Genomic DNA, 72,089 nt, shown 5'->3' with positions numbered 1-72,089 from the left:
CTGGCCGGTATTTTACCGGTCTGGCCGGTAAAATTGATGGTTGATCCCAATGTTATTAATAGGGAAAAAAGATAGATAATATAGGAAGGCCGGTATTTTTTTCCAGAAAAGGTGGCAACCCTAGCTGCCACACAACCCAAAAGCATCAGGTATCAATTCCCATGTTTAACAGTTTGCAAGGTGTTTTTTTTTTAATCAAATTCTGCTCCTTTTTTTAATCGATGGCATTTGTGTTAATGTGCTCCTCCTGGCTTCCACTTCATGACTCTTTCTTGCAGATCATGTAAGGCAGCTCCTAATGGCTATTAAGGTCTATTGAGGTAATTAAGGTCAGGGGCCTTGCACAAACAATGTTTATCACTACAAAATAGTGCAATTAATAAAACATATTGCAGTATTATTATCTGGAAAGTTAACACATCTTTTCTGTATTTTGTTTTTAAAATATAAACATGAACATTTAATAGGGCTGCATCAAATTCATATTTTCTGAATTTGGCATAATACCAAATCCTCCACAAACTTTGTGCATTAACATGGATGACAATATGACTCCCTTGGTAATTTCTGCTCTCTATATTATACAGGTAAAGGATCCCTTATCCGGAAACCCGATATCCAGAAAGCTCCGAATTACGGAATGGCTGTCTCCCATAGACTCCATTTTATCCAAATAATCCAAATTTGTAAAAAATGATTTCCTTTTTCTCTGTAGTAATAAAACAGTAGCTTGTACTTGATCCCAACTAAGATATAATTAATCCTTATTGGAAGCAAAACCAGCCTATTGGGTTTATTTAATGTTTAAATGAATTTCTAGTAGACTTAAGGCATGAAGACCCAAATTACGGAAAGATCTGTTATCCGGAAAACCCCAGGTCCCGAGCATTCTGGATAACAGGTCCCATACCTGTATTATACTCTACTCTAAAAGCTTAGGGAATGCAAAAATGCTTTCTACGTTCAAGTAACAATGTATCAGTAATAACGCTGCTAAAAAATTAACCCAGGTCATGAATTTACATTAGGAGCTCTGTTTTAATATAAATCCCAACTGGGGTTCTCTATAAAGCCTCTCTTGTAATTGCTGTCTTCTTTTATTAGACAGCTATGCCAGATACAGCTGCCAGCATCTTCCTTAGATTAAAGATTAAAGTTTCTATGTAAAGTGAGGGAGTGCTCTTTGTTTAATTCTCAGTAGGGGATGACAATTTTCATCTTATTACAAGCATGTTGGTAGCCGATGAAATTATTCCATATATTAGACTAGTTAACTAATGCAGGCAAGTGACTGATGATTCCAAAATGATAAAGGTAACTATGGCAACCATTAAAAAACCATAGAGACTGCCAACTCTATGGTAAAATACACGGTTCACTCTATGGTATACTGCAATACATACTTTGTGGTAGAGTCCTGCAGCGGGTCGGGTATCCACAAAAACCTGCAGTACTCTGCAGGTTGTAGGTAGAAGTTTGGGGAGCGGGTAGAGACGCGGGTCGGCGGTTCTCCAGGTTTGCGGGTCTTCAATAGGAAGTTTTACTCCTTTTTTTCTGATCTCGCCTATTGCTAATGATGTCACTTCCGGTTTACAATGACAGCACTTCCTGTTTCTTGTTGGTCACCGAGTCATGGATCAGATTGTGGATAAAGTACTTGCGGGTCTGGTCAGGTAGCGGGTCCAAGCGGGTAATTATGTGGGTTGTGGGTCCAGGTGCAGTTGCGGGTCGCAGGTCTGGTTCGGGTTTAACAAATTGGTTCCGCGCAGGACTCTACTCTGTGGTATAATACATGCCAAACTCTATGGTAAAATGCACCAATATTAAAAATACAAAAAAGAAAAAAATTTAGAAAGTGAAGTGTCCTAATAATGTGTGAGCATAGAGGAAAGAAAAAAATAATGAATAGTAAAAATAATAAGCAGCACTATGATGCTGTTCATCATGACAAGGTGGATAAGTAAAGTTTAACAGCTTTGCATAAAAACTAGAGGTACTTCACCAAGGTACTGTGTATCACAGAAGCTCTGCATATCCAACTAGCAGAGGAACCAAGAGCATCAGTTTGCCCCAGCGTACTACCTGTCTTACCATTTGGTAATGCCCAATATAGATAGCAATGAGGTAGTGGTGTGGCCCGGTTCAAAAGGAATAGTCAGGTACGGTTGCTATTATGATCACTGCAAGGGCACTAATGAGGTTATTTACTAAAACCTGATTTTTATTCATTATTTTATTAAAACAACTTCGACCAAACTCCCATCCACAATTTTACCTTATTTATCAATAAAATAATTTGAAAAACGTGGTGTAGGAAAAAGACTCGATAAAACCTGAATACATTTTACAGAATTTACGCCGGCAAACTCAAATTTTTTTCATATTATCATCTGAAACCCACAAATTATTCAAATTATCATACTAAACCCAGCGCAGATCATGATACCTTCACATTGTAAAAGGGACATATGTCATTGACTCCTACATGACCTCAGCAGGTTTTAGATGGAATATTTACTGATTTGGACTTTAAGCAGCCTCAGGGTATACTTTAATAAATCATTTTTTCCCACAAAAAATTGCTGTTTTCCCCTTTAAAACTCCAACAAGAAAAATTTGGGCTTTAGTATATAATATCACTCTACTGTAGCAGGTCACTCAAATATATAGTGTGGCAGCGCTGAATAGTACAGCTTTAAGCAATCTTAGAGCTCCTAGACAGACAGATTCATAATACATAATCGAATGGGTAACTTAACATGCAGAGTGTTATAGTTCAGTTCTCAGCAATGGCCCTGAAGAGTTGTAGTTCAATAGCCAGAAACAAGTTGTGTAAAGAAATACAGCATGATCTATGCACTGATCCTAACAAGGTTAATTCAAGTCAGAAAATCCCCTCTGATGAAACCGTTCTGCCAATTCAGTGAGCTGGATCTCTGCTGTTTGTCATACCGAGTTATTGCGTATAACTCGTAAGAATTGGGAATAGAGGACCCCTCTAGATATGCTAGGTGGGTGGTTTGACCTGGCATGTAATATGGGGTTCCTATCTGTGGGCTTCCTATATAGCTTAGTAGTGATGGAAATATTGAGATCTAGGAAATGAATGTTAGAGTGACTGCACTGCATACTGAGTTTTACAGGAGAAGACAAGGAGTTAGGGCTGAGACACACGGGGAAACTTCAGGAAACTTTGGAAACGAAGCGATCCGAGTGCCTTCTCGCCAGCGACTTACATTCTAGCCAGTGGGATACAGTTCGCCCGGAAGAAGAGGCAATTTATCGCCAGGCGACTAAATCTGCCTGAATCTTCGTGTTTGCCCTTCCCCTAAGGTGTTCAACAAATTGACAGAGATGCCAAATAAGGAAGTGCCTATGTACCCCTTATAGAATGCAATTGTCCCACCTATGTGGGGGATAATATGCTGACATACAAATTCACTTATGTAAATGTTGACAAATGAAAGAGCAACATTTGATCCCATCTCTGTCCCGGATACTTGCAAATAATAGGTGTCCTCAAATGAAATTAAATAGTTGTGTGACAGAACAACTAATAGTTCAACTAGAAATTGTGAGAGGCCATGGTGAATTCAGCACTTGGATGCCATCCTGATGCGGAATGATGGTGGTAAGGCTGCTTACATCCATGGTAACCAACAAGGAGCCCTCTGGTATAGTGAGGTGCTGGATCAGAATAATGAGATGTGTGTTGTCTTCCAGATGAGGAACTCAGCTGTTGCACTATGGGTTGCAAAAAGTGGCCCAAAAAGACAGCAACTGGTTGAAAAGAAATAAGTGGCAGAAATACTGGGAAGTCCTAGTGACTCATGGAGCCCAGAACTCCAGAAATGATCACCAGCACTCCACACATTTGCTCCAGACGATTGCACAAATTTGTGGCAGGGGAGTAGGGGTGCACAATTTAGAAATCCTAGGCCTGAGCAAAACTCTGCTCTGATGCCAAAAACATCTTGATCGCATCTCATCAATCTCCACTTTTTCATTACATTTATGTAACGTTTAAAATCGAACAAAACCTGTATGATCTGTTCTGAGTAATCAGGGAATATTGTATTTTTCTATTCTTGACGGAAATCACATTGCCTCTGAAAAATGACACAGACATAATCCCTGCTGTGGGCACAATTTATCCGTGGAGCAGAAATGTCAGCATTACATAGAAAATATGCGCATTATTGTAAATTACAGTTGATAGACAGAAATTAAATGCTCTTGTACTTTGGGACAACTTACTTATAATTGTAGCAATAAATGAGGGAATGAATAAGTGACATATGACATTCCATGATGCAAAGTTTGCTTTAGTTGTGATAACCTGGAGAACAAGTCAGAAATTAACATTTCATGAGTTATTTTGAAGAAAATAATTACTTTTTTTTTTACACATTTTTGCCTTAAAGAGAAACAGACACCAGAAATTAAACTCTTATTTACATCTATCATAATATTGCCTTTGAAGGCTACTTATAACTTTGCCATTAAGTATTTGCACAATGCTTTTACATTACCTGTCTGATGCCCCATGTTCCTGTATGAGGGGTCTGCCATATTTGTGCAGCAGGAGTCCATTAGCATTAGAAACTTTAACTTGACAGTCTGAGATGGGACAGTCAGGTTGGCAAAACAGGTCAGGTTTAGGAATTTCAACTAACAATTACTTACAAAAACAAACCTCTCAGCAAAAAACAATCAGCATGACCTATAGGTAACTTTTTTCTTTTTCATTCAAAATATTTTTTATTTTGCTTCCAGTTCACATAACAGTCAGTTACATTTTCACAATTGTAAAGTTTGTAATCAGACATTGTGTATAGTACAATTCAAAATGCTGCATTGCTTTGTGCACCATTGCAGAACCAGACAATAAAAAAAAGAAAAAAATAGAGTAGAATGGAAGAAAGAAGAAGAAAGAAAATTAAGAAATAGAAAAGAAGAGAAAAAGAAGAATGGAAGAAGAATGGATCCCCCCTCAACCCAACGTATAGTCAAGATACGTCTTTAGTTAGTACCCACATTTACTTGTAATATTACTGCAAATTCAACCGGCTCTCAGCCACATAACTCTTCCATGGTGCCCAGATTTCAAAAAACGTTTCCATATTATCCTGTACTCATGCTGTAAGTTCTTCCATTACGCATATTGCATTTATTTTATTTAGGGTTTGCTTCCGAGGTATATCTGGGGACAGCCAATTGATGGCTAAACTCCACTTAGCTGCTGAAAGAGTATGTTTAACTAGATGTCTAACTTGTTTATTGAGCTGTACTGGTGGGAGATAATGTAGTAGTTCCCAAGGATTTAGTGGAAAAGTTACTGTGCAAATTTCTTGTATCAAACAATGTACCTTATGCCAATGCTGCTGTGCTGTAGAGCAATCCCACCATGTGTGAACTAAAGTTCCTATGTTATCACAACCCCGAAAACATAATGGTGAGTGTAATTGCTAAATCGTATTTTTCCTTTGAGGTGTCATATACCATCTAGTCAAAAGTTTATACGAAAGTTCTTTCGTTGCTATGTTCTCAGATACTTTTTTGGTGGCCATCCAGATTTTATTCCATCCATCTCCAGGAAGCACTATTGGCAAGTCCCGTTCCCATTTTGCACAATATGCAGGAGTGGCCTGAAAAGTATTTGAAAGCATCTGAGTGTAAAGCATTGATATCATGCCTTTAGTAAGCGGGAGATTTTTGCATACAGTCTCAAACATTGTATACTCCTTGGATTGGATGGTATACTCCTTAGATGTCGCACTTGAGCATAAGCATACATTTCAGAATCAGCAAAGTCATATGCAAACTGCAAAAGTTGAAAGGACTTCATATGATAAGGGCCCAAGAGAGATTGTATAGTGTTTAGACCATTTTGTGTCCATTTCTCAAAAAATTGTGCTTGTAAACCTGGCATAAATGAAGGATTTTCTACAATAGTTTGCATTAAAGATTTGGGTTTACATAAAGAATAACGGTATTTACAGGAATCCCATATCCGTAGAGAATGCTGTATTACTGAATTATGAATCTTAAATTTGTTTCTATCCTTATGATCTGCCCACAGCAAATTATTAGTTGTTAACGGAAAACAGTCCCTCGCCTCCATCTCTACCCATACCGTTGCAGTTGGAGAAAGCTGTCATTTAACCAGCTGGCCAATCTGCGCAGCCTTGTAATATAGCATTAAGTTTGGGGCCCCTTGACCTCCCAATACTGGTTTTCGATACAGTATTAGACTTGAAACTATAGGTTTCTTATAATGCCAAATGTATGCCAACATCTGTATCTGCAGATACATAATATATTTCAAGGGAACAGCCAGGGGTAATACTCGAAAATAATAGAGCAATTTTGGCAACCAGGTACCTATAGGTACTTTTTTTAAAAAGTAGTTTTTTAATGTCAGTATCACTTTAAGGGTTAATTTAATAAACACACATCATTTGCACAACAACCATTTATGTGCCCCCCCAACCCCCTCACCGCAGAATCTATAGCACTGGCATAAAGTACCAATATGACAATGGCAACACCTAGGTTATATGGTTCCTATATTATCATATGTTTACTGGAAACATTCTCTGGCTTGAAGACTAAGGGGCAGATTTTTCAAGGTTAAAATTGAAAATTTGGATTCAAGTTTTTTTATGGTCAAATCCAACTAGGGAGTTATTCAAATTCGAATTTGATTTTCGAGATTTGTCATACTCTGGCCCTTTAAGAACTAAAAATCTGCTATTTGCAGCCTAGCAAGCAATAGCGCTCACTGCACTAGCGATGTGGCCCCTCCTTGACCCCCTCCTCAACCCGGAGGGGGGCCGTAGCAGCCCCTGAAACTCGCTTGGTAGGGAGGGGAGAACGGCAGAGGGTAGGTTAAGGAGGGGAGGGTGACAGAGGGGAGTGTGACAGAGGGGAGCAAACAGGGGATAGGCGTAGGCCGAATACCATTTAACGGGTATCTACCTAGCACCTCCCCTTTTGTTGTGCTCTAGACAGGTACCTCTTCTGCCGACCCCTAGTTCTGGTCCTGCTAGAAACAGTCAGAAAAAGAAGGCTAATAATTCAAAAACTATAAAAAAGAAAAATGAAGACCAAATTAGCCATTCTATAACATACTAAAGGTTAACTAAAAAGTGAACAACCCCTGTAATGCACAGTAGCGTGTTATTTCATGAACTTTAAAACATAGCAACAAAGAAAATGGCAATCATGGAATGTACAAATATTTGGAACCCTAATAAGTCAGCATCCAATAAAACCACCTTTGGCACCAATCACAGCCAGGCACAGTTGTGTAAAGGAGTGGCAAGCAGATAGTAAGGAAGCCAAAAGTAAGGAAAACCCAGACCACCTGTAGCAATACATGACATCACCCACACGCGGGTATCCGGGGTTGTCCTTACTCTGGGACCTTTGCAATGATAGGATAAGGCAACTAGGTTGGCTGTCACTCAGATATATGCAGTAAGAGGTGCCAGCTACTAGAGGGACCAGAAAATGGAAGAGGAAGCATTGTGTTCAGGTTGGAAAATCAAAGTATGTGTCCATTTATTTTGCTTTAATATCTTGATTGGGTTAAGATGGTTTCATTTCCAACAGTTTCAGGATGGGAGCTGCACAGCGGCTGGGGGCTAAAAAAAGGACAACTTGTGAAAAACCTTATCGTATCTTTTGATTCTTGTTGTAGGGATATTTTCCCAATGGCCCTTACTTGGGTCATCATGCATGTTTAAGATCTACCCACAGATTTCGAATAAGTCAGGGGATTGCGAGGGCTATTCCAAACTCTTTAGTTTGTTTTTCTTTAAGTAACTCACAGTGGCTTTTGGGGTATGTTTATGGTCATTGTCTTGTTGTAGGGGCCAGCCTAATTCAGTTTATTGCCTGACTTTTTCACATTGGTATTCAGAAGTCAGAAACCATTCTTCCCTCTACATGTACAGTATTTTCTATGCCACTGGCTACCACACTGATTCAAAGCATAATGGGTCCATTCCCATGTATGCTTTCATGTGGTTTGTAGAACCCCGCACCCACCCCCTTCAACAAAGGCGGTCGATCATGCCTTTAAAAATGGGCGTTGGTTTGGGCAATCTCTCTCTATCTTAAAGGCGCAAAAGTTAGTGGCGGGGGAGGATCTAGCCCAAAATGGCTAGGAGACACTGACCCCAAGGAATGCTACTTTTATACTATGACCTGAGGTAAACAATTAGGGACCACCATATGGGGTTTACCTTGACGTGGTATGGTGGCTTACCAATGTTATGATCATAACTTTGTAACTAAAAATCCCTGTTTTTGTAAACACATGCATTTGCTTATACACTGAATTACTTGTGAGACAGGGAAACAGGGAATGTGCATAGATTAAATTGGACAAATCAGTTGCACTTCCATTGTATTTAATCACATTTTTACTTAGCCTTGGAGTGCTCCCACAACCACCCTTGTATTTTCCACTCCCATGTACCAAAAATGCAAGCATGGTAATTTTAATACAGTGACTACTCCGGTAGCTGTTTACTACTTTCCACTTACAAAATTAACCTGTATGTAATTTTGCATGGGGGTTGCCCAAACATTTACATCAAACTGTAACGGCACTTTCTATCTCTACCTAATAATCTATTTTAACCTATGTCCTTGATTGCATAGTCTTCTGGTTGTAGTTCAGCATAGTAGCTGGATTTTAAATTGTACATTTAATCTCTCAGTAATGTGCGCATTTGCAAAAGATCTGTTTTATGGTGGCACAGTGGAAAAAAAAACGCACGTTTGTGACAATTTAATTTCTTAATAACAAGATCTGGGAACACGAGTCTAACACCTGCACAATGTGAAAGCTAGATACTTCAAGAACGTGTTAGATGTGGAAGGTTGCCTGTATCTGTCAGTTACAAGTCCAAATATATTTGATCCTAATTAGAACAGCCATACGATTTGAAATGGAGGAAAATATTAGATGCCACTGAATACATAGACATACATAACAAATGCTGCTATAGCAAATGTCACAACATCCATAGATATCACATCTATAATCTCACTTGATAGCATTGATTCTTCCCTAAGCTATATGAGTGTTATTGTCTATATGTGATCTTTGGTAAATAAATAAGTATAATGTTTTAAACAGAACATGAATGGTCATTGGGGTAGAGCTTCAGAGAAAAAACTGATTTGGGAAGATGTTTGTGCAAAATAATTGGCCATTACTATTACATAATAATACATCTAATGTTAACATGGAGTTGTAAATCCTAAAGTTTGCGTGTCTCTACTTAATAGTGGGTTTGGCCCTTTGCCAGGAAGACACATGAGGGTTAATGTATGGCCACTAGGCTCAACACTTGCCTGGCTAATGAGTGCATAACTTGCTTATTAAGATGTACTTGATGGTACATGAGCAATGCACAGTGCCTTAGGCAATCAGCTTTGCATTTGTTGAAAAAAAAAGCAATTGAAATGTGTGTATTTGTATGGCCATGTCCCAATCAAGTGCTGCCCTATCTCTGTTAGGCTTAAAGGAAAACTACACCCCCCAAATAATATAGGTCTCTATAAAAAGATATTGCATAAAACAGCGCATATGTAAAATCCTGCTTCATGTAAATAAACCATTTTCATAATAATATACTTTTCTAGTAGTATGTGCCATTGGGTAAATCGAAAATTGCCATTTTAAAAAATAAGGGCCGCCCCCTGGGATCGTATGATTCACTGTGCACACAAACAAATCCAACAAACTATACTTCTAAGGTCACATGAGCCAATTAACAGACAGAGTTGTGTCTTTTGCTCCCACACTTCTTCCTGTTACAGTTAGAGTTGTAGTATTTCTGGTCAGGTGATCTCTGAGACAGCACACAGACCATCACGAAATGGTGGCTCAAGACAAGAGATGGAAAAGGGCAATATTTACTTAAAGAATCTTACCAAACTGGATTATATATTTAATATGCCACTTAATATGATATGAACTATCTGTTGCTTAAGTATTCATTTTGGGGGTATAGTTTTCCTTTAAGCTTCAATATTCTTTGAATACAGTAATGTAAATGCATTGCTGTAATTCTGGCTGAATGGTGAATTCAGCTCTTAAATTTACCAAGGTCATCTTTTTTGTATGCCCTTGCTGAAGTGCTGCTTGTCTCATAGCAGAACTTGCAAATTATTTCAGTCAAACCATATTCTTTTATTGAGTCGTTTTTGTGGGTTATTCCCATAACTGTAAGGACAAAGGCTAGCTCCTAATTTGTGTAATGAATTCTTTTGCAAAATCTGCCAGACAATCTCCTGCTATAGGAAAATATTCCACCCTGCAGACAAATTCAACACCTGGGTGACAATAATAAAGCAGAATGCTGGTTTTCCTTTACCTGAAGTTCTTTTCCACTCTATTAAGCAGCACGGATTGTTAACCATGCATTTAATAGCAATATTTGCACATAGCAGCACATATTGTAGGTCTCTGGACTATTCCATTGGGCTAGGCTTAAACAATATTCCAGATGAACAATATGCTTTAGATGAGCAGATGAAAGTTCTTTTATGTGTCTTGTATAAAGATTAATGTTCAACTTCAACTGATTGATATGCACACAGAGATGGACACTGCAACCAGTCATTTTTCTATTATTTCCAAAATTGATTTTGGTTTCTGGGTTTAAAACTATTCTATACTTTCTTTTACATGCAACCTCTTGCTTGACTTCATTTTCCAGCATCCATAACAATAAATATTATTATTAACGTATTTTTAGAGCGCCAACATATTGCAACATATTATTTTAATTTCATTCCGACACTAGATAACAATTTATCTTCTGTGGCACCTAAAGCTGTATATTATTAAAACTTGTGCACAATTTAGCAATATCGACACAAGTTAGAAATATGCCTGCTCTTTAGTGGGCATCCCCTATTTAGTTGGAATTCTGGAAAAAAAGGCATCATTGTGGGTGAACAGCACGGCAATTTGAATTTTGCACTTGCTAAAGTTAGCGGCACATGGTGCATTTTAGATTAGACATGGGGTAGGCAACCCGCGGCTCCGGAGCCTCATACGACTCTTTATCCTGCTTGCTGCGGCTCGGTCTTGTCATGTCGTCTATATAGCCCACGCACTTACTGGCGGCTTCTTGAGTGTGTGACCGCGGTAAGTTAACCGTTAGCTTACCGTGGTCGCACACTCAGGAAGCCACCAGCAGGTGTGAGGGTTGTATAGACGTCCCAGGAGTGACAGGCAAGACCGAGCCGCAACAAGATGATTCATCATGGTCCTCATCACGGTCACACACTCAAGACAAGAAAGGGGAGATCAGCATGGAGCTTCAGAAACAGAAGTCACATTAAACGGATGAGAACACTAGCATTTAATAGGGCTAATAAGTGTTTAATTTATTTCAAAGTAGGCCTACAAATACAAACTGCACTTCTGTTTGTTGTATTCTGTTGTTGTAACAGGTAAAATTAAAAAAAAATTAAAACTTTTAAAAGTTTATAAGCTGTTATGTTTTGCGGCTCCAGACTATTTAGTGGAAGAGGGGGCAAAAAGGCTCTTTTGATAGTAAAGGTTGCTGACCCCTGGATAAGATAATAAGAGATTAGACATTGGTATCTGCTGGATGACAGCAATGGACAATATGCCCCATATGCCTTTACCCTAATAAAAACACCATTTTGTGGGGCAGCAGAGATTTCCCCACAACACACACAGACACCTCATTTTTAAAAAATGTATTTTTTTTAAAGGAAAATGTTAGAGGCTTTTAATATGTAATATTATTTGAAGGAAATGCACATAGGTAAGTCAGAAACAAGCAACATATTTCAGAGAGTTCAGATTTTCATGTATCCACTTTTGCCTTTTTCCATAACTACTACTGAGCAGGCACTCAACAGTACAGCACCACTAGTAAACATTTAAATGCTGTTTTTCTCATTGCTGTCTATGCAGAACATTTAAAGGAGAAGGAAAGTTACCGAAGCAGTTTATTGCCAATAGATTAGCCACAATAGTACAAGCTATAACACTATATTTATTCTGCAGAATGTTTTACCATAACTGAGTTAACAGCTCTAGACTCTCTCTCTGTTTGTTTAGGATAGCAGCTGCCATATTAAATTGTTGTGACATCACTTCCTGCCTGCATCTCTCCCTGCTCTCTCATAGCTCTGGGCTCAGATTACAGCGGGGAGGGGGACATGGGGGGGGGAGAGAGGAGCAAACTGAGCATGCTCAAGCCCTAGCCCTGGAAGTTTAATATGAAAACAGGGAGTCTGATATAGAAGCCAATGCGTACACAATAAAAGGAAAGAAATGCTGTGTTTCTTTTGTCAGAGGAGCATTACTTTGAGGGTTTACTGGTGTATTTATATAGACCTTTCTGATAAAGCTTACTTAATTTTAGCCTTTCCTTCTCCTTTAAGGGTAACACTACTTTTGTTTTATTATTACTGTTATTTCTATAATGGTAAAAAAAATCCACAGCACTATACAATTGAATGGTGCAGATACAAACACTGCACAGGTAAGAAATGCCCTGCTCATTAGAGCTTACACTCCATGCATATTATACAATAAATAATGCTCAGTGGACCCCATTACATTTTTTCCACAAATAAATTGCTGCCTGAGGGCGTGTGCGGTTATGCAGTAACATCAGAGTCACATCAGAATCACATCAGTCGGATGTGAATTAACTGAGTTAAAACCCATCATGGGGATGCTGGGCCCTGTAGTTCAGCAACAGCTAGAGAACATTAGTTTTTCACAGAAAATAACATAATATTTACAAAAAGAATTTAAGGGTTCTTTGTAAACAAGGACATTTTTGGTTCACCGGGTACAGGCATAAAGCAAGTTCTACACGCAAGTCCTACTGTAAAACAAGCTCTACTTTAGTTTTGTCAGTAATGTTCACAAATACAGAACAGACCTGCCAGTCTTTGCAACACAATACAAGAGGGGCCATTAATGGGACGCAAGAACACATTGTTTGCAGTGAAGCTTTTGCTGACAACATGTTGGATCAAGGCTGCACAACAGCAAGGTTGTTGAATTGCTTCCTAATAACCATCGTGATCCACTGCTATTAAATCCATGCTGAACAGCTGAGCAAGTACAGAGATTTTTTCTCTGTCAGGGTTAAGTTTAATTAGGATCCATTACTGTAAATGTCACATGGAATTCACATTTTTGAGTTAGATACGACCTTCTGAAGTCCCTTACAACTTTTCTGTCAACCCTCTAATGAGCTGTAGATGGTTTCCCAGCTCTTGAAGTGGTTATAAATAACTAACTAACCCTGTCATTAGGGAACTTAAGAGTTCACATGGAAATGATAACTACAGTCACATCTACAGAAATCGACAAAAATGCCTTCTTATCTTGGCTTTGATAATATTATGTTGCTGCTCTGGGGAATTCATCTGCTCCTGTATTATTTTCTACTCTATAATAAGATGTTACAGACAGAAAAACACTAGTTCTGCTAATGCTCTTTAACCATATCAGAACATTGCTGTGCTAATCGGTATACATTACATTTTCAAAATTTTCAATGCTGCTTCCTCTATAGGAGCACAGTGGTATAATGATTATCATTGCTACCTTGCAGCGCTGAGGTCTGAAGTTTGATTCCAGCTAGGACTGTGTATACATGGCATTTGTATATTCTCTCTGTGCTTGCATGGGCTTCTTACCACATGTTAAAACATACAGTATAGGAAGGTTGACTGGTGCCTGATACAACTGAGCACAGTATATGTGATAGAGATGGTAAGCTCCACTAGCATGAATTATGTGCAGTGCTAGTAAAATGCTGGAGAATATGGCTGCACTATTTAAATACAGTATAAAAATAATATTTCACAAAATAACATACTGATATTCTGCATAGCAGGGATATCCAACCCAGCCCAGTTTATGTTTATTTATAATATAATGGGATTAAGGGAGTTTTCCTTCTGTGGGGGGGCGGGGGGAGGAAGAGAAGATGATATACAGGTAAAAGAAAGGTAAATCTGGCCCTGTCTCGTCAGGGTGCATTTGGTTATGTTATTCTGTAGGTTTAACTTATATATATATTTTTATTTTGAATTTTCAAAACATAAACATTTGGATGCATGCACAATTCTCCATTTTTACCCAGATATGATAGAAGCAGAGTATGATAATAAAGAGGGAGGAAAAATCATCATATATACGTCATCAGCATATTTAACAAGCAGGCTAGTAAAGTACCTTAGGGCTACTAAGTGTCCGAGTTCAAGATCCAGAGTAGCCAAATGTCTATAAATTTGTCTAGACATCCTATGTAAGCCTCCTTGTAAAATGGTAAGGCTGCATTAACCAGTGCTTTCCATCCTCTCTAGTAGGTGCCAGTGATCTGTTTCATTTGAGAACGATCATTATTTTGCATAGTATAAAAGAGTCTGGAGGAACACTGTTTTCTTTGGAAAAAACAATTCCCGTGGTTAGCCCCAGTAGTGCAGTAGCCAAGTTGGTTCAATCTGGAGCACCATACATTTAGAAATAAAGGCAAACACCTGAGTCCAATAGGTTTTACTTAAAGGGATACTGTTGAATGAATCAGTTAATAGTGCTGCTTCAGCAGAATTCTGCACTGAAATCCATTTCTCAAAAAGAGCAAAAGATTTTTTTATATTAAATTTTGAAATCTGACATGGGGCTAGATATATTGTCAATTTCCCAGCTGCCATAGGTCATGTGACTTGTGCTCTGATAAACTTCAATCACTCTTTACTGCTGTACTGCAAGTTGGAGTGATATCACCCCCCTCCCTTTCCCCCCCCCCCCCAGCAGCCAAACAAAAGAACAATGGGAAGGTAACCAGATAGCAGCTCCCTAACACAAGATAACAGCTGCCTGGTAGATCTAAGAACAACACTCAATAGTAAAAACCCATGTCCCACTGAGACACATTCAGTTACATTGAGAAGGAAAAACAGCAGCCTGCCAGAAAGCATTTCGCTCCTAAAGTTCAGACACAAGTCACATGACCAGGGGCTGTTCAGGCTGTTACTGTAACATATTAAACAGCAACTAAAACCCTTTCAACTCAAAATCAATTTAAACAGAAAGATATAATAGCTTTGTAGGTCAGAACCAGCTTTGGGAATGAGACTTTAGTTATTTATTTCCTTGTTTTACCTGTTCTGTTATAAGCTGATTAAGGCAATTCCTTGATTCTGTGGACATATCACTTTAACACATGTAAATTGCTGGAATTTTGCATTTAGGGAGCTGATTAAATGCTGTGTCAGTTCTGCCGTTATCTGGATTGTGCGAGATTTGATGTGTTTCGGCAATGCTTTCCCTTCATCTCATTTTTTCAATTATGCTTGTTAGAAGGCTTTTTGCAGTAATGTGACTGGTCTAATTTTACACTACCCTGTATTAAAGAATTGCATTTTCAAGGTCAACGTTACTTTCCAGTGTTAAAAACTAAGCAAATTTCAAACAAGAATGCAAGCTAAGTATACAGGAACAAAACTGAATTTGGTCTGACCTGGTACCATGGAATTTCCTTGTTGACCCAGGCCATTATGTGCTGGTATTTATAGCATTTTGAATGCATTAAAGTGATTCATAATGTGGGTTCTGCATGTTAGTTCCATCATCGAATAAGACACAGATACACACAAACTGATACCTGAAGAAGCCAGTAGTTCTGACTCCGGCTACACTACATGGTCCAGAGTATAAAGTACTTGATAAAGAGCCTAAAAGCTTGAAACATGTTACATCAATAAGCCAAAATTTGCAGATAGTTCTATCCTATCCGGTCCTCCAGTTCTATTTGTATGGCTAAAAGTAGATGGATACCTGCCTGTCCAACATACAGTATCCCTCCTAAATCAAAGTTGTTAACATAAAGTTGGTCTTCCCTTTGCCGTGATGGCAACATCTACCACTCTGTTTGACATTGACAAGATGATGTGCTGTTGGGCTGTTTCATATGCAGCTCAGAGTTTTATGGTTGTGGTGGGGTGATGCACTGCTGAGCAAGAGGTAACTTGGCAATAGGTACCTGAATAATTTATTATGGGGAGAATATGGGATTGAGGGCCGGAGCATAAACAAAGGGGAAACAAGCTTCAAGGGCACTCTGGACTTGTACCTTCCCTAGAGGCAAATAAGCATGCCAGAGTTTTAAAATCTACTGTATATTGCTGCTTTTCAATGCAAAGTTTATTTAGAACCAGCCTTTAACAACCATTATATTTTAACTGAATTGGGTTACTAATTGTCACCCAGAGCCTTTGCTTTCTGATCCCACTAGCATGATCCTAGCTAAGGTGCAGCCCCATCTTTTTCCTACTTTTTCCTACTTGGCCAACCACTCTGTACATCTGACAGGCAATAAGCCTAGCATGGTTTTTGTTTTCATGAGTAACTGTGGAGGTCAAAGCATTTGTGGACAGGCCCAGTGATCATCACATTCATTTAAAAATGACTACATTGTGTGTGAGCATCATTACAACTTTTAGTTGCCTTTGGAATCAAATGTTATTGGGTGGCTAGGCAAAGAAATGGACATTCACAAACCAAACCTGAGTAAATGTCATCCTGGACACTGTATATTTTAAAAGTCTGCATTCTGAATGGCAGTGAAGCAGAGTGGGGTTGTTTTATGTGTTTTTTTATCATTGAGGCTAACCTTGATGAGAATCTACCCCACTCTGCTGTCCTGCCCTTTGGAATGCAGAGCAGTGGTAGTAATTTCTCGCTACTCCAGCCAGCAAGGATTTCTGCAGGCAGCTTTGAACGGGAGAGCAGATGAACTGTGATCGCCTATTTTATAAAAAAAATGGTACGCATTTTCTAACTGAAATATATTGCAAATATGCTTCTTTTTAGGTGGAGAAGCAGTAAGTGCAAATTGTATGCCTTTATATCCCCTTTATTAGCCGATCAGTGGGAGGCAGCTGCATTTGTATGATAAGAATCAGGCAGGTTTATCCACATTGAGGCTTTCACTCAAATGGCAGACTTAGGGGCAGATTAATCAAAGGTCGAGGTGAATTTTCGAATGAAAAAAATTCGAATTTCGAGCTAGAGACCTCCGCGGGTCCATTTTTTGGGACCCCCACCCGAGCCGTACCCGCAACCCGCAATCCGCAACCCAGACACCCAACCCGCAACCCAGACACCCAACCCGCATTCTTACACGCTTGGAACCGCTACCCAACCCTACCCGCAAGTACCTTATCCACAACCCGGACCCGCGACCCGCTGACCATCAAGAATCAGGAAGTGCTGTCATTGTAAACCGGAACTGATATCATCGGAAGTAGGCGTGATCAGAAAAAAAGGAGTAAAACAGGAAGTGCTGTCATTGTAAACCGGAAGTGACATCATTGGAAGTACCCGTGACCTTCAAAAAGGAGTAAATATCATTATTGAGAAGACCCGCAGCCAGAACCATGACCCGCAAACCTGCAGAACCGCCGACCTGCATCTTTACCCGCACCCAGAACTTTTCCCCTCAACCCGCAAGGTACCGCAGGTTTTTGTGGCTAACCCGCAGGTACCCAACCCGCTGCAGGACTCTATTTCGAGCTGTTTTTGTGTACCTCAACTAGGGAATAGTCCAAATTCTATTCGAATATGAAAAAAATTTGAAAATCCAAATATCGTGTACGGTCTCTTTCGCCATCTAAATCCTGTCGAATTGATGTTTTAGCCTATAGGGGGACCTCCTAGAACCTATTTGGAGTCAATTGGTGGACTTTGAAAAAGTGTGTGTGAAAAAGAAGTGTGAAGTGAGATGTGGGTTGCATTCACTCAAAGCTAGCTTTCCTTCTAGAACCTCCAACCCTTGATGGGGTGGGAGATAGAATACTTTATCTCCCTCACAAATTGATTAACATTTTCATTGGTGAACCATACACTGATTTCATTACAGTAAACAATGTAAAAGAGATCATGTTTTCCAGGCGATATTACATTCGTTTATTCTCCATTTTACTACTCTTTTAGAAGACTATAAGGTATGGTTAAGGACTACACTGTATGCCATCAGCCTGGCCACGCTGTTTGTCTTACAGAATTTTTTTTATTGTTGATTCTTATTTCCTTGTTTAGAATTCCCAAACTGCAGAGTAAAGATAAACGTCTGCTTAAATCCAATTTTGCTGCCCCTGATAGTAATGTTCCCTAGTACAGATTCAGCACGCAATGAACCATGCACAGATTCTCCAAGCAATTGTCAGCAAGCAAACAAATCACTACTGAATACTGGTAATTTGAAAAAAAAAATGTATGACCAAATCTACGCATTAAATGGAAAGTAAAATAGATTGTATATGGTGATATACTGTTTACAGCACTTGGGTAAGGGGGTTGCCCCCAAAATGTTTCCGAAGTTTTTAATAAGAAGCTTTTGAAGGTTTTGTGTGTCCCATTTGGATAATATCTCATTGAAGTCATATAGTTCTATTAGCAACTGAGGGTATATTTATCAAAGAGTGAAATTAGAGATGACTGCAATTCATCAGTGAAAGTGAATTTCTGCCACTCTCGATTCATTTCTATGGGATTTTTAAAAGATTATTTATCTGTATGTGAAAGCGAAAATTCACACTTATAAATATGATAAATATGCCTTTCAAAATGAATGGAGAGTGGCAGAATTTCACTGCAGGGAACTGTGGCCATCTCTAACCTCACTCTTTGACATTACCAGTATATATATATATTCAGCTATACATGCATAGACTTGTTTGTGATTCTGATTAAAAATATGTTTTGCAATTGGATATGACCTTATAATTACCTATTCTTTTCATTTTAGCAGGCCATTAAACTCTACTTTCTTACAGTTCTACCATAGAACTAGGGTCAGGTTGGTGTTTCATAGAACCAAGATGCCACTGGAGTTTTCCTCCTACTTAGATACTGGTATATAAGTACAGGTATATTTATGGGGTTTTTTGGCCTCCCCTGCCTTTGCTACAGCCTCAGTCCCATCACCATAACATTATAGTCATATTTGAATTTAATAGAACATTTTGGTACTCTAATATACATCAATACCATTGTTCAGCAGCTAGTGAGCTTTTATTCAAAGTTACTCTAAAGTAATATGGTTGACTAGCACACGTCATTAGGGGATTCATTCGAAAAATGTGTTTCCATTACAAATAACTTTACAACCCACTCCCCTCATCAACTGCCCTTAACATATAACATAGCAGAATTGACCAATGGTTATTAGACTAGTGTGGAAGCAAAAATCTGAAAACAATTATATGGCCTTAGCTTTTATTAAACCCTATTGCATATACAAAATGATTCAGACATTTAGGTGCACTTGCATTTTGAAAGAAATTTGGCATTTAATCTAGGGCTGCTTAAATTGTCTTTTTAGCCCTTTAAGGGCAAAGACACATGCTGCAATTCGGGGAGATTAGTCGCCCAGCAACAAATCTCCTCTTCTTTGGGGCGACTAATCCTTGTGAGGCAACTTTGGGCGACTTCAGAAAACGAAGCGCTCCGAGCGCCATCCCACTGGCGATTTTCATTCTAGCTGGTGGGAAGGCAGGGGAGGAAGAAGAGGCGATTCGTCGCCGGGCAACTCTCGAATTGCACGCGTCTCTGCCCTATTGGAACAGTGTAAAACAAAACTGTATGAAGTTAGTTAGCCAAAAATGTATTCTATTATTCTATAATAGCCAGAACAACTTCCTTCTTTATATCTCTCTAACATCTTAGTTAGTCAGTGGCTTGAAGGGGGGGGGGCACATAGGACATACAGTAACTGTTCAGTTGTTTTTTTAATTTTAATCTGTCCTGCATTCTAAGATCAAACGCAAACTAACTGAACAGTTATGTCCCATATGCCCCCTCTTTAAAGTCACTGATTGGTTACTGACTATTAACAGGTAAGAGAACGGCAAAGGAGACTGGTGTTATGGCTATTATGTTAGACATCCAGTCACTCCAGCCTTTATAGATTATTTTGGCTATACTAACTATATTGGAAACGTTTATTTATTTTGCACAGCCTTATTACCCAGTTTCCTTTTACACTGAACAGTTCCTTTAAAGCGGACCTGTCACCCAGACATAAAAAGCTGTATAATAAAAGTCATTTTCAATTGATGAGGGGAGTGGGTTGTAAAGTCATTTTCAAATTAAACATGAAACCCAATTTCTTTGTTATTAAAACATCCATTCCAGTTATAAACACTTTTAAAAGTGTCAGCTGTCAATCATATATTACCTGCCACTCCTCTATGCCTTAGTTTCACTTTCCATTCTGCACTTCCTAGATTTCACTGCACTCATCGCATTCCCCCGCCCTCCAAACCATCTAATTTTGTATCCAATGCATAGACATGGGTATCAGGTGCCCCATTTTGGCTCATAAACAAGATTTTGGGATGGTGCAGAGCTTGCCTTAATAACAGCGTATTCAAAATGGCACCTGCCTTTCTGCTGTGATTGTGAATTCCAAGACTGATAAAAACAAAAGATTTCAATAATTTTAAATGTGTAAGTGAAATGTATTTTGCTTGACTAACATCATAAAATAGGATTTGGAATTATTTCTTGATAGGTCCCCTTTAAAGGACAAGGAAAGTCTAAAATAGAATAAGGCTAGAAATGCTGTATTTTGTATACTAAACATAAACATGAACTTACTACACCACAAGCCTAATCAAACAAATGATTTATGCTTTCAAAGTTGGCCACAGGGGGCTGTCATCTTGTAACTTTGTTAAACATCTTTGCAAGACTAAGACTGTGCACATGCTCAGTGTGGTCTAGGCTGCTTAGGGATCATCATAAACAAAGCTGCTTGAGTTCAGTCAGAAAATCTATTGCTGTAAGGCTACAAGGTTATGGTTTTTGTTCATTTTTATTACTTATTTCTTTCAAGCCCTATCATATTCATCCAGATTCTCATTCAAACCACTGTCTGCATGCTAGGGTACATTGGACTCAAGCATCTAAATAATGCTTGTGACAAACAAGAGAGTTGTCAAAGAAAAAGCTAAATAATTCAAAGCCCAGAAAAACCTGAAGAACAATATATTGTCCCAGAATATCACTGTCTACATCATGCTAAAAGTTATTTCAAAAGTGAAAGACCACTATTAGATTACAGCCAGCTTTGGTGCACTAGAGGAAATCTTTTGATTTTACAGAAACCAGAGAAGCCCATTTCCAGCTCTGAATATTTCAGGTACATATAAAAGGTATTTGAACATGAAGTTATTTCAGAGACAAAGTTAGAAAATTTACAATTTGCAAAACTGCTATGAAACCATAATAATGCTCCAAAGCTTTCACCTTTTACAGAGCTTAAGTATTGCTTGAAGCTCTAATGATTTGCAGCACTGACACTGAACAAAACTCTTTCTTTATGTTAGATATCCAGACATGAAACTTGCACAGCGCACATATTGTAGGGGAGTGTGAGTCATGCAGTGTACCGGTCTGGCACTGAAGTGCAATGGATTTGACGTAAAAAGAGGCTGTCAGTTTCTTGTTGTGAAGAGGTAATTATCCCTCATTTCCTATCCAAAGCATTCTGTGAATACTTAAAGGGATACTGTCATGGGAAAACATGTTAATTTCAAAACGCATCGGTTCATAGTGCTGCAGAATTCTGCACTGAAATCCATTTTTCAAAAGAGCAAACAGATTTTTTTATACTCAATTTTGAAATCTGACATGGGGCTAGACATATTGTCAATTTCCCAGCTTGCAGTACAGCAGTAAAGAGTGATTGAAGTTTATCAGAGCACAAGTCACATGACTGGAGGCAGCTGGGAAATTGACAATATGTCTAGCCCCATATCAGATTTCAAAATTGAATATAACAAAATCTTTTTGCTCTTTTGAAAAATGGATTTCAGTGCAGAATTCTGCTGTAGTAGCACTATTAACTGATACATTTTGAAAAAAACATGTTTTCCATGACAGTATCCCTTTAATGATCACATGTTTAAAACCAAATATCTTATTGGTCGGTATGGGTTACTGCAAACTTTCTGCATTTTATTACATATGGGGCAAGAGTTATATTGATGATATAGTTTATAGCATTTTGTTACAGGTGGAAAGTATTTGGCTCCCAGTGTGAGGTTTTGGAGATGCAGCACAACTGATCAGAGATTTTATATCATACTACTATATACTCACACCATGCTGGTCAATGTCAGGTGTGGAAACTGTGCTCAGCGGTACATGGTTTTAATTTTGTGTACTTTATATTTTTGATAATGACAAGGTGATGCCAACTTTACATAAAGATAACATTTTAGATACGCTAAGCTAAGAATATGAAACAAAGCTTAACGATATGATCGATTTTGAAGCGTGTACTTTTCCAGGTGTTTAAGCAGAAGAATCTTTATTCTGACAGGCAAGAGTAATTACAGGATTAGTCCAAACAGGCGTGTTGTATTCCCATAAGGAAGAAATGGAGAACAAATGTTTTGTAAAGAGCTTCTGTCAAACTTATCAGAGCAGTGATTAGTGGATTTCTGCCTGTCTGACTCTTGTTATTACACAGACAGTGAAGACATAGAGACTGAATTTTCAAGACAGGCGCATTCAGCATCCCATATGAATGTCAGGGCGACAACCAGGCTTTAGTTTATTTCCCTCTAACTACCAGTAGTCTCTGGGATCCACAGGGTAAACTGCTTATTGCACCTTTGTTCTTTAGTTGTAGCATTAAAGGGATTCTGTCATGATTTTTATGATTTATTTTTTATTTCTAAATTACACTGTTTACACTGCAAATAATTCACTTTACAATATAAAATTGAATTCCTGAACCAGCAAGTGTATTTTTTTTCAGTTGTAATATTGGTGTGTAGGTGCCATCTCAGGTCATTTTGCCTGGTCATGTGCTTTCAGAAAGTGCCAGCACTTTAAGATGGAACTGCTTTCTGGCAGGCTGTTGTTTCTCCTACTCAATGTAACTGAATGTGTCGCAGTAGGGCCTGGATTTTACTATTGAGTGCTGTTCTTAGATCTACCAGGCAGCTGTTATCTTGTGTTAGGGAGCTGCTATCTGGTTACCTTCCCATTGTTCTGTTGTTAGGCTGCTGGGGGGGAAAGGGAGGGGGTGATATCACTCCAACTTGCAGTACAGCAGTAAAGAGTGATTGAAGTTTATCAGAGCACACGACATGAACTTACTGCACCACAAGCCTAATCAAACAAATGATTTATGCTTTCAAAGTTGGCCACAGGGGGCTGTCATCTTGTAACTTTGTTAAACATCTTTGCAAGACTAAGACTGTGCACATGCTCAGTGTGGTCTGGGATGCTTAGGGATCGTCATAAACAAAGCGGCTTGAGTTCTGCATGGCTGGGAAGTAAGGCGGGGACTCCCCCTGCTGTTCATGAGTATGATTGTTTCCCTGCTCAGTAGTTAGGGACCATCTGACAATTACTATCCACAGCAGTAAATGAAGAGAGAATTTCACTGCATACAGTCAGGTTTCTTATAAAAATGGGATTTTATTATTTTTTTTGCCTTTCCTTGTCCTTTAAAGGATTTAATCACCTTTATGTCATCTTTTTTTACCCTGTTATAAAATGTTCTTAGCAACTTTTGAGCTTTTTTCTTGGCTTTCAAATGGGGATTGCTGACCTCGGCAGTCAGAAAATCTATTGCTGTAAGGCTACAAGGTTATTGTTTTTGTTCATTTTTATTACTTATTTCTTTCAAGCCCTATCATATTCATCCAGATTCTCATTCAAACCACTGTCTGCATGCTAGGGTACATTGGACTCAGGCATCTAAATAATGCTTGTGACAAACAAGAGAGTTGTCAAAGAAAAAGCTAAATAATTCAAAGCCCAGAAAAACCTGAAGAACAATATATTGTCCCAGAATATCACTGTCTACATCATGCTAAAAGTTATTTCAAAAGTGAAAGACCACTATTAGATTACAGCCAGCTTTGGTGCACTAGAGGAAATCTTTTGATTTTACAGAAACCAGAGAATGGACTTGGGGCAGCTGGGAAACTGACAATATGTCTAGCCCCATATCAGATTTCAAAATTAAATATAAAAAAAAATCTGTTTGCTCTTTTGATTTCAGTGCAGAACTCTACTGGAGCAGCACTATTAACTGATGTGTTTAAAAAAAAATCCCATGACAGTATCCCTTTAAACACAAAGCACAGGTGTTAAGTACAGGGTTTCTATGTACCTTGTACCCGTCTCCTTGTGATCATAGGCACTGTTTTTTATATCATGTACAGTAAGTGGAATGTATGAGAATTCCCATATGTGTATGCCATTTACTTGGCAGGCACAATCTGCAACTGCTGATATGCCATTCTTTGTCAGACACAAGATTTTGTATTACATGCTGTAGACACAACGAGCTGCACCGAACACTATCAGTTATTAAAGAGACTATTAAGTTGCACCTCACTATCTTAGAAGATTGCAGTAACAGGTGAATCCTATTGATACACAAGACAAAAACAAATAATTTTGGGGTTTGATACTAAGTCATTGTTGAATGCTATAGAAGAGAACCCTTTGTGCCCTCTACTATTTATCATGTATAAAATTGGTCTTACTTTGGGACTTCATTTGTAACATCTGCTCGTCACCAATTGATTTGCTGAAAATGTAACTGCATTGCCAAATGTTGTTTTGTTGTAATGCATTAATCATCAATAAATAAATCTGTGTCTCTGTATTGTAATGTCTCATTTCGATATACATTATTATTATATATACTGTGCTTCTTAGTTCTTCCAAAATACCACGTCTATGAACTTGGCTCACTAACATTTTTAATGATTTCACAGTGTAAAATTATATAAAATGTAAAAGGAATCCTACTATTCGAAATGGGTCATCATGTGGAATCCATGGCTCTCCGGAATAAAAACACAGCTTTTCCTATTAAGATGCAAGGCGAGAAGCAAGCCAGCAGATGAAGGAAGGCTTAGTGAGACAAAACTAAAAAAAAAAAAAGAGCTTAATCTCTATCAATGTCTGCTTGAAATGCCCAATTACAAGTGACCAGAAAATATGAAATGTTAGGACCTGTGGTTTCCATGTAAAAACTTTGTGAAAAGAGCCTAGAATAAAGAGACTATTTGCTGTGCTGAGGGAAGAAATTCATTTCACAGTTATGCACTTTAATTGCTGCTAGGTATTCTTTAAACAGAGGATCCAGCAATTAATACCCGTCTGTCAGCATAAGTACTGGCAGGGAGCTTACTCTATATGTCACCCACACAGTGGCCTTCAACTCTAATAAATATTCAGTTGGCCGTACTCGCACACTTGTACAATACAAGGAACATAAGCGGATTACAATGTATGTTTGTCTATGTGAATGAAAAAGATACCCCTACATATTCAAATAAAGGATGTACATATCAAGGCAGTCACAGACACAAGCTTTAAAGTAATAGGCTCCATCTTTCGTCCAACAAATGGAATTCACAATGTGTCCATAATTGACAGGAAAGGAGTCTAAGATCTCTGCAGTAAAAAGGAAAGCATTGTACTGTTATGGGATCCGTTATCTGGAAACCCGATATCCAGAAAGCTCTGAATTTCGGAATGCCCGTCTCACATAGACTCCATTTTATCCAAATAATCCAAATTTTCTTTTTCTCTGTAATAATAAAACAGTACCTTGTATTTGAACCCAACTAAGATTTAATTAATCCTTTGTGGAAGCAAAACCAGCCAAATTAATTAAATTAATCAACTCGTAAGGTTTCCACTACCACCTCTATGCTGACGATACTCAGATCTATCTCTCGTCTCCTGATCTCAACCCAGAATTCCTAATTCGCATCTCCTCCTGCCTGTCCGCTATCTTTACCTGGATGTCGCAACGCTATGGGACAGCCAATCTGCAATTCGTAGCTCTCTGGACAAATTAAACCTCTCTAAAACTGAAATGGTTCTCTTTCCTCAAACTAACACCAGTAACATCCCGGAAGTATCCATCATAGCTAACAATTACACTATCACCCCCTCTCCCCAGGCCCGGTTCTTTGGGGTTATCCTAGATTCTGCTCTGTCATTCACTCCTCATATCCAGTCACTTATTAAATCATGTCACTTCCACCTAAGGAACATATCCAAAATACGATCATTTATCACCCAAGATGCTGACAAAATTCTTATTCACTCTCTCGTCATATCACGTCTAGACTACTGTAACTCTCTTTTAATTGGCCCTCCAGAGACTGTCACCTCTCCAGACCATAATGAACACTGCTGCGAGGCTCATACACCTCAGCAACAGCTCCACCTCTGCCACGCCATTCTGTAAAACCCTGCACTGGCTTCCGCTGCCTTTCAGAATCAAATTCAAATTAATGACCCTGACATTCAAAGCACTTCACAACTCTGCCCCACCCTACATCTCTGAACTCATCTCTATATACTCACCCAACCGCTTACTAAGCTCCTCTACTGACCTGCTACACAACTCTTCTCTCATTACCTCCTCACATGCTCGCATTCAAGACTTTGCAAGGGCTGCACCCCTCCTCTGGAACTCTCTCCCACGTCTGTCTGACTATCTCCAAACCTTTTTGCTTTCAAGAACTCTCTTAAAACGCACTTCTTTAGAGAAACCTACCCTCACTCTGCTTAACTACATACATACAGTACCACATTTCTCACCCACTTAATTCGATCTTGCCCACTCCCACACCTTGTGTATTACTCCCTTCCCTTTAGAGTGTATGCTCTTTTGCATAGAGCCTTCCTCACCTTTTGTACCGGTATTGCTACACAATATGTTGGCGCTATATAAATACATGTTAATAATAATAATAATAATAATAATAATAATAATAATTGAGTTTATTTAATGTTTACATGATTTCCAAGTAGATTTAAAGAGGATCGGTCACCCGGACATGAAAAGCTTTACAATAAGTCCTTTTCAAATTAAACATGAAATCAAAATTATTAAAACATCTGTAAATGTTATAAACTCTTTTAAAACTGTCAATCATATAATGCCTGCCCCTCCTCTATGCCTTAGGCATAGAGGCAGTCCAGGAAATTACTTTCACTTTCCATTCTGATTTTTTTAGATGTCACTGCACTCTACACATTCCTCCTCCCTTCTCACCATTGTAACTATTTAGCCACAGCATGGACTAGAGCAGTGATCCCCAACCAGTAGCTCATGAGCAACATGTTGCTCTCGAACCCCTTGGATGTTGCTCCCAGTGGGCCTATAAACAGGTGCTTATTTTAGCATTCCAGGCTTGTAAGCAAGTTTTGATTGCAGAAAAACTAAGGGGCAGATTTACAAAGCTCGAGTGAAGGATTCGAATTAAAAAAGCTTCGAATTTCGAAGTGTTTTTTTGGCTACTTCGACCATCGAATGGGCTAGTTCGACCTTCGACTACGACTTCGACTACGAATCGAACGATTCGAACTAAAAATCGTTCGACTATTCGACCATTCGATAATCGAAGTACTGTTAAGAAAAACTTCGACCCCCTAGTTCGGCAGCTAAAAGCTACCGAACTCAATGTTAGCCTATGGGGAAGGTCCCCATAGGCTTGCCTGTGTTTTTTTTGATCGAAGGATATTCCTTCGATCGTTGGATTAAAATCCTTCGAATCGTTCGATTCGAAGGATTTAATCGTTCGATCGAACGAATAATCCTTCGATCGTTCGATCGTAGGATTAGCGCTAAATCGTTTGACTTCGATATTCGAAGTCGAACGATTTTAGTTCCTAGTCGAATATCGAGGGTTAATTAACCCTCGATATTCGACCCTTAGTAAATCTGCCCCTAAGTATAGTGCCAAGAAGAGCATTCTGTAAACTGCCAGTCCACATAGGGGCTACCAAATAACCAATCACAGCCCTTATTTGGCACCCCAAGGGACTTTTTCATGCTTGTGTTGCTCCCCAACTCTTTTTACAGTTGAATGTGGCTCACGGGTAAAAAACGGTTGGGGACCCCTGGACTAGGGTATCAGCCATCCCCCTCCCCATTCTGGCACATAAACAAGATTTTGGCATGATGCAAAGCTTGCCTTTATAACTGTTCACAAGATGGCTGCTGCCTGGGTGCTGTGATTATGAATTCCAAGACATAAAAAAAAAAATTAATAATTTTTATAATGTAAGTGAAGTTTATTTTGCTTGACCTACATCATAAAATAGAATTTGGAATTATTTCTTAAGGTGACATGTCCCCTTTAAGGTATGAAGATCCAAATTACAGAAAGATCCGTTATCTGGAAAATCCCAGGTCCCGAGCATTCTGCATAACAGGTTCCATATCTGTATCTGTGATAACTGCAGTTATATCTGCATCTTCAAAACATAAAAGGAAATAGTTAATATAAACCTGTAGGATATATCAATTCAGCTGCTGCAAACTGCTACTCACAGCATGTTTGGCTGAGACTAAAGGAAGTTATAGTGCAGAATCATAATATTTTGGCATAGTGCATTATGGTGTGACCACTATAAAAAACATTTAAAAGCATTTATTCTACTGATTGGCAGCCAATTAAGTAGAATGGGACCCTAGGAATTTTCATAGGTGACCTGAATATAGTAGAAAACGTCAAATGTTACATTGTGAGAGTATTTGACAAAAAAACTAGAATATCTTTTAATTTAAAAGATTTAAATTAAAGATTTAAATTCAGGGGTTAATACCTATGCTGATAAATTGTAATGTTTGAATATGTATACATTACACTGTTACTCTGCTCATAGACAGTATAACTAATTATAATGCTTCTTAAAGGAGAAAGGACATGTTATGTATTAAATAGAAATAGAAGGGTTCATCTCTAACACAAGCAGCTGAAAATAAACCATAGAAAGAAATCAATTAGAACATCAAAGAGAGTAGAAAAAATGCCTCAAATAAAAGAGGTAATATAATCAGATAGAGGAGCCTTACAATAATGAAGTGATAATGAAATGCAATGCTGAAAAGCTCACAGGGAATCTGCACAAAGCATGGGACCATCTAAAGCTGAACCAGGCTGATCAATGGAATAACATCTTGACGGTGGGTTTCATATTTACAGGGAACTCAACAGGGAATATAGGTCTCTTTGGATTTATTAAATGTATTTAGTAGATTTACCATATGAGAAAAATCCCTTATCAGGAAATCCCCAGGTCCAAACACTCCAAATAATAGATCCCATACCTGTACAACTGACAGCTTTTTTCCAATGAAGATATAATGACAAAGATGTCATTTTTTTTTTGCAGCGGCTGAATTTAACGAGACAGTGTTTTAGTGTTAATGATCTGTGAAAAGGTGGAAACTTTTGTTCTGGCACAGTCATTAATATAGAGCTAGTACACAAATAAATCTATGCCACCAACACTAAAACAATGCATAATGTAATTTCTTTTGCCATCTGCACAGCAAAGAGGCTATGAGACTTAATAATCATAAATCATTTATTGTACATGTGATATCTATTGGGGCCATGCAGAGCAAAGGTAGGAGGCTAGAGCCAGCATGAGCATTATACAAGAGCTCTGAACTAACAAGCATTTCTTGTCTAATTGGCAAAGAAACAGGGAAAACGATTCTGAGATTTTTTAACTTACAATTAACAGTGAAAATTACAATATATTTAGCGCAGACACTAAGGGGAAGATTTATCAAGGGTCGGATTGAAAATTCAAATTTTTTATGGTCAAAACTGTCAAATTGAACTAGGGAGTAATTCGATTCGAGTTTTTTTTTTAAAAAATTCGATTTGAGATTTATCATACACTGGCTCTTTAAGAATTCGAATATTCACCACCTAAAACCTGCCGAATTGCTGGTTGACGTCCAGGGACCAGAGAGAACTCAAATCTAGTTTTTAACATTCAAATTCCATTTGAGTTTTCGGGTCGATTTAATTCATCCAAGTTTGAAAGATTAGATTTTTTTTAATAGATTTCGATTGTTTGAATTTTAGGGTTTTTAAAAACTCACCTGAATTCAAAATTCCACCTTTGATAAATGTGCCACCCCAATCTCTAATCATTTTTAGACAACCTGAAATTCCAAAACACAGAATCATAATGGGACAGGAAGAGACATTATTAGTCTTGGACATCTATACTACATCCTTCTAAAATGTATCCCCCTTACTGTAGTGTCACCTACAGAGTAACAGGAGACCAAACCTACCTGCATTTTTTTTCTGCTGTGGGGGGGAGGGGTGGAAAGCTTCTGAAAAGCTTCACAAAACTCTAATCCTGTGTACCAGAAAATACAATTACCCTTTATTACAAACTAGATCAGGTGACTCTCTAGGAGAATATAAAGCAGTGGGGCATTTAAAATGAGTTGTCTTGTATCATAGCCATACAAGACAAAATAGTGACCAGGCCATGCAAACTAAGTGGATTACTATTTGGCGACGGCGTAGAGGGTCAAATTCACAAACCTCCCAAAATTCTCCAGCGATGGCTACGCTTACAGCGCAACACTTCGCCAGGACAATGCTAATTCACTAAAATCCAAAGTTGCGTCCAGGGTACCAAACACTGGCAAAGTTGCGCAAGCATTACTGTGCTAAGCAAAGCGAAGTTGCGATAGCGTTGCCTAATTTGCATACGGCGGGAAGTTAAAGTACAACGGACGTATATGTTGCAGCAAATACATTACACAAGCCCGGGAAACCTTAATAAAATAAAGTTGTTATATTGCCCTACACGAGCCCAGTGTATAGTTTATGTCCCATAATTTTACGCTCTTTTTCAGCCTATCACCCTGAAAAAGGAAAAGACGCTAGCTTTTTTTGGGACTTTCATTTTTTTGAAAATTTTCAACTTTTTTTTTGAGGAACTCTTATCTACTCTATTGCACTTCACCTGGTCTGAGGTGGCGAAGGCAAGTCTGGCGCAAGAGGTAATGTTCAGTAAAATTCGCATCTTAGTGAATTTGCGTAGTTACGTCCAATCGCCACAGTGCAAATTCATCTGGCATTAGGGAGCGAAGTACCGCTTTAGCCTTATCTCCTTTGCTAGCGAAGTTACGCCGGCGACCGTAAATCGGCGAAGCACCAAAATGACGTCACGCTGGCGTATTTTCGCCCGCGTTAGTCACTTCGCCCTTTAGTAAATTGGGCCCATAGTGTTTTAAATTGTAATGCTGCTAGAATTACAACACCATAATCAAAAAAAAGTTGGGAAAGTGTAAAATATAATTAAGGAGAATAAGATGATTTGGAAATATTGGAAACCACATAATTAACTGCAAATCATACAAAGACATTTCATTGTTTCTAGGAAGAGAATGAAGCTTACCAGAGCGTTACCTTAAAGGAGAAGGAAAGGCTTGGTGCACTTGGGGGTGCTAAATGTTAGGCACCCCCAAGTGATTGCATTGACTTACCTGAAATCCTGTGCCGGTGCTCCTATCAGCAGAAAACTGCACCGGCCCAGGGTTATACCAGTGAGCACCACGGAGCGATCTTATTTTCTTAAAATCTCCCAGGGCAAACGCATGCGCAGTTGAACGAAATAGCCGACTTTTTAGTTAAACTTCGGCTTTTCATTCTACTGTGCGTGTGAAGCCGCACGAAGAAAGACGGATGAAGATCGCCCCAAGGTGCAGTTTTCTGCTGATAGGAGCACCGGCCCAGGGTTTCAGGTAAGTCGATACAATCACTTGGGGATGCCTAACATTTGGCACCCCAAGTGCACCAAGCCTTTCCTTCTCACTTAACATGTGTTTGATCTTGAAAATATGAAGATAAAGTTCAACATCTAGAGTGTACCAGAGCATACAATTAACCTATATTACAAACCAGATCAGGTAACTCAATAGGAGAATATAAAGCAGAGGGGCATTCAAAATGAGTTGTCTTGTATCATACCCATACAAGACAAGATAGTGACAGGCTGTGCAAACTAAGTGGCTAACTAATATGCAATGGCATGGAGGAATAAAATGAGCAATCATGACCCAAGCAACAGGGAAGATACACCATGTTGGAAAAATGTCACTAGAAGGAGACGCATTACAGTTAGTAAAGACACTGCATCATAAAACGGGGACTGACATTAAAAGCGTTCCGCACTATGGGGTCAAGTGCCTCTACAATTCACACAAAACAACCTTAGGCTTGACTTGCTCCTGTAATAGAGATAAATAGTGACTTTATTTCCAGCATTACGCGCCTTAACATATACACTCTTTACAGAACAGGATCATTACTTATAGTAGAACTTCCAAGATGAAATCCCTAAATGGATGGCCATTTATGGAATCTGAGGTCATCATGTTACATTTGGAGTACCTTTAAACTTTTTCCCCTTAAACGGCAATCATGCACTTTTGCACAAGTCGAATGATTATTGTATTTTCCTGACCAAGGTGATGAATTTCTAATTGGACTAATTTAAATGGGGAACGTCCTGTTGCAAAAGGTCAGCGATATTAAAGCTCATATTCCAACCTCCAGGATTTTCAAGTGTTTGATCAGATAGTCATGAATTCAATTTCTGTGGTGTTGGCTGGTTTCAGTAGCACATTACCAGCTGTTTTTTCAAATGAATTAATCCATCAATTTTAATCAATTTAAAATGAACATGAATGTAACTATATGCAATCGATTTTTCTGTGAATTGTCGTATTTATGAATTTTGGTGGTTTGTTAATTAGTTAAGTTAATAAAATTTAATGACTGAGATTTGATCTACTGAGTACGAGTTTTGAGATCCTTTTTTTTTTGGGTTGATTTAAGTGGATAACTAATAATTAGGGATGCACCAAATCCACTATTTTGGATTCGTCCAACCCTTCGCGAAAGATTCAGCCAAATACTGAACCAAATCCTAATTTGCATATAGGGGTGGGAAGTGGAAAACATTTTTCACTTGCTCGTTTTGTGACAAAAAGTCACACGTTTTCCCTGACCCTAATTTGAATATGCAAATTAGGATTCGGATCAGCCATGCAGAAAGTTTCGGCTGAATCTAAATCCTGCTGAAAAAGGCCGAATCCTGGCTGAATCCCGGATTTGGTGCATCCCTACTAATAACTGGTGTTTTGAGTATAAATAGCAGCAGCACTCCGATGTGTGAATCAAAGGTTATTTATTTATGCCATTAGCAGAGCGACGTTTCGGGCTATTCCAGCCCTTTATCAAGCTTGATAAAGGGCTGGAATAGCCCGAAACGTCGCTCTGCTAATGGCATAAATAAATAACCTTTGATTCACACATCGGAGTGCTGCTGGAATTATTGTTTTTCGTTGGAATTTCTCCTCGGGCAGAGAGGAATACAGCTGTGCACCCGACGCTGCAAAAGGCGATCCTGTGTGAGTGTGGCACCTTACTGAATTGATTTGAGTATAAATAGCTGTACATGGGAACTGTCACTGACTGAGGGCTCTTAACCATAAGCATTTCAACATGTATTCCTCTACAGTGGATGTCTCCTGCATTTCACTGCACTGTGTTGCCACCACACAAAAAATTGCAGTATGAACAAGCCATCACATGCTGCACATCTGGAACTGTGGGTAAAATGCACGTTACAGCAGTTTGTGAATTGTGACTAGATGTGTTTTAGTTCTTTCTCCTTTATTAAAATGCATACATGCTTTAAGCAGTATCATCTTCGTTGTCGGTAATAGCCTGTTTTGGTGGGTTTTTTACTGATACAAATAATGACAGGCTTTGAAATAAAGGAGATATTGTACAAGTGCCGGGACATTCAACCTGAAGCTCTCTTGCTGCGTTTAAGTAACTTTTCCATGACTGGATGAAGATGAAATAGTAACCTCGAAAATGCTAAAGCTGCCATATAAAGATGTGCTATTCTGACTGTGTCTGTACCACTGCTTTAATAACGTCAGTTACTCGCACCTAATATTTGACATCATTCATCACGTGTTGGAAGATGCTGCAAGTCGTAGTTAAGAAATATAGGGGAACTGTGTTAAAGTTATTATAGGGAGACCTCTACTGTACAAAATATAAATGTCAATTCAATTTACATTTCTTTAATCATTTGTATAGATACACAAGTATAAAATAAGAAAGAAAATATTACAAGTCTTGGATGTAGTATCAGGTAAACTGTGTAAAGATATGGGGATGTTATTTTCCACCGGGTCTTATTTTAGCAAACCTATTTTGTTGTTTATATGTAGGGGCCGATTCACTAACTTCAAGTGAAGGATTCGAAGTAAAAAAACTTCGAATTTCGAAGTGTTTTTTGGGCTACTTCGACCATCGAATGGGCTACTTCGACCTTCGACTACGACTTTGTCTCTTTAATATAAACTTCGACCCCCTAGTTCGCCATCTAAAACCTACCGAACTCAATGTTAGCCTATGGGAAGGTCCCCATAGGCTTTCCTAAGTTTTTTTGATCGAAGGATAATCCTTAGATCGTTGGATTAAAATCCTTCGAATCGAACGATTCGAAGGATTTAATCGTTCGATCAAAGGAATAATCCTTCGATCGTACTATCTGCGCTAAATCCTTCGACTTCGATATTCGAAGTCAAAGCATTTTAATTCCCAGTCGAATATCGAGGGTTAATTAACCCTCGATATTCGACCCTTGGTGAATCGGCCCCTTACAGTTACCTTCAGAAATAGGAGCAAATTCACTAACCTCTGAATATTCACCAGCAACGGCTTTGCTCACAGCGAAACACTTCGCCAGGCGTAGACTCGCCAGGACAGAGCTAATTCACTAAAATCCGAAGTTGCGTCCAGGGCGACAAACGCTGGCGAAGCTGCGCTAGCATTACTGTGCCAAGCGAAGTTGCACTAGTGTTGGCTAATTTGTATAAGGTGGGAAGTTAAAGTACAATGGACGTATATGTTGCAGCAAATACATTACACTACACAAGCCTGGGAAACCTTAATAAAATAAAATAGAGTTGTTATATTGCCCTATACATGTGCCCACTGTATAGTTTAGGTGCCATATGTTAGGAAATGTAGGGGGGAAGCCGGTTACTACAAAAAAAAGTACGCTCTTTTTCAGCCTATCACCCTGAAAAAAGAAAAGACGCCAGCGTTTTCTGTGACTTAGAAAAATTTTCAATCATTTTTTGAGGAACTATTATCTACTCTATTGCACTTCGCCTGGTCTGAGGTGGCGAAGGCAAGTCTGGCGCAAGAGGTAACGTTCAGTAAAATCTGCATCTTAGTGAATTTGCGTAGTTACTTCCATTCGCCAGTGCGCAAATTCGCCAGCGGTTAGGGAGCGAAGTACCGCTAGAGTCTATCTCCTTCGCTAGCGAAGTTACTAACAACGCCCGTTAGTAAATCGCTGAATTACCGAAATGACGTCACGCTGGCAAATTTTCGTCCACGTTACTCACCTCGCCCTTCAGTTAATTTGCCCCATAGTGCTTTTAATTGTAATGCTGCTAGAATTACAACCCCATAATCAAAAAAAAGTTGGGAAAGTGTAAAAATTGGAAACCCTATATTTAACTGCAAATCATACAAAGACATTTCATTGTTTCTAGGAATAGAATGAAGCTTACCAGAGTGTTACTTTAAAGGAGAAGGAAAGGCTTGGTGCACTTGCGGGTGCTAAATGTTAGGCACCCCAAGTGATTGCATTGACTTACCTGAAACCCCGTGCCAGTGCTCCTATCAGCAGAAAATTGCACCAGCCCTGGGTTATACCAGTGAGCACCACAGAGCTGAAGAAGATCGTCTCTAGGTGCAGTTTTCTGCTGATAGGAGCACCGGCCTGGGGTTTCAGGTAAGTAAAAATCCAATCACTTGGGGATGCCTAACATTTGGCACCCCCAAGTGGACCAAGCCTTTGCTTCTCCTTTAACACTTAGGGGCAGATTTACTAAGCTCGAGTTAATAGTTTGAATTCAAAAATATTAGAAGAAAAAAATTATTCGACCATTCGATAATTGAAGAACTGTCTCTTTAAAAAAATCTTTCGACTCAATACTTCGCCAAATAGAAGCTACCGAATTGAATGTTAGCCTATGGGGACATTGTAGGTTTTGGGCACTTTATATTATCGAATAAAAATCATTTGATCGATCGCTTATAATCGTTCGAATCAACCGATTTTATCGTTCAAACGATTTTTATTCGATCAAACATTTTGCACTAAAATCCTTCAAATTCGATATTCAAATTCAAAGGATTTTACTTAGAGGGTCGAATTTGAGGGTTTTTTAACCCTCGAAATTCAACACTTGATAAATTTGCCCCTCAACATGTGTTTGATCTTGAAAACATGAAGATAAAATTCAACATCTAGAGGGTTATTTACTAAAACTTTTTTTTTTTTTTTTCTCATATTTTATCAGAACCAAACTCAACCTCACTCATTCTGGAATTTGGCTTATTTACGAATATTTCAGGTAAAAAATAAATAAATAAAAAAATCGGATGCAAAAGAAAAAAAATGAATTGTACGACTTTATTGACTTGCCGAATTTTTCATATTTTTGAGCGAACACCAGCATCAAACACCCCTAAACTCCCAAATTCGTGAAGGTTAAAAACATTCTCAAATGGTTAAAGGGACAGCTGCCATTGACTTTTACATGAATTCGCAAGGTTTTAGATGGAGTCTTTTCGAATTCAGACTTTTAGCAGCTGTGGGGAGCAACAAATCTAGGACTCTTTAGGGAACTGAAATATTGGTAAATAAACTTTTTTTCCCTCTCAATGAAGGGTACGCACTATTGCATGCGTTTTAACACATTGAAATGGCATCAGGAATTGTGGGAAAAAAACTCTGCACATGAAACCTTGAAAGTCCCATGTACCTTTTCTGCATGACCATACATTTGTCAGTTCCTAGGAAAATGAACCAAAAGGTTAAAACATTTTCTATTGTTTATTTTGACAATGGGTAAATCCAAACAAGAGGGGGAGATTATAATTATGATTTCCTGTCTATCATTATGTTACAGAATATCCATCTGCGATGATGCCTCTCTGCTGGTACGTTCCAACCTTTGTATTTTTATATCTGGGCTTTCAGTTGATACACTGAACTGACTTTTCCTTTTCATAGTTTTGTTCCAAAACAGTATTCAATTTCTGAATACAATCAGTGGAATGCTCATACATTTATTTTGTTTGTAATGTTATAAATAGAACGTTTTAAAAAAAAAAAAAAACTTTAGAACAGTAAGAACCCTTAAGAACTCTTTGTATTTTCATCCTCAGGCAACGTATCCCAGACTGGATATCGGACATGGTCGGGCAATTTCTCTAGTGTGGTCTAAAAAAAATATAAAAAAAAAAAAAAAATGAAGGTTAGTTTGGTACAATTATATTAAAACAGAGAGAAATACTGTTGTCACATACTTTAATTTTCTTCCATAAAATTTTTTTTATACAGTTTTTGTACAGTTTAAAAGTTTCCTTTTTCCATTTGCCTCAGTTACATTTTTCAATCTCTTAACTAATCATTTAAAAAAAAAAAAAAAAAAAAAAAAAAAAGCAGAATAACCGATTCAGATCTACATCTTGACAGACTTTACTGGTCCTGAGCATATATGCACATACTTTAAAGAGCCCTTTTACTTTTTTTTCTGTTGTTGGGGGATTGTGTAACACAAATGTAAAGTGTTGAAAACAGGAGAAACAGTTACAGTCATATGTAAAGGTTTGGGAACCCTTCTCAGCCTGCATAATAATTTACTCCACTTTCAACAAAAAAAGATAACAGTGGTATGTCTTTCATTTCCCAGGAACATCTGAGTACTGGGGTGTTTTCTGAACAAAGATTTTTAGTGAAGCAGTATTCAGTTGTATGAAATTAAATCGAATGTGAAAAAATGACTGTGCAAAAATGTGGGTACCCTTGTAATTTTGTTAATTTGAATGCATGTTACTTCTCAATACTGATTACTGGCAACACCAAATTGGTTGGATTAGCTTGTTAAGCCTTGAATTTCATAGGCAGGTGTGTCCAATCATGAGAAAAGGTATTTAAGGTGGCCAATTGCAAGTTGTGCTTCTGTTTGACTCTCCTCTGAATAGTGACCCCGTGGGATCCTCAAAGCAACTCTCAAAAGATCTGAAAACAAAGATTGTTCAGTATCATGGTTTAGGGGAGGGCTACAAAAAGCTATCTCAGAGGTCTAAACTGCCAGTTTCAACTGTAAGGAATGTAATCAGCAAATGGAAGGCCACAGGCACAGTTGCTGTAAAACCCAGGTCTGGCAGGCCAAGAAAAATACAGGAGTGGCATATGCGAAGGATTGTGAATATGGTTACAGACAACCCAAAGATCACCTCCAAAGACCTGCAAGAACATCTTGCTGCAGATGGTGTATCTGTACATCGTTCTAGAATTCAGCACAATTTGCACAAAGAACATCTGTATGGAAGGGTGATGAGACAGAAGCCCTTTCTGCACTCACGCCACAGAGTCGCTTTTTGTATGCAAAGCTCATTTAGACAAGTCACAGTCATTTTGGAACAAAGTGCTTTGGACTGATGAGAAAAATTTAGGTCAAAAAGCGCTTTGCATGGCGGAAGAAGAACACTGCATTCCAAGAAAACACCTGCTAGTTCAGGGACTGGGGCCCTTGTTAAAGTCGAGGGTCGGATGAATTCAACCCAATATCAACAAATTCTTCAGGATAATGTTCAAGCATCAGTCACAAAGTTGAAGTTACACAGGGGTTGGATATTCCAACAAGACAATGACCCTAAACACACTTTGAAATCTACAAAGACATTTATGTAGAGGGAGAAGTACAATATTCTGAAATGACCATCACAGTCCCCCGACTTGATTCATCGAACATCTATGGGATGATTTGAAGCAGGCTGTCCATGCTCGGCAGCCATCAAATTTAACAGAACTGGAGAGATTTTGTATGGATGAATGGTCAAAAATACCACCATCCAGAATCCAGACACTCGTCAAAGACTATAGGAGGCATCTAGAGGCTGTTACGTTTGCAAAAGGAGTCTAAACTAAGTATTGATGTAATATCTCTGTTGGGTTGCCTACATTTAAGCACCTGTCTAATTTTGTTATGATGCATATTGCATATTTTCTGTTAATACAATAAACTTCATGTCACTGCTGAAATACTACTGTTTCCATAAGGCATGTTATATATTAAAAGGAAGTTGCAACATTGAAAGCTCAGTCAATGATAAACAAAACTCCAAAGAATTAAGAGGGGTTCCCAAACGCTTTCATATGACTGTACATAGGGACCAATGGACTCATGCAAGCTCAGAACTAATGTAACTGTTTTTTTAAACTGAAACAACACTTCCATTGTTGCAACACAGTTGTTATTCCGATGACAGTATAGCTTACCTTCGTTATCTCTAAGGCAACCCCTTCTGGAAGATTCCGCTGTATGTATTCTAAATAAACATCAGCTGTGCTACCAGTCAAATGTTTTAACTGTAATAAAAAGTGTAACAAATCAAAATAAAATGAATTTAAACCGGTCAATCAGCTATTCATTTCTTTCTAATAAGATTCCACATTTTATCTTTTTTTTTGCAATGTATACAATGTTTCATGGGCTGAAATGATGCTGGATATGCGATTATTTGCTTTTAGTGAAACTTTGCGATGAAGGGGCTGCAGGTTGCTGGAAGTTTGCAGCATGCATTGATTGACAACCATTCTGCAATACCGACTAATAATTTAAAAACTGATCCTGTTGCATTTCAAAAATATTTGTTTTACACTTACTTCAAAGCACCTGTAATGCGTCCTCATTTCATACTGCGCTCTGTGTTTTTTGAAAATGTGCACAGACTTCAAAAGGGTAAATCTTTCAATTTTTCTCTTTGGTTCATGCCTTCAAAAAGCAAACAAGTGATGCTATACATAATCTTTACAATACTCAAGCTGTAATTTTACAATACCAATATATCAGATACAATAATTTTGCAGGACAAGGCAGGAAAACACAATACATTTGTGAGAATACAAATATAAATATAGTTCCATAAGCTTTATTTTAGCTGTGACAGCTGCTTCATACTACATGACAGGGGTTAAGTATTTGCTTTGGAAACAAACAAAAGCTGTCACTAGGGTCACTATGCATTTATTGTTCTCACTTTGCACGTGTCTGGAAATATAAAAAGGTGAAATTATAACTTTCACTTTTAATTTTTTTTCACTTTTTTTATAAATTTAATTTTTAATTTTACCCCCCCCATAGAAAATTCCTCCGTCAACGTACAGTATTTCATCCTGTGCCAAAAAAAAAACTGATTTAAATTAAAGCATTATCCCTTTTTACCACTAAGCAAGAAGACATAAGGAGACATCACAGTTATTGCTATAGACTACCATTAAACTGCATAAGGGAAAAAGAGAAGAGGTCATTACAACATAACTTATTAGCTCAATTATAAAGTGCTGAGATTAAAAGCAAGTGAAAACACTCCTAGTGGCTATTATTCATTCTTCAGAAGTTATAGAGAAAGAGCATATTAGGACATCTACGCAACACATCGTTGCAATGTCCTCCATATCCCTCAAATGTATAAATAGGGCAACAACTGGCATTTTTAACATTATGCCACCCCATCTTTATCTCTTGTGGAGAAGTTATCCCTTTAAATTACCGCTAGTCTCTAAGGGGAATTACTAAAAAAAAAATTGCTCCAGAAAATAAACAAAACAAATCAAAATCCCTTTCACATTATCGGCTATTCAAAAAATAAAAATAAAAAACACCTCTCTATATACAAATGATCCTTTTGATAGACAACCGTTTCTTTTTGTGGGGCTGATTAACTAACATACCGTATATACTCGAGTATAAGCCGAGTTTTTCAGCCCCCAAAATACACTGAAAAACTCTACCTCGGCTTATACTCGGGTCAAGCGCAAAAACGGTCGCCGGCGTCCAAGAATAGTCGCTGGCGTCCAAGAATAGTCACCGGCGTCCAAGAATAGTCTCCAAGAATATTCGCCGGCGTCCAAGAATGGTCGCCGGCATCCAAAAATGAGACGCCAGCACCTCCAACGGGAGCAGAAACCATCAATTTTTTGATTGAAACTTACCAGAAGCTGCTGCATTTCTCACCCTAGGCTTATACTCGGGTCAATAAGCTTTCCCAGTTTTTGGAGGTAAAATTAGGTACCTCGGCTTATACTCGAGTATATACGGTAGGTTGTAAATGGTAAAATTACAGGTACTAAGCAGTTCTATACAACAGGACTACTACAAATAAAAAGTACAGATCCAAGTGGTCCCAATTTAGCAGCTATATTAATACGTCTGCTCAATAAACTCAGGTTATTTAATAGCCAACAACATGGGGGAATACTAGACTTTTACATGTATACCATGTGGGAAATGTCAAAAAGTCTTAAACAATTGCATAATGAAATAATTACAGTCACGCCCTTGTCTTAAAACTTACACTTTTTCCACATTAATCCCAAGTTCTTTGGCAGCAAGGACAGCAAAGTATTCATAACTGTCAAGCACAGTTTTGTCATGGCATTTTGCCAGCACCTCTATCTTCTTGTATAATGTGTCCGGTTCATCTGTAGTGGATATCTTTATAGAAAGAAATATTATACAACACCTGTATTATATACTTGTAAGATATAAGTAATACATAAAAAGAACATATAAACATAAAAAAATGGAAGTTACATCTGCAGAAATAATTTTTGCTTCTCATCCTAAAAAGAGATGGATGTCATATCAAGAAACTATTATACATCTACCCAAAACAAGCTAGCAAACCAGCCTCAATAAATATGAAATAATAAATTATTATGTTTAGTATGGAGGAGGTGACATAGATAATGAAACACACAAGAGGTCAATGTTAAGAGAATTCTAACCAATGTGAAGTTCATTTGCAAAAACAAATTTTTATTTTTGGTGAAAATATATTACATGCAAGCAGTTTTGGAGACATTAATTTCAAAAGTCTATGGAGATATGTCATTTTTGTTTTTAGCTTATTATAGGAGAGAAGGACAAGCTATCCAACAAAAATGCAGACAACCATGAAAAAAAACCCATAAAAAAAAAAAAAATAGGAAATAATTTCTCTCTTTTACAAATGGCAGAGGGTATTAGGTCCTGCATACCATTAAAAACATATCCTGTCCATCTGTGAATGATGTAAATTATTGAAAAAAACCAAAAATATGCTGCCCTCTCATTCAATGCATCCCAACTTCTGTCAGTGAAACATGGAATTCCCTGCACCTTCCAAATTATGTTGCAACACTGAATAAATCATTATTCTTCTCTTTTTATAAAATGCCTTGGGAACAGCATGTGCACCCAATTATTATAAATAAAAAAAATAAATAAAAAAAAAAAGAAGTATTTCCCCATAAGCTTAAAACCAGAAATAACAAAAAGTAGCATCATTGCATACTCTGCAGCCCTCTGGATATTGTTCTGCTACCATCTCCAAGCAATCACAACTATCTGCTTGGGAGGCTAAATGTACAAATACAGGAAATAGTTAACTTTTATATCTCTATTAGCTGCAGGACACTAAAAAGGTTCTTTAAGCCAAAACAAAGGATAATATGACAGAACAACTGCGCAAAAGATTAATATTAATAAACACATACATACCAAGTTTTTTACTCTAGATTGAAATGCTTCTGAATGGATCCTGGCAGAAAGTGTGTTTCCACTGTATCTAAACAACAAATGGGATTTGTTTTCATTTAAAACATTCAAAGCAATTCCATGCAGTCAAATTATTTATTTTATTTATTATGAAACACAGACATATACAGGTTACATGGTGTTACAACAAATATGAAAATACACTTATTAAGATGAGCAGAAAAACACTGCTAACATTTACGCTTCATGAAGTTGTAGAATCTTAAGACATCCTTTAAGGTACGCTCATATGGGCAGATGAGCTGCCAATTCATTGTTCCATAAAATCAAAATCTGTCTGGATTTATCTCAGTACTTATTAGACATAGAGGAAAGTCTGATTAGCTGAGAACTGTATGTGTCTGTATATATGCCAAAGGCATTTAACTGCTCCCGTGGAATCTGATGGCTGGGAATTGAAACATGTGGCTCACTCAGATTTTCATCATGATGGGGATAGCTTGATCCACTCTATTATTCCTATTTTTCAGGAATTGAGAATTCATTTCTCTGCTATTTTCTGGTATGCCAAATACAGAACAAATGTTTTGCATAGCCTTGTAACAGAATGTAAGTCTGTATGTATAACAATCACATAGTCCACTGAAAAAAAAACGCATCAACCAGGTCTTAGTATGAAAAAACAAATATCAAACTTTATTGTTGAAATTTTGATATTTGTTTTTTCATACTAAGACCTGGTTGATGCGGTTTTTTTCAGTGAACTATATATATATATATATATATATATATATATATATATATAATGTCCAATTGGATCTCAGCACACCATTCAGGAAAAATTAATCCAACCCAGGTGCTATCCAAACGCGCTTTCATATAAGAATGTGAATAAATGGATGCACACCGGTGTGCATCCATTTATTCACACACACACACACATATACATATACATATACATATACATATACATATACATATACATATACATATACATATATATATATATATATATAAAGTAAGAGACAGACTGTAAGCTCTACAGGGCAGGGACCTCCTTCCCACTATAAGTGGAAGACTTAGTTTTTTCTTGAAGAGATTAAGAGAGGATTTCTTACGGAGGAATTCAGGGATGGAATTCCAGAGGTAAGGAGCAGCAAGATAGACGGGTTTGAGACGAGAGGTGGCAGTGGATGTGGATGGTGTGAAGAGAAGGTGGCTCTGAGAAAAGCGGAGAAGACAACCAGGATCGTAGTGAGGAGCAGAGGAGTGAAGGGCTTTGAATGTTAGTAGACGGGTTTTATATGTTATCCTTTGCTTAACAGGCAGCCATGCTAAGGATTTTAGTTGGGGTTGAGCAGGTTCACTTTAGGAGAGAGCAGAAGCATCCTGGTAGCAGAGTTTAAGATTTATTGGAGGGGAGAGAGATGGGAGTCAGGAAGACCAGTTAGAAGGAGATTGCAATAGTCTAAATGGGATAAGAAAAGGGCATGGATTAGTGTTTTGCCTGTTGTTTGTATCTTGGCTATATTGCGGAGAAAGAAACGTCAGGTTTTGGCAGTATTATTAATATGATTAGAGAATAAAGGTAACAACATTAGATATAATTTGTCAATTATTTGCACAACTGTCCGACTAACATTTCACATAAACAGTCCTGTTTAGTTAAAAAGGTTTCTATGTATCACTTAAATTTCTGAAAAAGCTAACAAGCTGTGAGAGAAGGACAGGTTTCATTATTGCATGTGGCTCTCACAACAATCAGCTCAGAGAAAGTAATAGTGAAGTCAGGACACTGTGCAAAAAAAGCCTTTGAGCTGAATCAATTGACAAAGGAAATTCATATTTATAGAGCGGTGATATGGATAGGATGTATAGGAGGTTTATGTATGTGAAAGAAACACAGAGGTGGTGTAAATTATTCATTTGGAATGTATTTTAGAATTAGATTCAGAGTAAGTTAAGGTGCCTGCATATGGCCATGGCCTGGATGAAGTCCACATAAAGCAAAAATGTACAAGCAGAAATTATTCAACACTCATTGGCCTTAGCCATGCTTTTCCAAGAAATTTATTAGCATGTCAAGATTTTTTTTAACTTAATTTTTGCTTTGTTGTCTGTATTGTTGAAAATCTTGTTATCCTGTTCACAAGTGTTCGCGAACTACAGATTGGATTAAATTCCACTACACACCTTTATACATCCAATTTTTTTAAATAAACAGTAAGAGGATTAGGATATAGGAGGGAAAGTGTCTTCTCTCTAATAATGGACTTCCCAGTAGTTAAGTATACAAGAAAGTCTACAAAGGTAGATGTTGATACAATTTCTTTTGAGAGAGAGAGAGAGAGAGAGAGAGAGAGAGAGAGAGAGAGAGAGAGAGAGAGAGAGAGAGAGAGAGAGAGAGAGAGAGAGAGAGAGCATCAAAATAAACATGTTTATGCATAGAATGTAAATAAACATCTTTCTAAAACTCATGTAGCCATTTTCCTTTGCTCCCTGTAGAGTTGTAATACAGTGTATAGTCACACACGGTCATTTTGTGTATTCTGTGAAATACTTACAGTAGGTGACTGTATCTAGATATGCCAGAGACTGTAGAGAAGTGGGATGATATTGTCCGTAAGGCCTTCAGTGAAGAAAAATGTAACATGTGACATGTAAATTAGCATCTTTAGACATGTATAGTCTGTTTTGCAAATTGCCAAGCACTAAATCCCATTGTTTATCAATCAGCTATTGGTGGGTTTTATTTTAAGGTCAAACACACGCCCTTCGACAAATCTCCTCTTCTTCGGGGTGACTAATCTCCCCGAATTGCCTTCTGCCGGCTAGAATGTAAATCGTCGGTGGAATGACAATCGGTGCGCTTCATTTTCCGATGTCCCCGAGTTGGCTCACGAGGGAACTTCGGGCGACTTTGGAAAACGAAGCGCTCCAAGTGCCATCTTGCCGGTGATTTCGATTCTAGCCGGCGGGAGGCAGTTTGTGGAGATTATTCTTAATTTAACATGCAATTTATCGCCGGGCGAATAAATCTGCCAGAATCTGAGCGTGTGTCTCTGTTTTAAATAGGGATGCACCAAATCCACTATTTTGGATTCGGCCGAACCCCCAAATCCTTTGTGAAAGATTCGGCCGAATACCGAACCGAATCCTAATTTGCATATGCAAATTAGCGATGGCAAGGGGAAACCATTTTTTACTTCCTTATTTTGTGACAAAAAGTCACGAGATTTCCCTCACCACCCCTAATTTGCATATGCAAATTAGGATTTGGATTCGGTTCGGCCAGGCAGAAGGATTCGGCCGAATCCTGGATTCGGTGCATCCCTAGTTTTAAAGGAACATTAACATCAAAAATTTAAAGTGTTTTAAAGTAATACAAATATAACGCAGTGCTGCCCTGCACTAGTAAAATTTGTGTGTTTGCTTCAGAAACTCTACTATAGTTTATATAAATAAGCTGCTGTGTAGCAATGGGGGCAGCCATTTAAAGGAGAAAAAAGGCTCAGGTTACACAGCAGATAAGCTCTGTAGAACATAATGGTGTTACCTGTTATCCACTATTTAACCTGTGCCAGATAGTCTTTTTTCAATGTCCGCCATTGCTACACAGCAGCTTGTTTATATGAACTATAGTAGAGTTTCTGAAGAAAACACATCAGTTTTACCAGTGCAGGGCAACGCTCCATGATATTTTCATTACTTTAAAACACTTTCATTTTTGGGGGTTACTGTTCCTTTAACACACAGAAGAGCTACGCTGGAATTGCAGAATCACTGCTCTCTATACAGTGTACGTTGTAATCCTACTGTAGGTCACCCAATAAAGCAAACGGGGTCGATGCCAGTATCATACAATAATCAGCCTATAATACGCGGCCATAGTTACCTGATATCTTAAAACATTCAGCGTGCATTGGTTCAGAAGGACAAATCCCCTTCGTGCGCTCATGTTGCTAATGCTCTTCGGCTTCCGTCGTTTCCGTACGCAACAATGTCCTCTCTGGCAGTTCCGTGTGCTCACATTTTACAGTCCTACTAGGTCTTCCCTAACTTGACGCAATTCCGCGTTTTAAGTCTGTCAAGTTTGTCCCTTTTCTGACTCCATTTAGTGACGTACTTCCGGAGTCCGCGGCCGGCTGAAAGAAGCAGACATGGTGAGTGAGCATCTTTCATTTATCGGGGGATGACGAGTTGAAAAACAAGGGCTGTCGGCTTTGTCTCACCTTAGGGCCATTGTCTAGTTCCTCTAGCGCCAGTCCGTGCCCAAGCGCTAAATTCACGGAATGTTCCAGCCGCACAGTGACTTGGCTCATTTTTCACAACACCTTCCTATTAAATAGTGCTGTCCTGTTGTCTCTCTAAATCCTCCGTGTTACTACTTTACTACATTTCTCTGTAGGGTCATTATCAGGCTGATGTCACTGAATTCACTAACACGGAATGTATATATTTATACACAAATCAATCAATTAAGGGAGTTAATTGAGACCAGGAAAACTCCCAGTGGGCCAAGGTGTCAGAGGGCCTCTTGCTTCTAAACATTTGGCCTATTTCATTGTCATTCTCTATTACTTTATGGGGAAAAAGAGGCTTAATAATAGAAGAATAGAGTATAGTAAGTAGATATAAAAGACTAGTAGAATAAAGAGGTTAATAATAGTTTGAATAGGTCTTCTGGTGGGCCCCTGGCATCCCAGTCTAACACTGCCTGCCACTAACCATTCAGATCAAATAAAGTAGTAAAAGAACAGATCAGCCGATGTTCTGCCCCTGACAGCAATCGTACGAAAGTTATGTCCGACCAAAGCTGGTGACAGTCTCCTACCGAAAATCGTACGGCAATACACGCAGAGAAATTATCAGCAGCCGACAGAAATCTTTTAACCTGTCCGATCGACCAAACGACCGATCTCTGCCATACGAAAAATGTCTGGACTCTCCACACACAGTCCGAAAATCATACGAATCCTCGATTGGTACAATCTGATCTTTGCGTCTATGGCCAGCTTTATTGTTACGCTCAATTTGTACCTATGCCAGCGGCAGCCAAAAATTTCCATCACATTGCCCCAAACATCAGTGTACCTGTGCCAGCAGACACCATTTTGCCCCATATACCTGAGTCAGCAGCAGCCAATCCCTCATATTGCCCCCCATCTGTACCTGTGCCAGCAGCAGCCAAGAAATCCACAATATTGCCCCCAAATATGTACTTGTGCCAACAGGAGCCAAAATCCATCATATTGTCTCCAAATATGTACTTGTGCCAGCAGGAGCCAAAAATCCATCATATTGTGTCCAAATATGTACTTGTGCTAGTAGCAGCCAAAAATCTATGATATTGTCGCCAAATATGTACCTGTGCCAGCAGCAGCCAAAAATCCATCATATTGCCCCCATATCATCTGTTTCCCTGTGCTAGCAGCTGCCAAGAGGGAGGTGGGGAGTGCTTCTGCCCGTAGTACGAATCACAGGCAAGAGGGGGTTGGAACAGGCGGTTTATAAAATTAAAAGAATTATTACAGGCCATGCCAAAAATGGTGTAAAAAAAAAAGAAAACATTACACCCTTGGCGGGCGCCTACTCTGCCTACCCCTAGTTCCGGCCCTGGAACATTTACAGTAACATTACGAGAATAAAAGAGCATTTCACACAAAGCATTAGGGGGTGGTTCACCTTAAAAGGGAACTCCACAAAAACATAACTTAAGCTTTTTGAAAAGTAAACCTCATTTCAAGCAACTTTGCAATATACATCAATAAAAAAATACGCAGACTTTTCATGATTTTTAATGGTTTGGAACAGTTCCCTATGCCTAGCCCCCTGCTCTCCTGCTGATCTCTCTGACTACTTTGCTGAGCTGACTGACTACTGTTACTTTGTATCAACAACCAGCTGTCCTCAGCCTGCATCCTCCATATCCCACAATTCCCCGTCACACATGATTTCAATAAGGAAAGGAACATCGCAATGCATTGTGGGTTATGTAGTTCCTGCATGCTGTCTGTAAGCTGTGGAGAAGTTGTTACAATTTGCAACATCAATGTTTTAGAGTAGAACTCCACGGGCGACTTTCAATGCGATACCGTCCGTTCCGACGAGACTAATCACAGGCGTCATGTCGGATGCTAAGAGTCTAAGGTAAGTAATAGGAATGTCAGATGTTGTCTCTGTGTGTATCCGACTGTCGGATGTGATGTGTTGCATCTTCATCCCATAGTCGTGTCAGATGCACGCAGCAACAACATCCGACATTCCTATTACCTTAGATTCGGCGCATCCAACATGACGCCTGTGATTAGTCTCAACGCGTCAGAACGGACAGTATCGCATTGAAAGTCGCCCGTGGAGTTCTGCCCTTAGTCCCTCCTTCTCTGCCAGAATTTCAAATGATGCAGAAAGAGAAGAACTGTTACAGGATTTCAGCATAGAAAATGGCATTTATTCATACTTTTTGAAGAAACGGGTAACTGTTATGGGTATATTAGGGTTTTCTGTTTTATGTGGTTCTCTTTATCAAAATTTGCTTTGGAAGCCAGAGTTCCCCTTTAACAGAGTGGCCAATTCTAAACAACTTTTCATTTGGTCTTTATTATTTAATGTTAATAGTTTTTTTTATTTTTTGGTATCATCATCTTATGGCTTTTTCCAGCTTTCAAATGGGGTCACTGACCCCATCTAAAAACATACAGGTATGCTCTGTAAGGCTACAAAAGTACAATTATTTCTACTTTTTATTCATCTTTAAATTCAGGCCTCTCTTATTCATATTCCAGTCTCCTATTCAATGCAATGCATGGTTGCTAGGGTAATTTGGACCCTAGCACCCAGACCACAAACTGCAAACTGGAGAGTTACCGAATAAACAGCTAAAAAAACACAAATAATAAATAATTAAAACCAATTACAAATTGTCTCAGAAGATAATTCTCTATATCATACTAAAAGTTAACTCTAAGGTGAACAACCCCTTTAAGCAGGCATATGCCTAGATCTTTTCAGGCTCCAGCCTTTCTTGGTTTAAGCCAGTGTAACACTAGATTTGCTACAGAATGGATATTTAGTTTTTTTTTTACTAATGTAGATCAGGGGGAGAGGGGATACTAGGAAGTTTAGGGGGGGCTTTGGGTACTTTGGGGGGTTTAATTGAAGTAGCCTTATATATCTGGTAGAAACCATGTGGAAATGAGTGTTTACTTTTTTTATTTAGCACCAGTATGTGATGTTGTTCCCTTTTCTTTCAGGGTCAGAGTCAGAGTGGTGGGCATGGCCCAGGAGGTGGCAAAAAAGATGACAAGGTAAGCCTGCAAAGATTCATTTTTACTTGCCAACTTGTCCCCGGATATAACATTTACAGTGGTCCCTTTTACATTTATAATTAAGTTTTACATTTATAATTAAGAAATATCTCTTAAGCTGGCCATAGATGTAACAATTACGATCTTTCTTAAAAAAGATCTTTCCAAGAAAGATCGTTCCTTTCAATACACACGTGTAGAGCTGAATTGTCAGATATACAGGTAGAAACAATATAATTCTACCTGTATCTGACGATTCAGCACTAACAATGGCCGATGTTTGGGTCCCTTCAAAGGCACCCGATCAAAATTTTCCGTCCAGCCCGATCGACAAGCCGACCGATAAGTCTTCACCATACACGCATTGAATATCGGACGAAAATTAGTTTCGTACGATATTATCTGTGCAGCTATGGCCACCTTTACTTGGTTCTAAAGGGCAGATGACTTAGCAAAAGTAAGGTGGAAGGGGGTTATGCATTATATATTACATGCTGTTACGCTGCACTGGTAATATATTTACACAGCAGATATGTATAGTATATAAAATTGTTAGTATTTACGTAGAGATACACAGAGGTCAGATGTTATTAGTGACTCTCTCAATATTTGATACAACTCAACAAAATCCGATGGCACACAGGACTAATGGAATTCTTCCAAATTTTATTTCAAAGCGGAATGCAACTGCAACGTTTCGGGGAATGCAGCCCCTTTGTCAAGCATGTCTCTCAATATTTGGCCATAGTCTTAGTTGATCACATTGTACAGTGTCTGTCTATTCGGCTTACAGGCTGTTATTTTCAAAATCAGCAACTATATGGCCACATTCACAGGCAGTCTTTACTCTCTATCATTTTAGTACAATGTTTTCTTTTTGTAATTTTGCACATGAAAGGATAAGAAGAAGAAATATGAACCACCAGTACCAACCAGAGTGGGTAAGAAGAAAAAGAAAACAAAGGGGCCCGATGCTGCCAGTAAACTGCCTCTTGGTAAGTGACAGCATGCCGATAATTAAGTACAAATTTGCTTAGTTCTTACAGAATTTAGTTTTGTTTTTTACATACATAAATACAGATATTTTTTATAGAAAATGATCAACTATATGAGTAATGGCATATGATGCCGTTTTCTCACACACGGATTGAATTTGGCCAGAAAATGCTGGTGTGCATTTTTAGGGTCAGGGCACACGCTCAGATTCGGGGAGATTAGTCGCCCAGCGACAAATTTCCTCTTCTTTGGGGCGACTAATCTCCCTGAACTGCCTCCCAGCGATTTACATTTCTAGCTGGCGAGAGGCAGTTCGGGGAGATTAGTCGCCCGGAATGAAGAGGAGATTTGTTGCTGGGCGACTAATCTCCCCGAATCTGAGCGTGTGCCCTGACCCTTAGTGACATGAATGTGCCATTCATGTCCATTACTTCACACACATGGTGCTAATGGGTTGTTTTTTACCAAATTTCAGACAGGAGATAAAATGCATTGTGTGCAGTAATCCAAAATTGGGGGGCAGTTTCATTGCTTGGGCTCAGTCCTTCACAAGAGGAAATGCTCTTTTATGGTTATAAATTTTATTCTCTGCCTTTTACCATACCTATGGATTTATGAATATTCTGTTTTTACTGTTAAAAAAATGTATTTTCCTAGTTGGATAAAGGTGCAGTGCTTGTAACTGGGTGAGATACAGCAAATTACCATACAAGTTTTTATTGCACATTAAGGGGGTGATTTATTAAAGTCGAATGCTAAAAACTCGAAAAATTCGAGTTTTTTTTTTAATTATAAAATCCAGATTTTTAGTGGGAAAAAAACCTGGAATTTTTCAATATTTAATTTACCCCAACGATGCAAAAATTCTGAATCCGAAAATACTCCACCTACTTCAACCTGTCGAGGTCCTGTAGAAGTCAATGGCAGAGGTCCTATTTGCAATTTGAAGATATTATGGTCGGCTCTGGGTTTTGTTCGATAATCTGAACATTACGGGCTTTTCCGCCGATTTCACAAAAAAATCGGGCTTTTCGGGCGTCAAGAGCAAAAAAAAAAATCCGATTTTTCACAAGACAATACGAAAAAGTTGTTTTTTTTCCAATCTGATTTTTTTCGTGTTTTTTTTTTTATGATAAATAAGGGGGAAATGTGGATTCTAGTTTGGTCGGACTTTTTTTGTTTAAAACATCAGAAAATTTTGGATTTTGATAAATAACCCTCTTAACGGAGTTGTTCACCTTTGAGTTAACGTTTAGTATGATGCAGAGAGTGATATTCTGAGACAATTTGCATTTCGTTTTCATTTTTTATTATTTAAGGTTTTTGAGTTATTTCGCTTTTTATTCAGCAGCTCTCCAGTTTGCGGTGTCAGCAATCTGGTTGCTAGGGCCCAAATTACCCTAGCAACCATGCATTGGTTTGAATGAGGATATGGAATATTAATGGGAGAGGGTCGGAACAGAAAGATTAGTAATAAAAAGTAGCAATAACAATAAATGTGTATCTTAAGAGAGGATTTGTTTTTAGAGGAGGTCAGTGACCCCCTTTTGAAAGCTAGAAAGAGTCAGGAGAAGAAGACAAATAATTAAAAAACTATAATAAATAACTAATGGAGACCAATTGAAAGGTTGCTTAGAATTGGCCATTCTGTAGCATACGAAAAGTTAAACTGAAGGTGAACCACCCTTTCATTTCTTTTTTCATCTCGGCTTTGTTGCTTTAATAATTATGGGAAGAGTCTGCAGGAAAAAACGTCTTATACAATTTAGGGGGCGTCGTGCTAACGGAAAGCCGTAATGTTTGTGTACCCACAGTACAGACAAAAAAAAGTTCAGCAGAATATTGATATGAGTGATAACCACACATAATCTTGAAAAAAACAAATTACTCGAAGTGCAGGTCTTGCCATGGATGTATATTAAAGTGATAAGGAATAAGAAATCGTGGGGCTGTGCAAATTAAGTGGTTGGAACAAAGTGTAACTAATACTTTTAAATCTTAAAATAAAACCACATTTTTAAATCTTCCTACCAGAATCCACTTTTGTCTTTTACTCACATGTCACTGCTTTCTCACAGTAACACCACATACACAGTGTAGGCTGAAGTTACTGAAACTGGAGAGGATTAAAGATTATCTGCTAATGGAAGAAGAATTCATCAGAAACCAGGAACAAATGAAGCCTCTGGAGGAGAAGCAAGAGGTAATTGCTGCATGATGTGTTATACGGATATTGCTTCTTATGTTGGTACAATAGCTGGCAAATTTCAAGGAAAGTTAAAGGGTTGCACTTTGTGCATCACTTTCCATTGGGTGAGTTATCCGCAACAACAATTTTAGGTGCCAGATTACCTTACAATTGGGTAAAATCCGGCCCAAGGACCTCCAGTTGGACAACCCTTGTACAGCTTTTTTCTAAAACAAAAAATATGCAGAAAAGACTATAATAATATAGCTGTTTTGTACCACATTAACCCATATTCTCTTGTCTCATATGGTTTCAGGAGGAACGATCAAAAGTAGATGATCTGAGAGGAACTCCCATGTCAGTTGGTACTCTTGAAGAGATAATTGATGATAACCATGCCATTGTATCTACGTCCGTTGGATCTGAGCATTATGTCAGTATTCTCTCCTTTGTGGACAAGGATCTACTGGAACCAGGATGTTCTGTTTTATTAAACCACAAAGTAAGTTGATTTCATGTTAACATATTTGTATGTAAATGTTATACCATAAAAACTGAGGTTTGATTGTTCTTCTTGTTATTTTCTGCCAAGAACTCTGACATGGGGCTAGACATATTGTCGGTTTCACAGCTGCCCCCAGTCATGTGACTTGTGCTCTGATAAACTTCAGTCACTCTTTACTGCTGTACTGCAAGTTGGAGTGATATCACCCCCTCCCTTTCCCCCCAGCAGCCTAATAACAGAACAATGGGAAGGTAACCAGCTCCCTAACACAGGATAACAGCTGCCTGGTCGATCTAAGAACAGCACTCAATAGTAAAATCCAGGTCCCACTGTGACACATTCAGTTACGTTGAGTAGGAGAAAGCAGTTCCATCCTAAAGTGCTGGCTCTTTCTGAAAGCACATGACCAGGCAAATTGACCAAAGATGGCTGCCTACACACCAATATTACAACTAAAAAAATACACTTGCTGGTTCAGAAATGAAATTTTATATTGTAGAGTGAAATATTTGCAGTGTAAACAGTGTCATTTAGAAATAAAAACATAAAAATCATGACATTTACCTTTAACTTCTATCATTCTTGGCAAGACTGCAGGTAAGTAGTCTCATGTTATCCATTCACATGGAGGCTGTAAACTAAATTGTGTACAGACTTTACACAAGTCCAGTTTATTCATTCTGATTTCTGTTCAGGTACACGCTGTGATTGGGGTACTAATGGATGACACAGATCCATTGGTAACTGTTATGAAAGTGGAAAAAGCTCCTCAAGAGACCTACGCAGATATTGGAGGGCTTGACAACCAAATACAGGAAATTAAGGTGCAGCATTTTAATTCTTTCAATAGAAGCAACTGAGGTTTTGTTGTGGCTACTGAACTTTCTTTGCTACCGTTATGCTCAGAATAGAATATATTTGTCTGTACAGTGCTCTCACAATTCTATATCAACAATATTAAAGATACTTTGGGGCATTATTTTACAGCAGTGTCAATGAATATTGTTGTGCTCATTTGCGGATTTGGCTGAATCCTTCTGCCCGGCCAAACGGAATCCTAATTTGAATATGCAAATTAGGGACAGGGAGATCACATTACTTTTTGTTACAAAACGTGGAAGTAAAAAATGTTTTTCCCCTCCCATCCCTAATTTGCATATGTACCTTAAGGTTCGGTATTGGGCCAAATCTTTCGCAAAGGATTCGGGCGAATCCAAAATAGTGAATTCAGTGCATCCCTAATATATATACATATGGCAGAGTTTTTATTTAGTAACAACATTTCTTTGATTATTATCACTTTAAATTTAGGGTTAATTATAAAAAATTGGGTATTATAATAACAGTGAGAAAAATACCACTCTATAAAGATGACTGAGCTTCTGGAGAGTTTATATAAAATTATCAGCAATTATTTAGGAGTTACTGAGAGAAAAGCCACTGAAGCAGTAATAGCTGCTAATAAATGTGTTTATTACCACAACATGTTTCGAGCTCAAGGCCTTTTATCAAGGGCATAATAAACACATTTATTGGCAGCTATTACTGCTTCAGTGGCTTTTCTCTCAGTAACTCATAAATAATTGCTTACAGGGAAAAGAATATTGTTGTGTGTTTATTCTATGGATAGTAACTTGCTCCTTTTAGCTGATTGTCTGCAATTTGTAATTTATCTTAAAGGAATCTGTGGAACTTCCCCTGACTCACCCGGAATATTATGAAGAGATGGGCATAAAACCTCCAAAAGGAGTGATTCTGTATGGGGCCCCTGGCACAGGTACAATGTTTATAAGACACTGTCTGTTTATAAAGACTAATGCTTTGCTAAAATGTGAATTGTAAGTAGTAAGTCATTTGTCTAAGAGGTTTCAAGTTCCTTTCTATAACCTTACAGGTAAAACGTTGCTGGCCAAAGCAGTCGCAAATCAGACATCTGCAACTTTTCTCAGAGTCGTTGGCTCAGAACTCATTCAGAAATACCTAGGAGATGGCCCCAAACTTGTCCGAGAGCTGTTCAGGGTAGCTGAGGAACACGCACCCTCCATTGTGTTCATTGATGAGATTGATGCAATTGGTACAAAGAGGTAGTAATAAAGTTTACTTTTGTCAACCTTTGATTGTGCCTCTGCAACATAGTGGTTTAATATATATCAAAAAAATGTATTTTAAGGCGAGTGGCTGTTCAAGGTCCTTAAACTTTATAACAGGGTTTATTTCTGTAATTTATTTGATACTTTTCTCCATGTCTGTTGTCGGATTTATGCTCATATAGTCCTCCAGGGATATAAGATTCTCAGCCACGATGAGTAAGTCCCTCTTGGATGTGAATAAATACTTACCCTGATATCTACATCTGTAACAGACTTATTAAACAAATTAGTCCAATTCACGCCTAAAGGAAATACAATTTGATATAAATAAAAGTAGATTATATAAATCTGTATGGAATATATATTTATATATTTTTTTTCTAAATCAAGTGCTATTACTTTATGAATTTTTGTTTATTGTCTGTTTTATACAGATATGATTCTAACTCTGGTGGGGAACGAGAAATTCAGAGAACAATGTTAGAGCTTCTCAATCAGTTGGATGGGTTTGATTCACGAGGTGATGTCAAAGTCATTATGGCAACAAATAGAATAGAAACACTGGACCCAGCACTGATCAGACCAGGTATTCGTTACACTTTTATTTATTAAGAAAACTTGTGGATTTTCTAATATATTTATATTTTCCTCCTCCTTGGTCATTAACACACACTATTTCACAACATTTGTAAATATTGACATAATTTCATATATGATCACTTGTATTTTAGCTAGGGATGCACCGAATCCACTATTTTGAATTCGGCCGGATCCTTCGCAAAATATTCAGCCTAACCGAATCTGAATCATAATTTGCATATGCAAATTAGAGGTGGGAAGAGGAAACTGTTTTTTACTCCCTTGTTTTGTAACGAAACGCCCCTACTTTGCATATGCAAATTAGGAGTTGGTTCAGTCAAGGAGAAGGATTCTGCCGAATCCGAATTCTGCTGAAAAAGGCCAAATCCCGAACCGAATCCTGGATTTGGTGCATCCCTAATTTTGGCTCTAGCTTTCCTTGGAAGCTGTTGACACCCAATAACAAATCCCATTAAAACAACTGAAATGTGCATATAGTGTACAGGTATGTGATCCGTTATGCAAAAAGTTCAGAATTATGGAAAGGCCGTCTCCAGTAGAACCGATTTTACTTAAATAATCCAAATTTTTAAAAATGATTTCCTTTTTCTCTGTAATAACTAGGGATGCATCGAATCCAGGATTTGGCCTAGATTCAGCCTTTTTCAGCAGGATTCGGTTCGGTATTCGGCCAAATCCAAAATAGTGAATTCAGTGAATCCCTAGTAATAACAAAACAATAGTTTGTACTTGTTCCAAACTAAGATATAATCTCATGTCTGTACAATGTATGGAAAAGCTGCTCAAGGTTACATTTGCTTTTATTGAGCCAAATTTTATATTTGAGTACGGTACATTTTATATTATGATACACTTCTTTATATCATCATCTTCTTTAAAGGTGTCCTGCACCCAAAAACACTTTTTGCACAGTTAAAAAAATATAATTCTAAACAACTATCTAATATACAGTCATTACAAATTAATGGTTTTAAATGCATTTGCAAATGCAATTGCTATTAAAAGAAGTATCTGTATTATTTTCTTCACTTGTGGCTTTGACTCCTGAAGCAACATTTGAAATCGCCTTATTGCGAAACCCTGTGGGATTCCTGTTACATTGTTTTAAGAGTCAGACCCAAAATTAATAAAGGGATGACCAAATACTCGAAAACTTGAAATCGCTGCATTTTGAAAAGTTGCTTAGAATTACATTTTTTGCTAGAAGATGCATTTAATGTAATAATTTCCATGTTTGCATTCTCATCCAGGAGTAGAGTAGATATTTCTTTATAAGCTAAAAAGATGACATTTTCGGCAAATTTTGACACAGCTAGGCCTTCATTCTGCGAAATGTGTATGCAACATACAGTATATTACCATAAAAGTTATGTATGTATGATTCTATGTTTTGAGTAAGGCCCTATTTACCTGCGTGAATGCAAATTAGGGGTGGGAAGGGGAAAAAATATTTACTAACTTGGTTTGTGACAAAAACAAGGAAGTAAAAATGTTTTCCCTTCTCCGGTTTGATATTCGGACGGATCTTTCGCTATAGATTCGGGGGTTTGACCGAATCCAAAATAGTGGATTTGGTGCATCCCTAGTAAATGTTTACGTGGTTTTATTTATTTTATTATTCAGGCAGAATTGATAGGAAGATTGAGTTCCCATTGCCTGATGAGAAGACAAAGAAAAGAATTTTCCAAATTCATACCAGCCGAATGACAGTAGCTGATGATGTCACATTGGATGATCTGATTATGGCAAAAGATGACCTCTCTGGAGCAGATATAAAGGTAAATGTTCCCCAAACATTATGAGGCCTGTTTCCTAGGGAGGAAAAAAAAACATGGCAGAACTTGTGGCTTTTTTTCTTGAACGTTGGCTACTTTAAGAAAAACCACAACAAAATAATCCTGCGCATGGTTTTCAGAGAAATAGTCACGATTCAAAATTTTGATAAATCAACCCCTAGAAGTTTCATGGGGTTAGAGACAGACCCACTTACTGAACACCAACCAACATTTCAAATTGTTACTAAACTACAGCTCCTAGAATATTCCTTAATGGAGAAGGAAATGCTAAAATGAAGTAAGCTTTATCAGAAAGGTCTATATAAATACACCAGTAACCCCTCAAAGTAATGCTGCTCTGAGTCCTCTGTCAAAAGAAACACCACATTTATTTCCTTCTATTGTGTACACATGGGCTTCTGTATCAGACTTCCTGTTTTCAGCATAAACCGCTAGTGCTTGAGCATGCTCAGTTTGCTCCTCTCTCCCCCTCCCTCCTCCCCTCCCTGATGTAATCTGAGCCCAGCGCTGAGTGAGCAGGGAGAGACTCAGGCAGGAAGTGATGTCACACCAAGCCGATATGGCAGCTGCAATCCTAAAAAACAGAGCGCTTCTAGAGTTGTTTACTCAGGTATGATAAAACATTCTACAGAATAAATATAGTCTTATAGCTTGCATTATTGTGGCTAATCTATTGGCAATAAACTGTTTCGGTAGCTTTCCTTCTCCTTTAAGTCCAGTGGCCTATGGGCTGTTTTGTCCACTCAAGGCTACTAGTGGAAAAAGGCATTATGCAAAACTCCGCTGTCATCCTGCCACTGCTGTTGATATTGGCAAATGCCAAGCTTATGTACGCAAATCAGTGGCCATGGCCCATAAAACACTCAAGTATTTTTTTTTTAGTAAACAACAAATGAAAATAACTCATGTTTACCTGTTTATATTATGGGCTGGATTTATCAAGGGTCGAATTTCGAATGCATGGGAGTTTTTTAAAATTCCCATAAACTCGAAATTCGACCAATTGAAATGTATTAAAAAAAAAAAATTCATAACTTTGGTGAATAGGTTCGACCTGAAAACTCAATTCTTTTCTCGGAAAAAAACTAGTCAGGAAGGCTGTGAACATATCCAAATTGATTCCAAGACATCTTCCATTGATTAAAACAGCAATTCAGCAGGTTTTAGGTGACAAATAGTCGAATTTGAGTTCTTAAAGGGCCAGTGCCTGATAAATTTCAAAATTTGAATTTTTAAAAAAACTCTAATTGAATTTTAAAAATTCCCTAGTCAAATTTGACAGTTTTAGCCATAAAAAAAACTCAATTGGAATTTAACTTCGACCCTTGATAAATCTGCCCAAATGTCTCCACTTTGCCTTTGCTTTTTTTTTTTTTTTTTTAATAAATTAAAATATATATTTTTTCTTCCTTTTAACCGACAATACACCCATATTTTTGCAGGCCATTTGCACTGAAGCTGGTCTGATGGCATTAAGGGAGCGTAGAATGAAGGTCACCAATGAAGACTTCAAGAAATCAAAGGAGAATGTCCTCTACAAGAAGCAGGAGGGCACCCCAGAGGGACTGTATCTTTAGTGTTTTCCTTCATTTATATCCCCATCCCCCCTTCAGTATCCAAATGGAAAGTCTGTGGCTTTCTGTACATTGAGAACAAGGATATGTTTGCTTTATAATATCTGGTTGATCTAACAAGTGTATTCAACCAATATACTTTTAAAGCTTCTTTATGCATTCTTAAGATCTCATTCTGTAGTGGCCTCGGTGGTTTCAGCTGTTAAATATAGGCATTTTCAAAATAAAAATGCTTCTAAATCCTTAGTTTTTTTCCCTATTAACTTCATACTCACACAAGGATGCAAAAAAAATCCAAGAATGGAAAATATAAAATTAGCCAAGGCAGATTGGTTCGCAAAGTGAATATATTTGCCCTGCGCATGGTTATATTTATAAAGCTGAATAAGTGTGGTGCAAACAGAATTGCAAATTTTTTTTTTCACAATGCAAATGTCTATAAGAGCTTTTTTTTGGATGATACTTGGGTTAAAATCAGATCCAATGAAGTGGCGGCCTTCACAGAACACATTAACTCAGTGGACAATAACATCAAGTTCACAAGGGAAGATGTCCACGATAACAAACTTGCTTTTTTGGACTGTTTGATATGTATCCAAGAGGGGGGTAACTTGAAGACGGAAGTATACAGGAAACCCACTCATACGGATCAATATCTGTTGTTTGATTCCCACCATCCACTGGAACACAAACTGGGTGTCATTCGAACCCTGCACCACCGGGCGGAATGTGTGGCAACTGATACAGAGTCCAAAGACAAAGAGCAAAAACATCTCAGAGGAGCTTTGAAAGCGTGTGGCTACCCAGACTGGGCCTTTGTCAAAACAGCAGCAACCAAGCCCAACAGGAACACCAATAGAAATAACCGCCCGGAGACACATAGTAGGCGAAACATAGTCATCCCATATGTGGCTGGAGTGTCAGAGAAACTCAGGAGGATTTTCAACAAACACCATGTCCCTGTGTTTTTCAAACCTAGCAACACACTGAGACAAAAACTGGTACACCCAAAGGATCCAACACCAAAAGAAAAACAAAGCAATGTGGTATACGGAGTCCAGTGTAGCGAGGAGTGCACAGATCTATACATCGGGGAGACAAAACAACTGCTCTCCAAGCGAATGGCTCAGCACAGGAGGGAGAACTCTACAGGGCAAAACTCAGCTGTCTTTCTACACTTAAAAGACAAGGGACACTCCTTTGAAGACAGCAAGGTCCAAATCTTGGATAAAGAAGACCGCTGGTTTGAATGAGGCGTGAAAGAGGCGATTCATGTCAAGGTGGAGAGACCATCTCTGAACAGAGGCGGGGGCCTTCGACACCACCTGTCTGCTACATACAATGCTGTTCTAACATCTGTACCCCGGAGGATTCAGAACACTTCACACATCCATTCATGCAACTCTCACAAGTAACACCTGTATCTAGGAGTTGCATGACACATTGGATAATCCTATGACAACTACACAGAATCAACACCTCTGTGAGTTTCTTCAGATGTCACCTCTTTGAAGAGTTACAATGTGCCATTGTAAATGGATTAGTGGAAGAGTTTATATGCCGAGAACTTCCCACACCAGTCAGTTGAACTGAAGAAGCTGCTCGGATGAGTAGTGAAACGTCTTCATTGATTACTCAGCAAGTCCAGTTGTTTATACATTGACCTATACTAGATATACTATGACCTGGATGAATGAAAACCTTCATAGTCGTTTCAAGATTTTGCTTTTCTTTGAATCATGGAACTAATATTTATTTGTATAAGAAGTGTTTCTGAGATCTGTGTTACATGGAGTCCTCCAACTTCTGGCACCTGTTACATTCCACAATTCTTCTGCATTTCAGAAACAGCATTTTTGATGTCACCCCAAAGGTTTTCTATTGGATTAAGATCCGGGGATTGGACTGACCACTCCATGACATCAATCTTGTTGGTCTGGAACCAAGATGTTGCTCATTTACTGGTGTGTTTGGGGTCATTGTCTTGTTGAACCCCCATTTCAAGGGCATTCCCTCTTCAGCATAAGGCAACATGACCTCTTCAAGTATTTTGATGTATTGAAACTGATCCATGATCCCTGGTATGTGATAAATAGGCCCAACACCATAAGATGAGAAACATCCTCATATCATGATGCTTGTGCCACCATGTTTCTCTGTCTTCTCATTGTACTGTGGCTTCAATACAGTGTTTGGGGGTTGTCTGACAAATTGTCTGTGGCTACTACACCCAAAAAGAACAAGAATCTTGCTTTCATCAGTCCACAAAATGTGTTCTTGTTCAATTGTTCCCTCTTCAGCTCGTCTTTTTATTCAACAATGGGACATTGCGGGGGCTTCTTGCCGATAGCTTGGCTTCATATAGGCGTCTTCTAATTGTGACATTACTCACATGTAACTTTAGACCTTCTTTGATCTTCCTGGAGCTGATCATTGGCTGAGTCTTTGCCATTTTAGCTATTCTTCTATCCATTGAAATAGTAGTTTATCACGGTTTAAGGCACACAGGTAATGCCATGCATGCTTGATATTATTCAATAAAAGGACAGAATTTAACCCTAAGGTTACCATATGCTTTATTACAAACAGTTAACGGTCTAAGACTTGCCATAAGAAGCGTTATTATCCTTTACATACTCTATAGCATATTACCTTACACAAGGAAACTATATTATATGAAAAAGTCAACAGTTTATACATTACCTTTGCACAGATCCTACCAGTTTTCTTCCTCAGACGAGGTTCCAGAGCTGAAGTCACTCTCCTGATGCTATCTATAAACCTTCTCTCCTTGCTGGCATTGTGTAAGTTACTTTCAGTCATGAGGTAGGATTTCCACAAAGAAACATTGGGATACAGCTTTAAGGCAGACATCAGTATGTCTCTAAGTGGACACTGACCTTATAGTGGTGCCTGAGCAAATTTGTGTGAATCAGTGTTATTGCTTGCAAGGGCTGTCGGAGTTCTGAGCAACAGGAATTACCTCTGAGTCAGCAGCCAGTCTTAAAGGAGAATTCAACCCTAATGTTAAAAAACCCTACCCCCACATAGACCCCTCTCCCCCCAGCCTAAGTGTTACCCCGGGCAAATGCCCCTAACTTTTTACTTCTGCCTCGGTGCAGATTCAGGCATCACAGTTCACGGGGGTCATCTTCAGCCGATTCGGTAATCTTTGGAATGAGACAGGTGCTTCGGCAAACAATAACACTGATGCACACAAATTTGCTCAGGCACCACTATAAGGTTAGATGCATACTGATGTCTTCCTTAAAGCTGTATCCCACCAATGTTTCTTTTTGGAAATCCTACATCATGACTGAAAGTAACTTAGACAATGCCAGCAAGGAGAGAAGGTTTATAGACAGCATCAGGAGAGTGACTTTGGCTCTGGAACCTTGTCTGAGGAAGAAAACTTGTAGAATTTGTCGTCAGGCGACTAAATCTCCCCGAATCTCTGCATGTGTCTCTGTCCTTACTATTGAGTGATGTAGTGACAGGGAGCCGTCATCTTGTGTCAGAAGCTGTTATCTGGTTACCTTCCCGTTGTTCTGTTGTTAGGCTGCTGGGGGGAGAGGGGAGGTGGGTGATATCACTCCAACTTGCAGTACAGCAGTAAAGAGTGATTGAACTTTAGCAGAGAACAAATCAAATGACTGGGGGCATCTGGGAAATTGACAGTATGTCTAGCCCCGTGTCAGATTTCTAAATTAAATATAAAAAATGTTCTTTTTAAAAACGTATTTCAGTGCAGAATTCTGCTGGAGCAGCACTATTATCTGATGCGTTTTGAGTTTTCGCATGACCGTATCCCTTTGAGGGTAAAACCAAACTCAGTTTGGGGCATCAAAAATCAGGCTTGTATTAATTTACCTGATACCCTGGGCCTGTGCTCCTGTTAGCAGAAAACTGCCCCAGCCCAGGGTTCTTCTCAGTGAGCACCACAGAGTGATTCCACGTTTCTTCAAAATCCTGGGGTGGATTCATGCACAGTAAAGACTGGCTTTTTTGTTAAAGTTTGGCTTTTCATTCAACCCACGAGAAGAAAGAAGGAGGAGCAACAGGATCTCTCTGTGGTGCTCGCTGGAAGAACCTCATGCAGATAAGTAAATATAATCACTGGGGGGGGGCTAACTTTTGCCCAGTTCACACCCAGTAATTATTGTCTTTCCTTCTAGCCGGCGGGAAGACAATTCGGGGAAATTAGTCGCCCGAAGAAGAAGCAATTTGTTGCTGGGTGACTAAACTCCCGAAATAGCAGCGTGTGTCTCTGCCCAAAAGGTTTTGGAACACAGAGTGTTTCTGCCTCCTACACAGTGCTTCAATTGGAGTGAAAAAAGTGGAGGGATGCTCTGTGTGGTGAGCTTAGTGCAGTGTGCTAAAACAAGCCCCTCCCACAACCTTAAGCCACACCGTTGTTATAAAAAGCCTTACACACCAATACTTTCTGGTTTCGCTCACTTTATAGCAAAGACATTTTGCTATATCCCTTTTGGTATTTCCTTCTAATGCACAGTTTGATGCCCAGATCCCAAAATGAAAATTGTGCATTTGACTTTTCTTGGCTGCCAGTTCAGCTTCTGCAAACACAGCACATTTTCTGTGTATTGTGTGTCATAACACAACTCCATCATTTTCTATATTACCCAAGATTATTTCATATATTAGCAACCACTGCTTTTTGGAGCTCCCGGTGCGAGCAGCCTTGATGTGTCACTCGCATGCGCATAACGAACAATAAGTGGCACATTTTCATAAAGCGCATTCGAGTGACCAGACATGGCTGCTCGCTGCGTGAGCTCCCTTTTTAATATGTCTTGTAAATATAGGTTTCTGTGAATATATATCAAACACAGAGTATACTACACCAATAACAAACTCACTAAAAATACAAGGATATTCCTTCACATACTTTGGGCCTGTTCAGTTCTTCAAGAATATTGGAAGGATTGTAACAGCTCAGACAGCCCTGTTAAAGGGGACCCGTCACCCAAAAAAATTATTCAGAATCCTATTTTATCACATTAGTCAAGCAAAATGAACTTTAATTACACTATATAAATTATCTGGATCTTGTTTCCTTCAGTCTGGGAATTCATAATTATAGCAAGCAGGCAGGAGCCATTTTGTGGACACTGTTATTAAGACAAGCCTTGCATCATCTTGAATCTTGTTTGTGCACCAGAATGGGGGACCTGATGTCTATCCCCATGCCCTGGCTACACAATTAAATGGTGACAAGAACGGGGAATGTGGGGAGAGCAGTGACATCTAGTGCTGAATGGAAAATGAAAGTAATTGATTGCCCCGCCTCTATGCCTAAGGCATAGACGAGGGGCAGGCAATATTTGATTGACAGCTGAGAAGTTTAAATGACTTTACAACAGCTATGAATGATTTAATAATTTGAAAAGGACTTTTATTGTACAGATTTTTATGTCTGGGTGACAGGTCCACTTTAAATGGGGTTCAACATATGTCAGGGCTACTTAGTATAGGGATTAAAACAGAAACTACTTCTGTCCGAATATATGTAAATTCATATATTAAAAATTACATTTTTAGCATTACTGGTCATTTAAATGGGATAAATGCCCCTACCTGACCCTCCAAAACACATGCAAGTGTAATCTGTTTAATCCCTTTTTACATGTCAGTCTTTTAATAAAATCTTTACTGAGTGGAAAACAAATCAGATAAGGTGTCAGTGTAGGCCAAAATGGGAGGGGGGGTGGCACACGATATGATCAAAAGAGGAACTAAAAGGCAGAACTTAACTTTTCTTGCATGTTATTAGGAACCCTTTTGGTTTGGCTAGCCTTTGTCTTTCCATATGGGCAGTAATATACTATGAGGAAACATTAAGAGGGTTATTTATCAAAGTCCAAATGGCAAAAACTTGAGGTTTTTTTTACTATAAAATCCTAATTTTTAGTGGAAAAAAAAATTGAATTTTTTAGGAATTATTAAACCCCGAGGCTGCAAAAAATCTGGCATCTCAGAGCTGCCGAGGTTGTATATAAGTCAATGGAAGAGGTCCATGTCCTACTTGGAAGTTTCTGGGGTCTGTGCTGGAATTAGGCCCAAAATCCAACTATTCCTGACTTCTGTGCGAAAAAAAAAATTTGGGCTTTTCGAGAAAAAAAACGTTTTTTTGTGTTTGTCCCTGATCCGATAAAATCGTGATTTTTTTTAATAACAAATAAGGTTAAATCATGGGTTCTAGTTTGGTTTGACTTTTCTAATTAAATTCAGACTTTGATAAATAAGGCCCTAAATCGAATTCCTTGGTAGAATGCAAAGTTTACAGTTATTCATCCCACCCTGTGCTGTTAAACCGCAAAGTTGCAAGAAAACAATGGATTACTCACGTGTATGTATACTACTCCTTATGTGAGCATCTATGTGTGTCTACATCTCTTTTCCCCACTTCACTCTGTTGTAACTACACTAAAGCAGCATTTTCCAAGCCAAATGTAATCTATAAAATATGACGGAAGTTACACATTTTCTGCCAATAACCGCTAATATTAAGTGAATATCCAATGATTTTTTGCTGCGTTGTGCATCTCTTAGGTTACTGGTTTGGGCAGAAATATATTGGGGTTTCTTTAAAATGATAAGAGATCATAGCTGGAAAAGTATAATCCAGGGGTGTCCAACCTTTTGGCTTCCCTGGGCCACATTTGAAGAAGAAAAATTTTCTGGGGCCGCACATGAAATACACAACACTTTTGATTTATAAAAATAAAGGAAATACACAGAAATTAACTACAATACCAGCTAGATAACCAGATTGAGCTAAGCTGCACGGGAACGAATAGCAAGAGCTATAAGGAAAATATGTACTATATTACCATTTATGGCTGCCAAATGTAAAACATAGCAGGCGATGGGAGAGGTGCCACTTAAAAATGCTTACCTACCTTTCCAAATAACGACCGAACGCTCACTTTCAGGTTGATCAGCTCAGAGTTTCTGCTGTAGGAAGCTGTGTACATCTCACAGGAACAAATAACTGTTTAAAAAAATAACTGTTTAAAAAATGCCTGTTCATGGATGGCACACATCGCATACAAACAGGGTTGCCAGGTCTAATTTTTAAAACCAGCCCAAAAATAGCCAAGTGGCACTTCAAAGGTAGCCAAAAATAGCTCAATATTTGCAGTAAAAAAAGTCTAAAAAATAAATGAACGTATGTGAAAATATGCCTTTTTTAAATTTTCACTGTTTTGCTAATTTTCTAACAAAGCAAAATGGTAGGTACAGACTTGACCATCACCAGGGGCGTAACTAAAAGAGGCCCAATTTGTACCTGGCGTATTTTCATAAAAAATTATTTATTTCACTGCACATACTGTGCTATGTTTGGGCTACTTTTGAAGTTGAATAAACAATTTATTTATAATTCATTTTTCAGTTATAAAATTAATTCTCTATTTTTGATACTATGAACTGTGAATGTAATTAAGAAGTGATTATTCATTGCAATGCACTTATAAGCTATTAAGTACATTTACCTCATAATTAATTATCTTAAAAAACAAATCAATTGATTATTGGGAATCACAGGGGGCTTGGGAATTCATTTCTTTTTAACTAATTTTTGTATTAATTCTAATTTATTGCACTGCTCTTTAATTAGCCTTATCCTACAGACCTACACACAGTGAATTTAGTAAAAATAATAATTCCAGAAAATTGTGGAATAGGTATATGGCCAAGGGGTGTTATTACACAAATCCCTACTTCCAAATTTATCATGTCAAATGCAAAGCACTAAGCCAGACTAAAACAGTTAAAAATTCTGTACCTGTAAAATTACTGTGCAGGTGTATTGTGCTGAACCAGGGGAGATGAGGTAATAATAATTGGTTGCTGTGGAGTGCAAGAGTGCCAGACTTGCCAGTAAGCTGCAGGCTGAAGCTAGCCTTTCATTAGGCAGGAGAAGAGCCACGTAGTTTTGGGAGTTGCTCGCCACGTAGTTTTGGGAGTTGCGCTCTCTCTCTGTGCCTTTATCACGCTGCCAGACAAGAGTAGGCAGGGCCCAGCAAAGCCAGGAAATTGGCGCCAAAAACACACGCTGCTAGCTAGCAGCAGCTAGCAGCCGTTGGGGAGACTGGAGAACACAGGCGGTGACTTCATACGCAGAGCGTCGGTGCTGACGTCACACGCAAAGCGCCGGCGCTGACGTCACACGCACCGCACGCACAGCGAGGCTGCAGCCAGCAAAGCTGTGGGGAGAGGAGGCGTGCCTTTGCTCTGACGCGCAACATGCCAAACAGATTGCTTCCTGCTGGGCCGCATGGATCTCCATTCAGGGCCGCATGCGGCCCGCGGGCCGCGGGTTGGACACCCCTGGTATAATCCATTCAATAAGGAAGTGATCTTTTAATTAGAAATGTAACATATTGTAAGATATTTTTAAGCTACAAAAAATTGCTCCACTATAGTCTCTCACTTATAAGATTTCAATCTGTATGCCACTAGGTGGTGCAATTCTGCTGCACTAGGATTTGCGAACAAGGAAACACATTTGGACAATGACAAATTCCCTCTGAAACACACAAACAAGTGTCCTTGGATCTTTGTTTTATATAGTGAATAAAGTACCCCCTCTTGTAAAATATAAGGATATTATAAGTTACCGAGGAGTTTCATGACCATATAAAAACACGAGGCCGAAGGCCGAGTGTTTTTATACAGGTCATGGAACTCCGAGGTAACTTCTAATATCCTCATATTTTACAACTGGGGGTACTTTATTTATTATAATACACAAATTTTAGTGAGTCATGTGACAGAAATTACATCACTACTCACCGTTTATAACTGATGACATCACTACTCACCGTTTATAAGGATATAATTTACAGGATATTCATGGCTTTTGTGTATTATATATATATATATATATAGAGAGAGAGAGAGAGAGAGATAGAGATTTACAACTAAAGACAGAATAATACAATTTAAAATCCTACATCAACTCCACTTAACCCCACTCCCACTATTCCATACGGATAGGTGAGACTCGCCCCAAATGCAGAGCCCCAGAGGCAAATTCCTTAGTCCTCTTCTGGCAGTGCCCTTTAATTCACAAATTTTGGGCTTAGATTCTTAAGGGAAGAACACGCCGCATGTGTTTCGTCGCATGGCGACGTGTTGGCTCGAGCCGCACCATGGAGTTCTACTTATTCAGGATAAAACATCGCTGCCCAACCTGTTAAACCCAAAGTATACCTCCTTGGTATAATAAATGAGATCATCCCAGGAGCAGCCATGAGAATTCTCTTCTGTACCCTGCAGTTTTGTGCACATTTGGTTTCTTTGTGACAAAGACTGCTTTTTAAGCTGTATTATGTCTATAAACCGACTATCAAGTACAACCATAAATTACACAACCAGTAGATTAGCAATGCCGCTCGTCAATGGCAAAGTTGATGGTAAGCAGCAGTGTCCATGAACCATTACCAGAATGATGACAAAAGCATAATAACTTTGTAGAATTATAATAGATAATATACATTTTTAGGTATTTTGACCTGCAACTTGGTAGCAAAACTCTTTCTGCCATTTTAAGGCCTTAAATAAACATATAAGGCTTACACATCCAATGCCACCTGGATGAATACTGTACAGGTGAATGTATCTATTTCTACAATTCCTCTCATGAACATAATCTTCTGGGTTTGGAAAGTTTGTGAAAAAAGAAAGGTCTTCTACACTGCACAAGTCTGAGTGCCTGGAATGACTTTCAAGCTTCAGTGCACAACGCAGGATAACTCACCGTGCGATGTCTCCTCGGTACAGTGACTTATATTCCCAGTTGGCAGGGTCAGATTTCTTATCAATTCGAAATGTCTCCCCTGTCACAGACTGTGCTTCACCTAGCCAGATACCACGGACAAGGAGCACATCACAAGTGTCCTGCCTTGCAGAGAAACAGAGAAATATTAAAGGATGAACAATCTGTACACAGCAAAAAGCATAAAACAGGGATAAGGTATAGATACCTGGCTGATCCTAGTGCAATGTAATAAGATACAGAAATGCCAGCATATTTTTCTTTGGCTGAAAAGCTTTCTAGAAATTACCCAAATCCTCCAAAGTTTTCCACATTTATTAAACATTACAAGTAAAATTGTAAATAAGTTAAACAAATAAATTTATAATCTCAGCAAAATCATTTTGATTTAGACAGAAGGAAAGCACCTTGCATTTCTACTGTAAAGGTCCATCCCCAATGCGTCTTCTACAACAGAGCCAGTACACAGTACCTGTGCAGCAGCATTTTTAGCTCTCTGTGTCTGCAGAGGATACTTTATTCATGGTAGATCATTGGGCAGCACTGGTGTCATGCCTGCTCCACAAATTAGGAAAATCTACCTGAAGTAGTCTGTTTATTCTGCATTAGTGCTCCACCGCAATAACAGACCCCATGGCCACATTACCACCAGAACATTGAAATACGCTAAACACAACAATCTCTGCAGATTCCCTTGTGTCAGGTCTTGAGTCAGTCACTTGCAATTGCTTCTTCATTCTCATCATAATACCACTTTCTCTTGTGTTTTTTTTTTTTAGTTTCTTTTATTTCTTCTTTTATGTTGCCTGACAGTATGTTTCACTTTCTTCTGACAACCCTGGCTGTAACGGACTCCTACTGTAGAGCAAATTAGTATTTTCTCATCATTTACAGTTCATTTACAGTTCAAATGTTAGACAGCAGTGAAGCAGCAGGAAAAGATATCATTAAAAGTGATGTTCACCTTCAAACACCTTTTTCAGTTCAGTTGGATTCAGATAGTTCACTAGAAATAAAGACCTTTTCCCAATTACTTTATTTGTGACATTTTTATAATATTGAAGTGTAAAGTTTAATTGATCATCTTCTAGAGCGGGGTCCCCAACCTTTCTTGGCCCGGGAACCAAAGAAGAGCCAATTTTTTTTTTTGCAAGGACCAGGGGGGTCCCGGAGAGTGCTGGGAGGGGTCAGGGTCGGTCGGGGAGGGGGTTGGAGGGAGTCGGCATCCAGTTTTGGTGCGCCAGCGTCCACTTCGGTGTGCTGGCATCCATTTTGGCACGTCACGTTAATTGTTTGCAGTCCACTCTAGGACTGTCCGCGGCCCGGGGGTTGGGGACCCCTGTTCTAGAGCAGCTCTGGGAAGGGGGATCGCTGACGCTTTAACTGTTGTAAATTGATACATTTAGTTGATACATTTCTTATCTTTGTTCCTGCTGAGCAGAATCCCTAAGTTACATTAAAGGCAGCTGTTAGAATTAATACAATAGTTGCTAATATTCCACAGATGCTACTGAGAAATGTATCAACTAATTGAATCAATTAAATGTAGCAAATTGTAACAGTTCAGAATCTGCTCCTGGATCTCTGAGCTGTAGTGATGTGCGGGCCGGCCCGATACCCGCAGGTTTGGGCCGACCTCGTAGGCTTCTTCATGGGTGGCGGGTGCAGGTTGAGCTCTTCTCCTGCTCTCCCCGCCCGCCACCATCAAATACCGACTTCCGGGTTCGTTTTTTATAGATGCTGCGCCTGCTCATCCCACCCCTTTTGTGACATCATCAGTGGAGCAGGTCGGCGTGGGTCTAAAAAAGCAACACGGAAGCATGCTGGTGCGGGCTAAGGGAGGGCGGGTAAGGGTCGGGAATCCTGACCCGCACATCACTACTGAGCTGCCAGACTGAAACACAAAAGGCAGGAAACTTAAACGTTAAATTTCAGTTTGGGGAAAACGATAAAAAAATAAAAGATGGAAAGTAATTGAAAAAAGTCTATATTTTTGGGGAACAATCTGAAAACAACTGAACTGAAAAAATTGTTTGAAAGGTGAACAACCCCTTTAACATGGGTTTTCCCTCAACTAAATTTATAAGTACAAACAAGTGCTCTCATTTTTCTCTCAAATATCTCTGCATGTTGCACAATGAAGACAACAAGAATGCTGAAATTGACACTGCAATAGTATATTTTCTAACCCAGTGCTGTTTAGCTTTTTAAAATAAGAATTACAGGTTAAACACTAGGGGGTGGAAATATGACCTCCCAGTGAATTCAATTGCAAATCTTGCATTCCATAGAATTCACATCACCACCACCACACTGTGTCTACTCTGCAGGATAGTTTGGCACCCTAGGCAAGGACTTCAATTAGCGCCCCCCTCATCCTGTATTACCATTTCCCACCTTACCATTACAGTTTTTTAATAAACAAACCTTACAACACATTGATGAAACTTTTCATTTATATAAATATTGCCCCCAAATCTGTACCTGTGCCAGCAGTCAGCCATGAATATCCCCCCAAATCTGTAATTGTGCCAGCAGTCAGCCATAAATATGCCCCCAAATCTGTACCTGTGCCAGCAGTCAGCCATAAATATGCCCCCAAATCTGTACCTGTGCCAGCAGTCAGCCATTAATATGCCCCCAAATCTGTACC

At 38.6% G+C, this 72,089-nt stretch overlaps 2 protein-coding genes across 2 annotated transcripts; one reads left to right on the top strand and one right to left on the bottom strand.

Annotated features, from left to right (window-relative positions):
* Nucleotides 1-36,840: 36,840 nt before the first annotated feature.
* Nucleotides 36,841-46,605, bottom strand: mrps10.S (mitochondrial ribosomal protein S10 S homeolog). Its single transcript, XM_018232431.2, has 7 exons — nt 46,471-46,605; nt 45,140-45,204; nt 42,579-42,645; nt 41,392-41,531; nt 39,701-39,809; nt 39,314-39,403; nt 36,841-37,249 (listed from the first exon to the last, which is right to left on the bottom strand). Exons 1-7 carry the CDS (start codon nt 46,531-46,533, stop codon nt 37,166-37,168), a joined length of 618 nt encoding a protein of 205 aa, XP_018087920.1. The 5' UTR covers nt 46,534-46,605; the 3' UTR covers nt 36,841-37,165.
* Nucleotides 46,606-46,649: 44 nt separating this feature from the next.
* psmc1.S (proteasome 26S subunit, ATPase 1 S homeolog) lies at nt 46,650-59,877 on the top strand. The gene is made up of 11 exons (XM_018232430.2): nt 46,650-46,738; nt 49,829-49,882; nt 50,781-50,877; nt 52,957-53,081; nt 53,383-53,568; nt 54,267-54,395; nt 55,252-55,348; nt 55,466-55,655; nt 56,096-56,247; nt 57,885-58,039; nt 59,500-59,877. Exons 1-11 carry the CDS (start codon nt 46,736-46,738, stop codon nt 59,632-59,634), a joined length of 1,323 nt encoding a protein of 440 aa, XP_018087919.1. The 5' UTR covers nt 46,650-46,735; the 3' UTR covers nt 59,635-59,877.
* The last annotated feature ends 12,212 nt before the right edge of the window (nt 59,878-72,089 follow it).

The sequence above is a fragment of the Xenopus laevis genome, chromosome 8S, assembly GCF_017654675.1.
Source record: "Xenopus laevis strain J_2021 chromosome 8S, Xenopus_laevis_v10.1, whole genome shotgun sequence".
NCBI lineage: Eukaryota > Metazoa > Chordata > Amphibia > Anura > Pipidae > Xenopus > Xenopus laevis.
Note: the sequence above shows the minus strand (reverse complement) of the source record. Positions and strands in the feature narration are given on the sequence as shown.

Bases quoted from the DNA above. Each gene is read 5' to 3' on its own strand.
- mrps10.S (XM_018232431.2), bottom strand. From the start codon at position 46,533: ATGAGCGCACGAAGGGGATTTGTCCTTCTGAACCAATGCACGCTGAAT. The intron at 45,205-46,470 runs GTAACTATGGCC...TCTTCACTGAAG, and splicing joins TGAATGTTTTAAGATATCAG to GCCTTACGGACAATATCATC. The intron at 39,404-39,700 runs GTAAGTGTAAAA...TTTTTATTACAG, and splicing joins CGCATTACAGGTGCTTTGAA to TTAAAACATTTGACTGGTAG.
- psmc1.S (XM_018232430.2), top strand. The intron at 50,878-52,956 runs GTAAGTGACAGC...GCTTTCTCACAG, and splicing joins TGCCAGTAAACTGCCTCTTG to TAACACCACATACACAGTGT. The intron at 58,040-59,499 runs GTAAATGTTCCC...ATATTTTTGCAG, and splicing joins TCTCTGGAGCAGATATAAAG to GCCATTTGCACTGAAGCTGG.